This window comes from Bufo bufo, chromosome 2, assembly GCF_905171765.1.
Source record: "Bufo bufo chromosome 2, aBufBuf1.1, whole genome shotgun sequence".
NCBI lineage: Eukaryota > Metazoa > Chordata > Amphibia > Anura > Bufonidae > Bufo > Bufo bufo.
Window position 1 is genome coordinate 683249264 of NC_053390.1, and position 72089 is coordinate 683321352.

A 72089-nucleotide genomic window follows, 5' to 3' on the forward strand; every position below is an offset into this window, starting at 1 on the left:
GACACTGAGGTGGATGCGCATGGCAAAGATCAGGGAGCCCAGCAGGGACTGCAGTTCTTTGCGGTTGCCGGTGCCGAGTTGAAGGTAGTTGCCTATGTGGGCGAGAATGTCCTGGATCTTCCCGGATGGCAAACTGGCTGAATCCAACTGGGTACCCAGGAAAGGTGATGACCGTGTCTGGCCCTTCTGTCTTCTTGGTGGCGATGGGTACCCCCGGTTCCTCCTCCGGTATTATGTGCGTCGGGCTGACTTCTTGGTCCTCCAGGCTAACGGTCGACGTGATCACTGGCAATCCGGCCGGTGACGCTGCCGGTGGTGGCCCCGCCAAGGAGAGGGTCGCAGTGACCGATTCCAGCCTCTCCAACCTGGCGTTGACTTTAGACATGGATGACATTTAGGGAGGACAGCATGGTATGTATATCCCCTGTGCTGGACTGGCTAGGTCCTCCCCTGCCTCCCTGTTATCGATTGGCGTGCGCAGCAGCCGGAAAAGCTCTGCTTCCCTCGCCGTGGCGGGGAAGGGAACATGCCGTCACCTTGACTCAATCGTTATGCGCGGGATTGCCCAGGATCTGATGGGTGCTGGACTGGCTAGACCGTCTCCCTGGGTAGCAGTGACGGATCTAGCAGGGGTGCCAGAAGTTCTCCTTCCCTTCCAGAGACATAGTAAAACAAAACAGTTGATTAGCTTGGGGAAACACAGGATCGTGCTGGCTAGCTAGGCCGGACGGCGAAAAAATTATACTTGCATGGTGACAGATGAGGCCCTGCTAATTGCCAAGCGGCTTGAGAGGCTCTACCTATGATTTGGCGCGAGGGGTTAATGAGGCCACTTGTGGTAGTGGCAGGAGCGTTGGCCTCTCGGTGACTGTAAGACAGGACTAGGGGAAGGGAGTGACAGGTGAGGCCCTCTCTATGCAACACGCGAGGCGGCTTACTAACGAGGTGGCGCGTTGGGCGGGTGCCTCTGTACGTTTGAGGCGGGGTGTCGGCCTCGCGGGACCACTAACTGCTGGCGAAGCCAAGAAGGGGGTAACCTAGTGGGATGATGGTGCCCCTAAAGCCAGCACGCTGACCCTAACAGGATTATTCAAAATGTAAGGAAGACTTTTGTTAATGAGCAGGTGAACGTACCTGGTGGTAAGAAAAATTCTCCGGATACATGGTAGTGCAACGAAAGCTTGTGTAGTGTACGGGAACTGTAATACCCGTCACTACCAAAGTGTCACTTGGTGTGCTGTCGTCCCTCCTTAATTATGGAGAAGTTGGTATATGTCAGTTTTATAAAATGTCATGTAATGTAATGTTATGTATTTTCCTGTTACTGTGAAACTTGCATGTACAGGCTTGCAGGGGTGTCATTCCAGCTTCTAGTCGCTAGAGGGAGCTAGAGAGCCCTAGTTTATATAAGGCCCAGTCAGGGAAGTGCAAGGCAGACGGAGTCTAGTGTCTGTAATCTACAGTTGGAGATTAGACAATGTCTGAGACAAGTCCAGGCCTGAAGCCTGCTGTCCAGGAGAAGATTCCCTCCTGAATTCCCATATGCAGAAACAGGAATATGTTAGAACAAGAACCTGAGGAAGTTTCCAGAAGCTGAGAGAGACAGAGGCAAAGATCAGGAAAGCCAGAGGTACTAAGAAAGACAGAGGAGGTACTTATAAAAGCCATAGCCAAGGATATAAAGCCAGAATTAGGTTAATGGGCCTTGGTGAAGAATTGCTGTATTCCAGGATCAGACAGAATTAGAGTGCAAGCTCCTGTGCTGCAAGTCCTGTGTTCAACACTCTGTAATTACCCTGCTATAACTGAATTGCCTGCATCGACCGAATTGCAAAATCGACTGTATGCTTAGGAACTGCATTTCCTATATTGTCTCTGCTTGCAAAACTACTAAAGTTGGAGTTCTGTTTTAAGACTACGTTTCCTCAATTTATTCCTGCATCCGCAAACGGCGTGCCACCGTTTACTTGGCACTGGCGTCACAAACTATCTTTACCTATACCTGCCCTTGCAGAGAGTCAGCTGTACCAGGTTAGTGTATATTGCACTACATCACCCAGAAACACCTACTACACACAACTTGAGTACGCTGCACCTCTCTTTTGGCGTCACGAACAGGATACGCACGCTTTATAGTGCAAGAAGCGTGAACTTTGTGCCTTATACAGTTGCCCTGTGACCAAAGTGACAAATTGCCTGTTTATTTAAAGTGGACTTTGTGGACTGAAAATCATACCCAAAGTGTACCAAAAACCTCTAAAAAGCGCTGTGCAGTGTTGCGCTACACAGAGGAAGAAAACCGCCGCATTGGAATGTGGTTTTGTGGACTTTTTGCAATCCTGCTTGCTGTCAGTGAATAGACAGCGTTTGTACCCAAAGATGGCCGCTGAGCTGGCTGAATTTACTGCTGCGTCACCTTCATCCCGAAAAGGCGGGAAAAATTGGCGCCTTTCTGAGGAAAAAGCGGGAAGAAGGTCAAGGGCAGGCGCCACGGCTTATCTGGACATTTGCATGTCTGCCAGCATGGACACCGCCTTCCATATACTGGAATACCTGGGGGGCGGCTCCCCAGTGCAGTGGGAGGAGCTGGCTGCTGTAATTGACGCGACCCTATCGCTCTCCTCAGAAGGATCGAGCATGTTGGAAAGTGAGCAGAGTGTTACTGCAGCGTCCGCACCTGAAATTGCAAAGATGACTGACATCGGTGTAGAGCCAGAAGAGGCTCCACCGGCCTACTCTCCGGGACCGGAGCAACCCGCCTGCCGCCCAAGGGAGAAAGAACCCGAGCCCTGCTATGGCTCGTGGAGGGACTTTTTCCAACCATCTTTCAAATGGTCCTCCCTGATGGCGGAGATCCGAGAGGCCGCTATAAAGCGGAATACAAAGACTAAAATCCTCTATGAAGAACTAACTAAGACAATACATGAGAAGCATACGCACACCCAACCCCGCCTGGAAAGGAGAAAGGGAGTGGTGCTGTCATTCGACAAACCCCGTGGCTACGGGTTTATTCAGGACTATCTAACTGGCAGAGACCTCTATGTTAATCGAAGGTCTGTCAAAAGAGACTACCTCCCTTCGTACCAGCACAGCCTCCGCGAGGGAGAGGAAGTGGAGTACACCCCTGCCGAGAGCCTACGAGGCCCTTATGCAACTGCCGTGACCCGTCCCAAGCGAGCTCCTGAGGACTGGGAGGCAGAAGAAAGAGAAGACTACTCTGGCTGCGAGCTGGAACCGGAACGCTCTCCAGAGCCGGCCCATCACGCCTTTCAGGAGCGGAGCTCCTTCATTGGGCCAAACGTCTTCTGGCAGCCAACCGTGTTGGAAAAATGGGTGAGCCCCTATCCTTCCCCCGAGCTGCCTCGTCGGGAGAAGACAATATCGGAGCTGGAGCAGTTAAAAGGACTTAGTGCTACCTTTCAGAACATCCGGATGGGACGGAGACCAGACGCATCGCCAGAACCTGCAGAGGCCGAGTCCGCGTCATCGGTGACTGTACCTGCGCCGGCGGCGCCAGCAGAGGACAGCGACTCCGACACAGAGAGCATCGGTGAGCAGATCGTCCGGCTGGAGGAGAAGTTGCGGGAGTTGCGCAAGACATACACCGCCAGGATCCAGACACCGCCGAGGAAGGATGAGGTAAGGGTGCCTGTCACCACCCGTAAACTGCCTTCTGTTGCCACCGCTCCGTCAGTGCCCCAGACCGGACCCGCGATTGCCGTAAACTGCTGCACCCAGAGCACCGGACCGCTTGCTGCGGCGGTGCCAAGCCCGTTACACCCTGCAGTGATCATGCAAGGACCGGCACGGTCCACCAGAGGGTTCACCCCTAGGCCTAATGGGCCAATAAATATTAGGGGCCCCTTTACCCTACAGCTGCCCCCTGACACAGTTATGTGGGCACATCCTCCTGTAGAAGAATACTACAGACGATACTTGCCAGCAGAGCCAAGTGGTTATGATATGCCACTGTGAATCAGCCTGCTAGGCCTTTGATTTACTTCACTGCAGAAGTTTGATGTTAACCCTTCCAGGACAGGAGTCCTACGTTTCTGGTCCTTTGTTGCGGCTGCCAATTTGTCCACGGCTCAGTGGTAGGTGTTGGCCACTGATATCACAAAGCTAACAAGGCCAAGTTTGTTTCCAGGACCTCCTGCCTGCTTTTGCTACCCCACGCCAAGTTGTGCCTGTTTCTTTAGTTGCACCTTTTACCCTTCACCCCCTTTTCAGGTTGATCAGGGGTATTACAGCACTTGTCTTTGCTGTCCTTTTATTGTGCAACTTCATACTAAGGACCCGTGCCCGGAGACAGACTCAAAAGTACCTGAGCCTCTGAGATTCTTACTCTTTTAAAAGTAATGTGCCCAGAGATGGACTCCACCGCATGAGAGCCTCTGTGATTAATAAGAAATAACCTGGGTACGGACTCATGTTTGCTCTTTGAGCCTCCAAGAACTTTTATACTGTTTTATCCATTTTGCTGTTCTATCATGGACTTATTCATTGTAATGGACTATCCTGGTTATAATGTTACGCTGTGCCAGGTCAGCGCCCCCGTTCCATTCATTATCCTGAGAGAAGAGAACGACGCCCCTTGTCACTACCCTTCACCTTTGCCAATTGGACCTGATGTAAATGTAAATGCAGATGAATTACATGTATGTATGCCTGCATGTCTCTTTTTTCTGTTTCAGGTAGAGATTCCAGTTGGGCGACCCATGATGGAGTACGAGGTCGTACTCAGCTTAAAGCAGTGGGGTATGTAGTGTACGGGAACTGTAATACCCGTCACTACCAAAGTGTCACTTGGTGTGCTGTCGTCCCTCCTTAATTATGGAGAAGTTGGTATATGTCAGTTTTATAAAATGTCATGTAATGTAATGTTATGTATTTCCCTGTTACTGTGAAACTTGCATGTACAGGCTTGTAGGGGTGTCATTCCAGCTTCTAGTCGCTAGAGGGAGCTAGAGAGCCCTAGTTTATATAAGGCCCAGTCAGGGAAGTGCAAGGCAGACGGAGTCTAGTGTCTGTAATCTACAGTTGGAGATTAGACAATGTCTGAGACAAGTCCAGGCCTGAAGCCTGCTGTCCAGGAGAAGATTCCCTCCTGAATTCCCATATGCAGAAACAGGAATATGTTAGAACAAGAACCTGAGGAAGTTTCCAGAAGCTGAGAGAGACAGAGGCAAAGATCAGGAAAGCCAGAGGTACTAAGAAAGACAGAGGAGGTACTTATAAAAGCCATAGCCAAGGATATAAAGCCAGAATTAGGTTAATGGGCCTTGGTGAAGAATTGCTGTATTCCAGGATCAGACAGAATTAGAGTGCAAGCTCCTGTGCTGCAAGTCCTGTGTTCAACACTCTGTAATTACCTTGCTGTAACTGAATTGCCTGCTTCGACCGAATTGCAAAATCGACTGTATGCTTAGGAACTGCATTTCCTATATTGTCTCTGCTTGCAAAACTACTAAAGTTGGAGTTCTGTTTTAAGACTACGTTTCCTCAATTTATTCCTGCATCCGCAAACGGCGTGCCACCGTTTACTTGGCACTGGCGTCACGAACTATCTTTACCTATACCTGCCCTTGCAGAGAGTCAGCTGTACCAGGTTAGTGTATATTGCACTACATCACCCAGAAACACCTACTACACACAACTTGAGTACGCTGCACTTGCGCCTGGTGTGAAAAGAGACCAGTGCGTGCCGTGTGGCCATGCCCAGGCGGAAAGCGCGTGCCGGCAATTTAATGGAACATTTGGACCGTGTCCCTGCAATTCCCACCTATTTATTGATTATGATGAAACAATTATAATATATATATATATATATATATATATATATATTTATTTATTTTTTCCGGATGACCAGACGATGACTCCTCCCCCCAGTGCTTCCATTATTAATTTTTTTTTTTTTTTTTTTTTTTTTAGCTGATGACCTATCCAAAGGGTAGATCATTGTTAGCAAAAAAGGTGAAGAACCCTTTTGAGACAGTCTCTTTGCAGCTGAGTGTGTGTATGGGAAGTTATGCCCTTTCAGCCAGAAGAGCATTTATAAGATCATACATTGATTTTGGACAAGAGGGCCTGGCTTATAATCTTCATGTTTATTCCAAAAGGTGTTTGATGGCGTTTTTTTATTTATTTATTTTTCTTTTCTTTGTGTGGGCTGCTGGGGTGTTATATGACTGTAAGGGGCGTGCTGGAAGGCTCCCCTGCCGACCGACGGCGCCCCCCCCGCAACAGAAGCGGCGCGCACGGCCGCCGGGACACCGCGCACGCGCCGACGGAATCGCCGCGCATGCGCAGAACCCCGGCCGCGCATGCGCAGACCAGGCACCAGGACGCGGCCGGGCGCCATCGGCCGCGCGGCAGGAGGAGCGGTAACCAGGCAGGAGGTGGTGGGGAGGGGATGTCAGGGCAGCGGTAAGCCCAGTGGAGGTGAAATGAATGGGGGGGGGGTGCAGGTTGCACCGCCGCTGGCCCCCGTGACAGCGCACCTAAATGACCGGGGGGGGGGGGGGGGGCCATGAACGTTGTTGGTGAAGTGAAAATGAATCATGTGGAACATGCTTGGAGGATTATGTGACTGTTCGTAAGGAGTGACATTTTGGAGCATAGAAAAAATGAAAGCCATTTATTTTTGAACCCATTCGTCCGGAGTCCCCCCACGGCCGCCGGGACACCGCGCATGCGCCGATGAAATCGCCGCGCATGCGCAGAACCCCGGCCGCGCATGCGCAGACCAGGCCCCAGGACGCGGCCGGGCGCCATCGGCCGCGCGGCAGGAGGAGTGGCAAACAGGCAGGAGGCGGTGGGGAGGGGATGTCCGCGCCGCGGCAAGCCCAGTGAAGTTTGAAATGAATGGGGGGTGTGCCGGGTGTACCGCAGCTGGCCCCTGTGCTGTGTACCTGGAAAACGAGGAGGGTAGGGGAGGGGAGGGTAGGGGAAGGGAGGGGAAGGGAGGGGGGGGGAGGGGGGGGGGGAGGGCATGAATGTTGGATGTTTGAGGGGTGAAACCCAGAAATGGGGAATGGGGCTGGAACCATCAGGGGGCTGACCGGAGTGACGGTCCTGTGGGGAGACACCAGAATAGGCATGAGCAATGAGCTGCCGGTGATTGCTGCGAGCAGCCGTGACATGGATGCAGTGTGTGTGAAAAGAACCATGGAAAAAAAAGGGGGGGATTTAATCCACGAACCATTGGTCGCATGCTGCCAGAGCTGTTGACCGGAATGGTGGTGCGGTTTGTGAATGAATATGCATGAAACAGGTGTGACAGAAATGAATGCTGGTGACTTGCATGAAAACCGTGACATTGGTGCGCATTGATGAAGTGAGATGAACCGGTACAGGGGCAACCGTGAGGCCCTGCTGTACCGTATGAAATAACTCATACGCATTTGTGCTCCTGCAGCCGTGCACATGAACATGAGGAGGGGGGGGGGGCATGAATGTGGATGATTGTGGGGTGATATGGACTGAAAAAGAAATGGGGAACGAGCCTGGACCCCAGGGGGGCTGACCGCAGTGTTGTGCCTGTGGGAAGATTGCTGAACGAGACATGACAAAAAGAGATGCTGGTGACTGTGAGAAAGCCGTGACATTAGCGCAGCGACTATGAAATGAAACAGAAATGGGGGATTAGGCCAGAAACCATGCCGCATGCTGTAGAGGTGTTGACCGGAATGGTAGTACGGTGTGGACAAATTGCGCATGAACAAGGCGTGACAGAAATGAATACTGGTGACTTGTATAAGAAAACCGTGACATTGGTGCAGCGTATGATGAAAAAGAAATGAACCGGTACAGGGGCAACCGTGAGGCCCCGGCTGTACCGTGTGGATAACTCAGAAACCACTGCCTGCATGCCGCAGGGGTGTTGACCGGAGTGGTGATACGGTGTAGATAAATTTACGCATGAACAAGACATGACAGAAATGAAATGCTGGTGACCTGGGCGAGAAAGCTGTGACATTTGCAGCGTTCGGTGAAACGAAATGAACAGAAATGGGGGATTGCCCAGGAACCGACTGCATGCTTGCCGCAGGGGTGCTGACCGGAATGGTGGTACCATGTAGACAAATTGTGCCTGAACAAGGCGTGACAGAAATGAAATACTGGTGACTTGTATGAGAAAACAGTGACATTGGTGCAGCGTTTGGTGAAATGAATTGAACCGGTACAGGGGCAACCGTGAGGCCCCGGCTGTACCGTATAGATGACTCGCAGTTTAACGGGCAAACGTGACCCACAGTGAACCTGAGTAAAGCCAGAAAAATAGAACCGAAATGCTCCAAATCCAGAACTGATGGCAACGAAAAAACTCCCAGGAATTCAGCGACTCGCAGGTAACTCTCCAGGAACTCCACAAGCGACCTCCTCTCTCAAAAGCTCAGACCTCAATGATGCAGGAGCCAGGTAAGGGGAGTGCCCTAAATAGGCTGGAGGCGGACCTCAGCCCCTCCCACAAATCCAGGCAATCTGCCTTAATACATATCAGATGCACATTGCACATCTAATTTCCCGCCTCACACAATATACCCACACTATATGCCCACCACTATATACCACCAGACCCCCCTCAAACCCACACCCCCTCTGACCACCCCCCACCCGCAACACACACACACACACAGTCTATAGCAGGCATTCTCCCACTGCTGCCCTCCAGCTGTTGTCAAACTACAACTCCCATGATTCACTTCTCTAGGATTAGGATAATAGCTGTTGGCTGTCATGGAATGATGTGAGTTTTATTTTTGCCACAGCTGGAGGGCCACAGTTTGCTGGAGGGCCGCAGTTTGAGGATGCCTAGTCTATAGATTCTAATAAGTGTCCTGTTTGTCAAAAGTAATGTTTGACATTCAGTATTTGCTGGTTCATTTAGCGTTACCCAGGGTGCACCACGGGGAGGCGAACCAGCTTTACACCCCATACCATACCTTCACTTCACTAGACAGGTACATCTCTCCTCAGATGGCCAATATCCAATAGCTCATACTCCACACACATACAATAGCAATACATCCCAAATATTTTAAAAATTAAAATAGCCAACTTTAACATTAGCGGCAGGGGAGTAAGTCTGACTATTCCAGGAAGGTGAACAGCCTGTCGGATCCGTATTGCCGCTAGTTCACCTATGCCCCCAGAATGATGCTTCGTCCCTATTGACTATAATGGGGGGCAGGGGCAGAGTTCCGGCAGCAGCAAGGCTGCACATGGCGAGAGACAGTCTAACTAAAAGCTCTGCATGTCGTAGTTTAAGTCCGGGGAACCTTTCGCCATGCGTTTCCTTTATGCTGCCGTAACTTAGCCATAGCCACCAACATTTCTACATCATCTCAGCCACCAAACCAAAAATGATTACTGTTTGAAAGCGAAATATTAGATTTCAGGTTACCGTTATAACATCTGATCATATCGTTGTTTTTTAAAACTTTAGCGCATGTTGGAGCAGGGCTATGACCAGAACCGGTCCCATGCTGAAAAGAGGAGAATCGTCCGCAAGATCGGGTATGAACTCTGGCGGGAACATGCCGGCCAGCACAAGCGTCCGGCCATTCTAAAAAAAATGGTCTGACCTCAAGAGGAGGCATGAGGATCGAATACGCGAGATCCGGGACCAAAAATGTCAAGGTACAATGATTACTGAGTGTTGGAAGAAAGATACAAAAGTAATGTAAAGCATATGTACATTGATGATTTGAGTTTTTATTTTTTTTACTTATTCAAATTTGCTATTATAGGTGTTCCCGTTCCCACAGTCAGGAGCAGGCCTTCCAGAACAGAGGTGTGGCAGGTCTCTGCATCACAGGAGGAGGAGGAGCAGGCCGGACCCTCAGGTCAGCAACATGCCCCTAGCCCCCCCAAAGGAGGGCGAGTCGATGGAGGAACATGAGGGCGGACCTTCACCCCAACCCTCTTCTCCCCCCCAAGTGTCTCAGGAGGAGGACAAGGAGGAGGAGGTAGTGACCACCCCCCACAAGGAGGGTAAATATGTGCTATGGCTGTTTTCAATCATTTACTGTTCACACACACATAGAGATGGCCTTGCGGTTCGCCCGGCGGTCGTTTCGCGGCGAACTTTGCGTGTACGCGATTCGCCGAACATGCAAACATATGGAGATATTCGCGCCCGCCATATTCTTTTACATTGTAAACAACTTTGACCCATGACACATCCATCAGGTGGTACAGGACAGCCAATTGAGATGTTTCAGCACATGGACATACCCCCTACCTTATAAATAAACCTGATCTGGCCGCCATTTTACATTCAGTGTTTTGCCAGTGTAGGGAGAAGTTTCTGTGTGGAGCAGGGACAGACTGTAAGGGACACCAAACGCTAGCTAATAGGGCCACAAAAGTCTTTTTAAGGACTGGTATAGGTGTGCTATTGATAGGTGTGATATACAGAGGGGTGCGATATACTTAAACACCCTGAAAGACCAGGCCACTTTTTACACTTCTGACCTACACTACTTTCACCGTTTTTTGCTCGGTCATGCAACTTACCACCCAAATGAATTTTACCTCCTTTTCTTATCACTAATAGAGCTTTCATTTGGTGGTATTTCATTGCTGCTGACATTTTTACTTTTTTTGTTATTAATCAAAATTTAACGATTTTTTTTGCAAAAAAATGACATTTTTCAATTTCAGTTGTAAAATTTTGCAAAAAAAACGACATCCATATATAAATTTTGCTCTAAATTTATTGTTCTACATGTCTTTAAAAAAAAAAAAATGTTTGGGTAAAAAAAAAATGGTTTGGGTAAAAGTTATAGCGTTTACAAACTATGGTACAAAAATGTGAATTTCCGCTTTTTGCAGCAGCTCTGACTTTCTGAGCACCTGTCATGTTTCCTGAGGTTCTACAATGCCCAGACAGTACAAACACCCCACAAATGACCCCATTTCGGAAAGTAGACACCCTAAGGTATTCGCTGATGGGCATAGTGAGTTCATAGAACTTTTTATTTTTTGTCACAAGTTAGCGGAAAATGATGATTTTTTTTTTTTTCTTACAAAGTCTCATATTCCACTAACTTGTGACAAAAAATAAAAAATTCGAGGAACTCGCCATGCCCCTCACGGAATACCTTGGGGTGTCTTCTTTCCAAAATGGGGTCACTTGTGGGGTAGTTATACTGCCCTGGCATTCTAGGGGCCCAAATGTGTGGTAAGGAGTTTGAAATCAAATTCTGTAAAAAATGGCCAATGAAATCAGAAAGGTGCTCTTTGGAATATGGGCCCCTTTACCCACCTAGGCTGCAAAAAAGTGTCACACATCTGGTATCTCCGTATTCAGGAGAAGTTGGGGAATGTGTTTTGGGGTGTCATTTTACATATACCCATGCTGGGTGAGATAAATATCTTGGCAAAAGACAACTTTTACCATTTTTTTATACAAAGTTGGCATTTGACCAAGATATTTATCTCACCCAGCATGGGTATATGTAAAATGACACCCCAAAACACATTCTCCAACTTCTCCTGAATACGGAGATACCAGATGTGTGACACTTTTTTGCAGCCTAGGTGGGCAAAGGGGCCCATATTCCAAAGAGCACCTTTCAGATTTCACTGGTCATTTTTTACAGAATTTGATTTCAAACTCCTTACCACACATTTGGGCCCCTAGAATGCCAGGGCAGTATAACTACCCCACAAGTGACCCCATTTTGGAAAGAAGACACCCCAAGGTATTCCGTGAGGGGCATGGCGAGTTCCTAGAATTTTTTATTTTTTGTCACAAGTTAGTGGAAAATGATGATTTTTTTATTTTTTTCTTACAAAGTCTCATATTCCACTAACTTGTGACAAAAAATAAAAAATTTTAGGAACTCGCCATGCCCCTCACGGAATACCTTGGGGTGTCTTCTTTCCAAAATGGGGTCACTTGTGGGGTAGTTATACTGCCCTGGCATTTTCCAGGGGCCCTAATGTGTGGTAAGTAGGTAAATGACCTGTGAAATCCTAAAGGTGCTCTTTGGAATATGGGCCCCTTTGCCCACCTAGGCTGCAAAAAAGTGTCACACATGTGGTATCTCCGTATTCAGGAGAAGTTGGGGAATGTGTTTTAAGGTGTCATTTTACATATTCCCATGCTGGGTGAGATAAATATCTTGGTCAAATGCCAACTTTGTTTAAAAAAATGGTAAAAGTTGTCTTTTGCCAAGATATTTATCTCACCCAGCATGGGTATATGTAAAATGACACCCCAAAACACATTCCCCAACTTCTCCTGAATACGGAGATACCAGATGTGTGACACTTTTTTGCAGCCTAGGTGGGCAAAGGGGCCCATATTCCAAAGAGCACCTTTCGGATTTCACTGGTCATTTTTTACAGAATTTGATTTCAAACTCCTTACCACACATTTGGGCCCCTAGAATTCCAGGGCAGTATAACTACCCCACAAGTGACCCCATTTTGGAAAGAAGACACCCCACGGTATTCCGTGAGGGGCATGGCGAGTTCCTAGAATTTTTTATTTTTTGTCACAAGTTAGTGGAATATGAGACTTTGTAAGAAAAAAAAAAATAATAAATCATCATTTTCCACTAACTTGTGACAAAAAATAAAAAATTCTAGGAACTCGCCATGCCCCGCACGGAATACCTTGGGGTGTCTTCTTTCCAAAATGGGGTCACTTGTGGGGTAGTTATACTGCCCTGGCATTTTCCAGGGGCCCTAATGTGTGGTAAGTAGGTAAATGACCTGTGAAATCCTAAAGGTGCTCTTTGGAATATGGGCCCCTTTGCCCACCTAGGCTGCAAAAAAGTGTCACACATGTGGTATCGCCATATTCAGGAGAAGTTGGGGAATGTGTTTTGGGGTGTCATTTTACATATACCCATGCTGGGTGAGAGAAATATCTTGGCAAAAGACAACTTTTCCCATTTTTTTATACAAAGTTGGCATTTGACCAAGATATCTCTCTCACCCAGCATGGGTATATGTAAAATGACACCCCAAAACACATTCCCCAACTTCTCCTGAGTACGGCGATACCAGATGTGTGACACTTTTTTGAAGCCTAGATGCGCAAAGGGGCCCACATTCATTTTATGAGGGCATTTTTAGACATTTGGATACCAGACTTCTTCTCACGCTTTGGGGCCCCTAGAATGCCAGGGCAGTATAACTACCCCACAAGTGACCCCATTTTGGAAAGAAGACACCCCAAGGTATTCGCTGATGGGCATAGTGAGTTCATGGAAGTTTTTATTTTTTGTCACAAGTTAGTGGAATATGAGACTTTGTAAGAAAAAAAAAAAAAATCATCATTTTCCACTAACTTGTGACAAAAAATAAAAAATTCTAGGAACTTGCCATGCCCCTCACGAAGTACCTTGGGGTGTCTTCTTTCCAAAATGGGGTCACTTGTGGGGTAGTTATACTGCCCTGGCATTTTCCAGGGGCCCTAATGTGTGGTAAGTAGGTAAATGACCTGTGAAAGCCTAAAGGTGCTCTTTGGAATATGGGCCCCTTTGCCCACCTAGGCTGCAAAAAAGTGTCACACATGTGGTATCGCCGTATTCAGGAGAAGTTGGGGAATGTGTTTTGGGGTGTCATTTTACATATACCCATGCTGGGTGAGAGAAATATCTTGGCAAAAGACAACTTTTCCCATTTTTTTATACAAAGTTGGCATTTGACCAAGATATCTCTCTCACCCAGCATGGGTATATGTAAAATGACACCCCAAAACACATTCCCCAACTTCTCCTGAGTACGGCGATACCAGATGTGTGACACTTTTTTGCAGCCTAGATGCGCAAAGGGGCCCACATTCATTTTATGAGGGCATTTTTAGACATTTGGATACCAGACTTCTTCTCACGCTTTGGGGCCCCTAGAATGCCAGGGCAGTATAAATACCCCACATGTGACCCCATTTTGGAAAGAAGACACCCCAAGGTATTCAATGAGGGGCATGGCAAGTTCATAGAAATTTTTTTTTTTTGGCACAAGTTAGCGGAAATTGATATTTTTTATTTTTTTCTCACAAAGTCTCCCTTTCCGCTAACTTGGGACAAAAATTTAAATCTTTCATGGACTCAATATGCCCCTCACGGAATATCTGGGGGTGTCTTCTTTCCGAAATGGGGTCACATGTGGGGTAGAGATGGCCCGAACTATCCGACGGCGAACAGTTCCCGGCGAACATAGCTTGTTCGCGTTCGCCTCTGCCGGGCGAACACATGCGATGTTCGGTCCGCCCCCTATACATCATCATTGAGCAAACTTTGACCCTGTACCTCACAGTCAGCAGACACATTCCAGCCAATCAGCAGCATACCCTCCCTCCCAGACCCTCCCACCTCCTGCACAGCATCCATTTTAGATTCATTCTGAAGCTGCAGTCTTAGTGAGAGGAGGGAGACTGTAACTGCTGCTGATTTAATTGGGAAATCGATAGCTAGGCTAGTGAATTCAGTGTCCACTCCAGTCCTGAAAGACTCATCTGATCTCTGCTGTAAGGACAGCGTCCTGACAGCACCCCAAAAAGCCCTTTTTAGGGCTGCAACATTAGTCTGCTTTTTTTTTTTCCTTTATATACATATTGCAGTTGCCTGGCCTGCCTGTGTGTGAGGAGCTGCAGGCCCACAGACTGTAGTGTGCCCACTGCCAGTGCTCACCCCTGTCATTCCGTGTGGCACAGGACTTTGCTTAAAAAAAGGCACTTAATTTTTACACTTTAATCTAAGGTTAGTTGCCTGCCAGTGTGTGTCAGGCTGACTTCCACTGACTGTAGTGTGCCCACTGCCAGTGCCCACCACTCATACCGGCTGGCACAGGACTTTGCATAAAAAAGGCATTTAATTTTTACACTTTAGTGTAATTTCAGCTGCTTGCCTGCTGCTAGTGTGTGTCAGGCCGACTTCAACTGACTGTAGTGTGCCCACTGCCAGTGCCCACCCCTGTCATCCCGTGTGGCACAGGACTTTGCTTAAAAAAAAGGCACTTCATTTTTACACTTTAATCTAAGGTTAGTTGCCTGCCAGTGTGTGTCAGGCCGACTTCAACTGACTGTAGTGTGCCCACTGCCAGTGCCCACCCCTGTCATCCCGAGTGGCACAGGACTTTGCTTAAAAAAGGCATTTAATTTTTACACTTTAGTGTAATTTCAGCTGCTTGCCTGCTGCTAGTGTGTGTCAGGCCGACTTCAACTGACTGTAGTGTGCCCACTGCCAGTGCCAACCACTGATACCGGGTGGCACAGTAGCTTGCCGATAAATAAGGCATTTAATTTTTAGACAGTAGTCTAAATTCAGTTGCTTGCCTGCTGCCAGTGTGTGTCAGGCCCTCTTCCACTGACTGTAGTGTGCCCACTGCCAGTGCCAACCACTCATACCGGGTGGCACAGTAGCTTGCCGATAAATAAGGCATTTAATTTTTACACTTTAGTGTAATTTCAGTTGCTTGCCTGCTGCCAGTGTGTGTCAGGCCCGCTTCTACTGACTGTAGTGTGCCCACTGCCAGTGCCAACCACTGATACCATCTCCCCGTTCGAAAAATCTATTCAATAAATGGCACCCAGATTGGGGACGTTAGAGGGATTAAACTGATGAGAATAGTACTACAGAAAATACCACTCATATCGGGTGTGACAGTAAATTGCACGGCGCAGACGCAGTCACCGTGGATTAAAACAGAGTGGAGGGAGCCAGCGTTTTTTTAACCATCTCCCCGTCCGAAAAATCTGTTTAATAAATGGCCCCCAGATTGGGGAGTCGGGGACGTTAGAGGGATTAAACTGATGAGAATAGTACTACAGAAAATACCACTCATATCGGGTGTGACAGTAAATTGCACGGCGCAGACGCAGTCACCGTGGATAAAAACAAAGGGGAGGGAGCCAGCGTTTTTTTAACCATCTCCCCGTTCGAAAAATCAATTCAATTGACCTTTCGGGGACCCTTGGTGTTGTACGTGGCTGGGTGGAGGAAGAAACCTTCAATGACATCACCGGGACGTGGCTAGCTTGGTATCCAACCTTGTGCAAATGGGGAGTTTGCGGTTGTGCAAATGAACTGTTTGCGGTGCATTAAAAGGGGAGTTTGGTCTGTCAATGTCTGTGATGCGGGCGTAACCCTTACACTACCTGATCGATACAACATCATACCTGATCGTATACACACACTGGATGTTTTAAAGCACGTTATTCCAAACAATTTAGGAATGTTAGTTGATTTATGCCCTTTATGGATTAAAACCCGACTCTGCGTCCACTACGTAATTTTCCATGGGAGTTTTGCCATAGATCCCCCTCCGGCATGCCACAGTCCAGGTGTTAGACCCCTTGAAACAACTTTCTCATCACTATTGTGGCCAGAAAGAGTCCCTGTGGGTTTTAAAATTCGCCTGTCTATTGAAGTCTATGGCGGTTCGCCCGGTTCGCCAGTTCGCGAACATTTGCGGAAGTTCTCGTTCGCTGTTCGCGAACTGAAAATTTTATGTTCGCGACATCACTAATGTGGGGTATTTATACTGCCCTGGCATTCTAGGGGCCCTAAAGCGTGAGAAGAAGTCTGGATATAAATGTCTAAAAAATTTTACGCATTTGGATTCCGTGAGGGGTAGGGTGAGTTCATGTGAGATTTTATTTTTGACACAAGTTAGTGGAATATGAGACTTTGTAAGAAAAAAAAATAATAATTCCGCTAACTTGGGCCAAAAAAATGTCTGAATGGAGCCTTACCCTCTGTAAGGCTCCATTCAGACATTTTTTTGGCCCAAGTTAGCGGAATTATTATTTTTTTTTCTTACAAAGTCTCATATTCCACTAACTTGTGTCAAAAAATAAAATCTCACATGAACTCACCCTACCCCTCACAGAATCCAAATGCGTAAAATTTGGATTTGGATCAATGACAGGGGGGGTGATCAATGACAGGGGGGTGATCAATGACAGGGGGGTGATCAATGACAAGGGGGGTGATCAATGACAGGGGGGTGATCAGGGAGTCTATATGGGGTGATCACCCCCCTGTCATTGATTACCCCCCTGTAAGGCTCCATTCAGATGTCCGTATGTGTTTTGCGGATCCGATCCATGTATCCGTGGATCCGTAAAAATCATACGGACATCTGAATGCAGCCTGACAGGGGGGTGATCAATGACAGGGGGGTAATCAATGACAGGGGGGTGATCAGGGAGTCTATATGGGGTGATCACCCCCCCTGGAAGGCTCCAGGGAGACGCCTGTATGTGTTTTGCGGATCCGATCCATCTATCAGTGGATCCGTAAAAATCATGCGGACATCTGAATGGAGCTTTACAGGGGGTTGATCAATGACAGGGGGGTAATCAATGACAGGGGGGTGATCAGGGAGTCTATATGGGGTGATCACCACAGTCATTGATCACGCCCCTGTAAGGCTCCATTCAGACGTCCGTATGCGTTTTGCGGATCCGATCCATCTATCAGTGGATCCGTAAAAATCATGCGGACATCTGAATGGAGCTTTACAGGGGGTTGATCAATGACAGGGGTGTAATCAATGACAGGGGGGTGATCAGGGAGTCTATATGGGGTGATCACCACAGTCATTGATCACGCCCCTGTAAGGCTCCATTCAGACGTCCGTATGCGTTTTGCGGATCCGATCCATCTATCAGTGGATCCGTAAAAATCATGCGGACATCTGAATGGAGCTTTACAGGGGTTATCAATGACAGGGGGGTGATCAGGGAGTCTATATGGGGTGATCACCTCCGTCATTGATCACTCCCCTGTAAGGCTGCATTCAGACGTCCATATGTGTTTTGCGGATCCGATCCATCTATCAGTGGATCCGTAAAATTCATACGGACCTCTGAATGGAGCCTTACAGGGGGTTATCAATGACAGGGGGGTGATCAGGGAGTCTATATGGGGTGATCACCTCCGTCATTGATCACTCCCCTGTAAGGCTGCATTCAGACGTCCGTATGTGTTTTGCGGATCCGATCCATCTATCAGTGGATCCGTAAAATTCATACGGACCTCTGAATGCAGCCTTACAGGGGATGATCAATGACAGGGGGGTGATCAATGACAGGGGGGTGATCAGGGAGTCTATATGGGGTGATCAGGGGTGATCAAGGGTGAATAAGGGGTTAATAAGTGACAGGGGGGGGTGTAGTGTAGTGGTGCTTGGTGCAACATATTACTGAGCTACCTGTGTCCTCTGGTGGTCGATCCAAACAAAGGGGACCACCAGAGGACCAGGTAGCAGGTATATTAGACGCTGTTATCAAAACAGCGTCTAATATACCTGTTAGGGGTTAAAAAATCGCCGCTGGCAGGCTGGAGATCAACTCTCTTACCTTCCGTTCCTGTGAGCGCGCGCGCCTGTGTGCGCGCGTTCACAGGAAATCTCGCGTCTCGCGAGATGACGCGTATATGCGTGATTGTGCGCAGCGCTGCCACCTCCGGAACGCGAATCTGCGTTAGGCGGTCCGGAGGTGGTTAAGGACTGGTATAGGTGTGCTATTGATAGGTGTGATACACAGAGGGGTGCGATATACTTATAATATACTTTTATAATGAGTCAAAAACACATAGATCTATATAGTGATCACCTGGAAGTCAGAGGCCTAGTTGCTAGGGGCTTACTAGGGACATTTTTATATAGGGTAAGGTTCCGGATGGGGTCGCTCTTATCAGGGCGGGTGGTCTGTGATTAGGCTATCAGGGCCTGAATAGCACCCCCCTGTAGGGCAATATCAGGGACAGTACTTTGCCCACCCTGTTACCTTCAATACCACATCATCATCTAGCACAGGGATAGATGTTTTTTGCTTTCCCTCCGAGATTCATGGATGTGCACTGGAACCCCCCGGATTGTGGTAGGACATACAGTTGCAAGAAAAAGTATGTGAACCCTTTGGAATGATATGGATTTCTGCACAAATTGGTCATAAAATGTGATCTGATCTTCATCTAAGTCACAACAATAGACAATCACAGTCTGCTTAAACTAATAACACACAAAGAATTAAATGTTACCATGTTTTTATTGAACACACCATGAAAACATTCACAGTGCAGGTGGAAAAAGTATGTGAACCCTTGGATTTAATAACTGGTTGAACCTCCTTTGGCAGCAATAACTTCAACCAAACGTTTCCTGTAGTTGCAGATCAGACTTGCACAACGGTCAGGAGTAATTCTTGACCATTCCTCTTTACAGAACTGTTTCAGTTCAGCAGTATAATTGGGATGTCTGGTGTGAATCGCTTTCTTGAGGTCATGCCACAGCATCTCAATCAGGTTGAGGTCAGGACTCTGACTGGGCCACTCCAGAAGGCGTATTTTCTTCTGTTTAAGCCATTCTGTTGTTGATTTACTTCTATGCTTTGGATCATTGTCCTGTTGCAACATCCATCTTCTGTTGAGCTTCAGCTAGTGGACAGATGGCCTTAAGTTCTCCTGCAAAATGTCTTGATAAACTTGGGAATTCATTTTTCCTTCGATGATAGCAATTCGTCCAGGCCCTGACGCAGCAAAGCAGCCCCAAACCATGATGACATCACCACTAGAGTTGAGCGAACACCTGGATGTTCGGGTTCGAGAAGTTCGGCCGAACTTCCCGGAAATGTTCGGGATCCGAACCCGACCCGAACTTCGTCCCGAACCCCATTGAAGTCAATGGGGACCCGAACTTTTGAGCACTAAAAAGGCTGTAAAACAGCCCAGGAAAGAGCTAGAGGGCTGCAAAAGGCAGAAACATGTAGGTAAATCCCCTGCAAACAAATGTGGATAGGGAAATGAATTAAAATAAAAATTAAAAAAATTAAAATTAACCAATATCAATTGGACAGAGGTCCCATAGCAGAGAATCTGGCTTCACGTCAGCAGAGAATCAGTCTCTTCATGCCATAGCAATGAATCTGGCTTCATGTCAGCACAGAATCAGTCTTCATGTCATAGCAGAGAATCGGGCTTCACGTCACCCACCACTGGAACAGGCCACTGTCACACATTTAGGCCCCGGCACCCAGACAGAGGAGAGAGGTCCCGTAACAGAGAATCTGGCCTTATGTCAGCACAGAATCAGTCTTCATGTCATAGCAGAGAATCAGGCTTCACGTCACCCACCACTGGAACAGGCCACTGTCACATATTTAGGCCCAGGCACCCAGTCAGAGGAGAGAGGTCCCGTAACAGAGAATCTGGCCTTATGTCAGCACAGAATCAGTCTTCATGTCATAGCAGAGAATCAGGCTTTACGTCACCCACCACTGGAACAGGCCACTGTCACACATTTAGGCCCCGGCACCCAGACAGAGGAGAGAGGTCCCGTAACAGAGAATCTGGCCTTATGTCAGCACAGAATCAGTCTTCATGTCATAGCAGAGAATCAGGCTTCACGTCACCCACCACTGGAACAGGCCACTGTCACATATTTAGGCCCCGGCACCCAGGCAGAGGAGAGAGGTCCCGTAACAGAGAATCTGGCCTTATGTCAGCACAGAATCAGTCTTCATGTCATAGCAGAGAATCAGGCTTCACGTCACCCACCACTGGAACAGGCCACTGTCACACATTTAGGCCCAGGCACCCAGGCAGAGGAGAGAGGTCCCGTAACAGAGAATCTGGCCTTATCTCAGCACAGAATCAGTCTTCATGTCATAGCAGAGAATCAGGCTTCATGTCACCCACCACTGGAACAGGCCACTGTCACACATTTAGGCCCAGGCACCCAGGCAGAGGAGAGAGGTCCCGTAACAGAGAATCTGGCCTTATGTCAGCACAGAATCAGTTTTCATGTCATAGCAGAGAATCAGGCTTCACGTCACCCACCACTGGAACAGGCCACTGTCACACATTTAGGCCCAGGCACCCAGGCAGAGGAGAGAGGTCCCGTAACAGAGAATCTGGCCTTATGTCAGCACAGAATCAGTCTTCATGTCATAGCAGAGAATCAGGCTTCACGTCACCCACCACTGGAACAGGCCACTGTCACACATTTAGGCCCAGGCACCCAGGCAGAGGAGAGAGGTCCCGTAACAGAGAATCTGGCCTTATCTCAGCACAGAATCAGTCTTCATGTCATAGCAGAGAATCAGGCTTCACGTCACCCACCACTGGAACAGGCCACTGTCACACATTTAGGCCCAGGCACCCAGGCAGAGGAGAGAGGTCCCGTAACAGAGAATCTGGCCTTATGTCAGCACAGAATCAGTTTTCATGTCATAGCAGAGAATCAGGCTTCACGTCACCCACCACTGGAACAGGCCACTTTCACATATTTAGGCCCAGGCACCCAGGCAGTGGAGAGAGGTCCCGTAACAGAGAATCTGGCCTTATGTCAGCACAGAATCAGTCTTCATATCATAGCAGAGAATCAGGCTTCACGTCACCCCCCACTGGAACAGGCCACTGTCACACATTTAGGCCCCGGCACCCAGACAGAGGAGAGGTTCATTCAACTTTGGGTTGCCCCGCAATATAATGGTAAAATGAAAATAAGAATAGGATTGAATGAGGAAGTGCCCTGGAGTAGAATAATATATTGTTAATGGGAGGTAGTTAATATCTAATCTGCACAAGGGATGGACAGGTCCTGTGGGATCCATGCCTGGTTCATTTTTATGAACGTCAGCTTGTCCACATTGGCTGTAGACAGGCGTCTGCGTTTGTCTGTAATGACGCCCCCTGCCGTGCTGAATACACGTTCAAACAAAACGCTGGCCGCCGGGCAGGCCAGCCCCTCCAAGGCATAAAAGGCTAGCTCTGGCCACGTAGACAATTTGGAGACCCAGAAGTTGAATGGGGCCGAACCATCAGTCAGTACGTGGAGGGGTGTGCACAGGTACTGTTCCACCATGTTAGTGAAATGTTGCCTCCTGCTAACACGTTCCGTATCAGGTGGTGGTGCAGTTAGCTGTGGCGTGATGACAAAACTTTTCCACATCTCTGCCATGCTAACCCTGCCCTCAGAGGAGCTGGCCATGACACAGCTGCGTTGGCGACCTCTTGCTCCTCCTCTGCCTTCCCCTTGGGCTTCCACTGGTTCCCCTGTGACATTTGGGAATGCTCTCAGTAGCGCGTCTACCAACGTGCGCTTGTACTCGCGCATCTTCCTATCACGCTCCAGTGTAGGAAGTAAGGTGGGCACATTGTCTTTGTACCGGGGATCCAGCAGGTTGGCAACCCAGTAGTCCGCACAAGTTAAAATGTGGGCAACTCTGCTGTCGTTGCGCAGGCACTGCAGCATGTAGTCGCTCATGTGTGCCAGGCTGCCCAGAGGTAAGGACAAGCTGTCCTCTGTGGAAGGCGTATCGTCATCGTCCTGTGTTTCCCCCCAGCCACGCACCAGTGATGGGCCCGAGCTGCTTTGGGTGCCACCCCGCTGTGAACATGCTTCATCCTCATCCTCCTCTTCCTCCTCCTCATCCTCGTCCTCCTCGTCCTCCAGTAGTGGGCCCTGTCTGGCCACATTTGTACCTGGCCTCTGGTGTTGCAAAAAACCTCCCTCTGAGTCACTTCGAAGAGACTGGCCTGAAAGTGCTAAAAATTACCCCTCTTCCTCCTCTTCCTCCTGGGCCACATCCTCTTCCATCATCGCCCTAAGTGTTTTCTCAAGGAGACATAGAAGTGGTATTGTAACGCTGATAACGGCGTCATCGCCACTGGCCATGTTGGTGGAGTACTCGAAACAGCGCAACAGGGCACACAGGTCTCGCATGGAGGCCCAGTCATTGGTGGTGAAGTGGTGCTGTTCCGCAGTGCGACTGACCCGTGCGTGCAGCAGCTGAAACTCCACTATGGCCTGCTGCTGCTCGCACAGTCTGTCCAGCATGTGCAAGGTGGAGTTCCACCTGGTGGGCACATCTGTCACGACTGTGACTGATCCAGACAGGTCTGGGAGGAGAAGGTCGCAGCGACTTGCTACTCGCGATAGCTTGTGAGTTTGCTCCGTGGTTCAGGGTATGTCATCTGGGTTTTGCCTTGTGAACCTTTTTGTCCTGACTGGGAGTTTGTAGGCATCCTTCTCAGGTGAGACCTGTCTGCCACTCCCAGCTACTATATTAGTTTCACTTTCACTTGCAGTCATTGCCAGATATAGTCCTTACTTCCAGTTTTATTCTGACCTTTGAAGGAGATCGTTTGATGGTGTTGCTGTGGAGCTCTTGTCCGGCGTGGACTGTCGTGATTGGGATCGCCTTCTCTGCTCGTGACTGGATAAGTCTATCTCTGATATAGTTTGTTTGTTGCTGTCTTCCCCTGCTGTTCTCCTAGACATTAGTGATGGTGACTAGTGCTCCCATCGGCCTTTCCCCACTCTAGGCTTTAGGGTGACTGAGGGTTTAGGCATACTGCTCGCCGCACGGGTTCACACCCCGTCTAGGGTATCAGGGCAGACAGCTGCCAGCTTAGGGTTAGTCAGGGGTGGCCATACTATTCCCATCCGTAGATAAGGGTCCCCCTTCCCCTCCGTCTGGTGCAACACGACTGCTGCTGGGGTAGCGGTCGTGACAAAATCGCATATGAGGCGGTGAGCGGGAAGGCCGAAGTTACGCTGTAGCGCAGACAGGCGTTCAGCAGCAGGGTGTGAACGCCGGAAGCGCGAACAGACGGCCCTCACTTTATGCAGCAGCTCTGACATGTTGGGGTAGTTGCGAATGAACTTCTGCACCACCAAATTCAGCACATGCGCCAGGCAAGGGATGTGCGTCAAACCGGCTAGTCCCAGAGCTGCAACGAGATTTCGCCCATTATCGCACACCACCAGACCGGGCTTGAGGCTCACCGGCAGCAACCACTCGTCGGTCTGTTGTTCTATACCCCGCCACAACTCCTGTGCGGTGTGGGGCCTGTCCCCCAAACATATGAGTTTCAGAACGGCCTGCTGACGTTTACCCCGGGCTGTGCTGAAGTTGGTGGTGAAGGTGTGTGGCTGACTGGATGAGCAGGTGGAAGAAGAGGAGGAGGAAGCTGAGTAGGAGGAGGAGGAGACAGGAGGCAAAGAATGTTGCCCTGCGATCCTTGGCGGCGGAAGGACGTGCGCCAAACAGCTCTCCGCCTGGGGCCCAGCCACCACTACATTTACCCAGTGTGCAGTTAGGGAGATATAGCGTCCCTGGCCATGCTTACTGGTCCACGTATCTGTGGTTAGGTGGACCTTGCCACAGATGGCGTTGCGCAGTGCACACTTGATTTTATCGGACACTTGGTTGTGCAGGGAAGGCACGGCTCTCTTGGAGAAGTAGTGGCGGCTGGGAACAACATACTGTGGGACGGCAAGCGACATGAGCTGTTTGAAGCTGTCTGTGTCCACCAGCCTAAATGACAGCATTTCATAGGCCAGTAGTTTAGAAATGCTGGCATTCAGGGCCAGGGATCGAGGGTGGCTAGGTGGGAATTTACGCTTTCTCTCAAATGTTTGTGAGATGGAGAGCTGAACGCTGCCGTGTGACATGGTTGAGATGCTTGGTGACGCAGGTGGTGGTGTTGGTGGTACATCCCATGTTTGCTGGGCGGCAGGTGCCAACGTTCCTCCAGAGGCGGAGGAAGAGGCCGAAGCGGCGGCAGCAGCAGAAGAGGCCAAGGCGGCAGCAGCAGAAGAGGTAGCAGGGGGAGCTTGAGTGACTTCTTTGTTTTTAAGGTGTTTACTCCACTACAGTTCATGCTTTGCATGCATGTGCCTGGTCATGCAGGTTGTGCTAAGGTTCAGAACATTAATGCCTCGCTTCAGGCTCTGATGGCACAGCGTGCAAACCACTCGGGTCTTGTCGTCAGCACATTGTTTAAAGAAGTGTCATGCCAGGGAACTCCTTGAAGCTGCCTTTGGGGTGCTCGGTCCCAGATGGCAGTGGTCAGTAGCAGGCGGAGTCTCTTGGCGGCGGGTGTTCTGATTTTGCCCACTGCTCCCTCTTTTGCTACGCTGTTGGCTCGGTCTCACCACTGCCTCTTCCTCCGAAGTGTGAAAGTCAGTTGCACGACCTTCATTCCATGTGGGGTCTAGGACCTCATCGTCCCCTGCATCGACTTCCACTTAGTCTTGATCCCTGACCTCCTGTTCAGTCTGCACACTGCAGAAAGACACAGCAGTTGGCACCTGTGTTTCGTCATCATCAGAGACGTGCTGAGGTGGTATTCCCATGTCCTCATCATCAAGAAACATAAGTGGTTGTGCGTTAGTGCATTCTATCTCTTCCACCCCTGGGGAAGGGCTAGGTGGATGCCCTTGGGAAACCCTGGCAGCAGAGTCTTCAAACAGCATAAGAGACTGCTGCATAACTTGAGGCTCAGACAGTTTCCCTGATATGCATGGGGGTGATGTGACAGACTGATGAGCTTGGTTTTCATGCGCCATCTGTGCGCTTTCTGCAGAAGACTGGGTGGAAGATAATGTGAACGTGCTGGATGCACTGTCGGCCACCCAATTGACTAATGCCTGTACCTGCTCAGGCCTTACCATCCTTAGAACGGCATTGGGCCCCACCAAATATCGCTGTAAATTCTGCTGGCTACTGGGACCTGAGGTAGTTGGTTCACTAGGACGTGTGGCTGTGGCAGAACGGCCACGTCCTCTCCCAGCACCAGAGGGTCCACTAACACCACCACGACCATGTCCACGTCCGCGTCCCTTATAAGATGTTTTCCTCATTGTTCCCGTTCATCATAATTTTGAAAATGGCAAATTTGGGAATAGTTTTTCAACCCAGAACAAAAACTGTGCTTTTACGGTCACTACAAATAACTTGACCAGCTAAAACAGTACAGATTTGGTTGAATAGAAATGTGAGGCCTATTTTTTTTTTTGCGCTGTGTGACAGGTATACGTTTAATCACAGAATTAGACTTGTATCTGCACGGTAGCGTGTGTGTTAAGTTTTTCTGAATGACACTATCAGCACCTTGAATCTAAGATATCGTTTTTGGGATAGATTTCAAGTAGGCCTGATATAGCATAAACTACTTATTTTGAGAATGGCAAATTTGGGAATAGTTTTTCAACCCAGAACAAAAACTGTGCTTTTACGGTCACTACAAATAACTTGACCAGCTCAAACAGTACAGATTTGGTTGAATAGAAATGTGAGGCCTATTTTTTTTTGCGCTGTGTGACAGGTATACGTTTAATCACAGAATTAGACTTGTATCTGCACGGTAGCGTGTGTGCTAAGTTTTTATGGATGACACTATCAGCACCTTGAATCTAAGATATCCTTTTTGGGATAGATTTCAAGTAGGCCTGATATAGCATAAACTACTTATTTTGAGAATGGCAAATTTGGGAATAGTTTTTCAACCCAGAACAAAAACTTTGCTTTTACCGTCACTACAAATAACTTGACCAGCTCAAACAGTACAGATTTGTTTGAATAGAAATGTGAGGCCTATTTTTTTTTTGCGCTGTGTGACAGGTATACGTTTAATCACAGAATTAGACTTGTATCTGCACGGTAGCGTGTGTGTTAAGTTTTTCTGAATGACACTATCAGCACCTTGAATCTAAGATATCCTTTTTGGGATAGATTTCAAGTAGGCCTCATATAGCATAAACTACTTATTTTGAGAATGTCAAATTTGGGAATAGTTTTTCACCCCAGAACAAAAACTGTGCTTTTACGGTCACTACAAATAACTTGACCAGCTCAAACAGTACAGATTTGGTTGAATAGAAATGTGAGGCCTATTTTATTTTGCGCTGTGTGACAGGTATACGTTTAATCACAGAATCAGACTTGTATCTGCACGGTAGCGTGTGTGTTAATTTTTTCTGAATGACACTATCAGCACCTTGAATCTAAGATATCCTTTTTGGGATAGATTTCAAGTAGGCCTCATATAGCATAAACTACTTATTTTGAGAATGTCAAATTTGGGAATAGTCTTTCACCCCAGAACAAAAACTGTGCTTTTACAGTCACTACAAATAACTTGACCAGCTCAAACAGTACAGATTTGGTTGAATAGAAATGTCAGGTCTATTTTTTAGGCGCTCGGTGACAGGCTCAACTTGCCCCTGATGTAGTATATGGCCAAAAAATAACCACACTATTGATGGTTAAATGCACTTGGGTGACACAGGCTCAGCCTGCACATGATGTAGTATATGGCCAAAAATTAACCACACTGTTGATGATTAAATGCACTTGGGTGACACAGGCTCAGCCTGCACCTGATGTAGTATATGGCCAAAAAATAACCACACTGTTGATGGTTAAATGCACTTGGGTGACACAGGCTCAGCCTGCACCTGAAGTAGTATATGGCCAAAAAATAACCAGACTGTTGATGGTTAAATGCACTTCGGTGACACAGGCTCAGCCTGCAGCTGATGTAGGATACAGCAAAAAATAACCACACTATTGATGGTTAAAAGCACTTGGTGGTAGCTTGTGCTGGCGCACCACAAGCCACAAAATGGCCGCCGAGCACCCCTGAAAAAAGTGATCTAAAAACGCTCTGGGCAGCCTAAAAAAAGTGAGCAAGTCGATATTAGCACTTCAATGATCCACAGCTGGAGATCGATCACAGAATGAAGTCTTTTGGAGGAGTTAATCTGCCTAATCTCGCCCTAACGTCGCAGCAGCAACCTCTCCCTATGCTTGAATCAGCAGAGTGACGTGCAGCGCTACGTGACCCAAGCTTATATAGAGGCTGGGTCACATGCTGCACTGGCCAATCACAGCCATGCCAATAGTAGGCAAGGCTGTGATGGCCTCTTGGGGCAAGTAGTATGACGCTTGTTGATTGGCTGCTTTGCAGCCTTTCAAAAAGCGCCAAGAAAGCGCCGAACACCGAACCCGGACTTTTAGGAAAATGTTCGGGTTCGGGTCCGTGTCACGGACACCCCAAAATTCGGTACGAACCCGAACTATACAGTTCGGGTTCGCTCATCCCTAATCACCACCATACTTCACAGTTGGGATGAGGTTTTGATGTTGGTGTGCTGTGCCTCTTTTTCTCCACATATAGTGTTGTGTGTTTCTTCCAAACAACTTAACTTTGGTTTCATCTGTCCACACAATATTTTGCCAGTACTGCTGTGGAACATCCAGGTGCTCTTATGCAAACTGTAAACTTGCAGCAATGTTTTTTTTGGACAGCAGTGGCTTCCTCTGTGGTATCCTCTCATGAAATCCTTTCTTGTTTAGTGTTTTATGTATCGTAAATTCACTAACAGGGATGTTAGCATATGCCAGAGACTTTTGCAAGTCTTTAGCTGACACTCTAGGATTGTTCTTCATCTCATTGAGTAGTCTGCGCTTTGCTCTTGCAGCCATCTTTACAGGACGGCCACTCCTAGAGAGAGTAGCAGCAGTGCTGAACTTTCTCCATTTATAGAAAATTTGTCTTACCGTGGACTGATGAACAGCACGGCTTTTGGAGATACTTTTATAACCCTTTCCAGCTTTATGCAAGTCAACAATTCTTAATCGTAGGTCTTCTGAGAGCTCTTTTGTGCAAGGCATCATTCACATCAGGCAATGCTTCTTGTGAAAAGAAAACCTAGAACTGGTGTGTGTTTTTTATAGGGCAGGGCAGCTGTAACCAACACCTCCAATCTCAGCTCATTGATTGGACTCCAGTTGGCTGACACCCCACTCCAATTAGCTCTTGGAGATGTCATTAGTCTAGGGGTTCACATACTTTTTCCACCTGCACTTTGAATGATTACATGGTGTGTTCAATAAAAACATGGTAACATTTAATTCTTTGTGTGTTATTAGTTTAAACAGACTGTGATTGTCTATTGTTGTGACTTAGATGAAGATCAGATCACATTTAATGAAAATTTGTGCATAAATCCATATCCTTCCAAAGGGTTCACATACTTTTTCTTGCAATTGTATGGTTTCTGATTTGGTGCCACCGAGCACCTGATTTAGTGCCGCCGAGCACTTTGAGGGATATCTTTTCCATTCACATGTCCGCAAAATGGGTCCGCATCCGTTCTGCCAATTTACAGAACGGGTGTGGACCCATTTATTTTCAATGGGGCCGGAATGTGCTGTCTGCATCCGCATTTGCGGATCCGCATCCTCATTTGTGGATCCGCACTTCCGCATCCGTGCTTCAGTTTCCGCAAAAAAATAGAACATGTCCTATTCCGCAATTGCAGACAAGATTAGGCATTTTCTATTATAGTGCCGGCGATGTGCGGTCCGCAAACTGCGGAATGCACATTGCCAGTGTCCGTGTTTTGCGGACGTGTGAATGGACCCTCATAGTAACATTATTAAAGGTAGCGTTATATTTTTATGTATATTCTAATGGATTGCCTTCCTTGTACAATGTTATAATATACTTTCTATGTTAGAAAGTATATTATAGTGCATTTGTATTGTGCGGCAGTTGTGTGCGGTTCTGCTGCGATACTGCAGGTATATAGAGGGACAAGCGTTATTGGGACAAATAATTTCTACTGGTGTGATATACCAGTCCCCCCCCAAAAAAAACTGATTGAAGCGGGGTGTTATATACCAATATACTTTCTTATTAGTGCATTTGGGTACTGTATAGTGCATTTGCGCATGCGCATACACGAAAATTATATTGCCGCTATTTTGCATTGAAAAAAATAATGAATGGAGATCGCAAATTCAAATAATACATTTAGTATGTCACTGTCCATGTTGTGGGACTATTTGTGCACTTCCAGTAATTATTTCTTAGCTGCAAATATAAGCTGAAGGATTTTCAGGTTCGCCTGCCATTAAAATGAATGGGACCCGTCGTGAACTTGCACTTCACGAACATTTGATCGCGTTCGCGAACCGTCCCGGCAGATGTTCGTCCATCACTACACACACACACACACATGCTCACGTGTCAGTTTAGTCTTCACCACAGGCATACTTTATTAGAGCAAGTGGAAGGCTGAAAAGTCAGCCTGAATTTGTGGGAGGGGCATGTTACCTTCTTAAGCTCCAGCCCCCAGCTCCTCAGGGCGCTTCTGTTCACAGCTGGTTAGGGAGTCGCTTGCTCTGGTACTGCATCCGTGCACGTTGTGAGTTGCTTTCATCTACTTCGTTTCATTTTCATACATTGCCGTTCACGTCTTCAGGTGCCATACTTCCGGCTCCCTGAGTCGGCGTGCCTTCCAGCGTGGAACGTATGCCTATACACATTCCTGCCCCAAGTTGTTTCTTGTCTTGTCTGTCTCCTTTCTTTTCCCCATCCAACTCCCTCCCGAGGCAGCAGGGGGGGGCAGGATCCGGCCCGCGGGTCCCCCCCCTCCACACGGCCTCCCCCGTCCCGTCCTTACTTAGGGCTCCACTGCAGCCCGGCGTGCATTCCAGCGTGGAGCGCACGTCGGAAATCCGCCACCAGGCATGAGCTCCAGGTCGCGTGGTCGGCGTGCGTTCCAGCTTGGAGCTCACGCCGGAATCCCTCCGCCGGGCCTGGGCACATGTTCGGCGTGCGTTCCAGCTTGGAGCGCGCGTCGGAGTCCCTCCGCCGGGCTTGGGCCTGGTCACGTGTTCGCCGTGCGTTCCAGAGTGGAGTGCACGCTGGAATCTTCATTTAGGCCCGGCAGATCCATGCGACGTGGCGGCTCCAGTGCGGTGGCCCCAGCCTGGGTTAATCCTGTCCCCACGGGCCCTCCTCCTCTCGAAACACACCTTGATTCTGGCCCCACAACCAGGTCTCCCGCCCTACGTACTACTTAGGACGAGTGGTCCCCGTCCCCCAGTCTGCTGGTCCGCATGGTCACCCCCCTGCCATTCCATTTCGAACCAGGCAAGCCTGGCACCCCTGTCAAAACAGGATATACGTAGTAGGGGTATCTAGCCCCTGGGCAACAACGGCCCACGTCCACAAACAGCCAAAAAAAAAAAAAAAAAAAAAAACCTCGGTAGGTCCCAACCACAAGCCATCTCATACGCACTCCCGCCGTGCCACGCAGCGTTAGGCGAGAGGAAGACAAAGTTATCCTCATTTCCTCTTCCGCAAAACACGGACACCTGCAATTTGCGGATCCACACATCACAAACACTATAATAGAAAATGCCTTTTCTGGTCTGCAATCGCGGACAAGAATAGGATGTGTTCTATTTTTCCAGGAACGAAATTGCGGATCCCGAAAAAATGGATCCCGAAAAAATGGATCCCAAAAAAACGGATGCGGATCCCGAAAAAATGGATGCGGATCCAGGAAATGTGGATTTGCATCCGTTCCAGCCCCATTGAAAGTGAATGGGTCCGCAAATTGCGGAACGAATGCGGACCCAAATTACGGACATGTGAATGATAGCCTTAGGGAGAGGGCCCCGGGGGCCCTGCTGGACTGGAAGGGTCGCTAGTTTCAGCACGGTGTTCAAAGAAACCGGGGTCTCACCACGAGTAGGCCAGGTCATCATTGCACGCCATACCCATTCAGCGGTCACTAAACGCTCACTGCAGTCATCTATTCTATGGTGGCGACAGTGCCATGTGTTATATGTATGTACTTCACGTTATATGCTGCTGTCTCATCTACTGGTTCGCCAGGCTCATACCTACTTCTGCCTCCTGGATCGCCCAGGCACGCACCTACCTCTGCCTCCTGGATCGCCCAGGCACGCACCTACCTCTGCCTCCTGGATCGCCCAGGCACGCACCTACCTCTGCCTCCTGGATCGCCCAGGCACGCACCTACCTCTGCCTCCTGGATCGCCCAGGCACGCACCTACCTCTGCCTCCTGGATCGCCCAGGCACGCACCTACCTCTGCCTCCTGGATCGCCCAGGCACGCACCTACCTCTGCCTCCTGGATCGCCCAGGCACGCACCTACCTCTGTCTCCTGGTTCGCCAGGCTCACACCTACCTCTGCCTCCTGGATCGCCCAGGTACGCAACTACCTCTGCCTCCTGGATCGCCCAGGCACGCAACTACTTCTGTCTCCTGGTTCGCTCAGGCTCACACCTACTTCTGTCTCCTGGTTCGCCCAGGCCTGTCATCCTCCCCAGTTATGTTCTCTTTTCTTTCCGAACTTTATGGATTTACCCTCTCAGGAACGTGTCCTGACCGTTCACTGGTACGAGATTTTGGACCAAGGTCAGGTGACCCAAGACATCGGTACAGGTAATAGCCTCTAAGCCCAGGTACGTACCCAGACCGACACAAGCCTTCTCGTAGGCACCGGTCGTACTACGTTCTGGTCACATATAGTTATTGCATATTTTTCCTGGAACAATCTGGTTATGTATTCCCCTGAATCACTCGGGTCTAAGTATTGGCCTGAATCACTCAGGCTTCTGTATTTTTCCCTGGTCTCTCAGTGGGTAGGTAGTGGCCAGGTCCACCCAGGTCCAAGGTAATGCCCGACGCACCCAGGGTCCATCATCTTCACCAAAGGCGTATGTAATCGCCTGATTCGCTCAGGACTCCATGTTGCCTGAACCGCTCAGGATCCAATGTATTTGCCTGAATCGCTCAGGTTCCATGCATCTGCCTGGAACGCTCAGGGGTTTTCAGCAGGGTCCGGCTGGTTCCCGGTTACCCGGTTCGTGTCCTGCATGTCTGGATTCCGTTTCCCGTAGGTCTCGTTGCATGCAGCACGACTTCGGGCCCTGATTCTGGCAGTTCAGGTCACCCAGCAGTTGGCCATGGCGCCCAGGCTGCATCCTGGTTCTCCGTCGCTTCATCCCAGTGCCACCAGATCGCACCTCTCTCCGGGTCTCGTACCAACGCAAGCTTATTCTCATGTAAGCAGGGCCTCAGGCCACCGGAATTTCGATCCGTCCTCAATTGTGTCGCAGGGCTCCTCCGTGTCCGGTCACTCCACGGTTCAGGTAAGGTCCAACCGAGTGGCGGCTTTACGCTCCTCCGCAGCTCGGAGCCTTCCTTTGTTCATCACGAGCCTCCATCCCTAAGTCCTCAGTATCGCCGGAGAGTTGGCAGCGCTGTCCGTCGATTCGGGTAGGTTGCGATCCCTTCTATACCATGGTCATTCCTGTTTCCTTTCCACTCTCGCCGGTCACTCGGCCACTGCTCAAAAAAAAAAAAAGAGAGAGAGAGGGAAGTATATGTATGTGTACTCTCCTAAATATCTCAGGGTGTATTTTCCTGAATCGGGTTTCATATATTTCCCTGATTAGCTCAAATTTTCACGTATTTCCACGATTCACCCAGGTCTCAGTTCCCTGAGTCGCTCGGGTTTATGTATTTCCCTGAATCGCTCGGGCCATGTATGTTCCTGGATCGCTCAGGGTTATGTATTTCCCCGAATCGCGCAGGTTTGTATTTTTCTGTCTCTTCAGGTTGACTGTATTTCCAGGTTGTATGTATTTTCCTGATTCTCTCAGGTCACGTATTTCCCTGAATCGCTCAGGTCTTATTTCCCACAGGTTGTACGTATTTGCCTGAATCGCTCAGGTCTTATTTCCCACAGGGTGTACGCAGTGGCTTGAATCGCTCAGGATCCAATATATTTGCCTGAAAACGCTCAGGGGTTTTCCCATACCATCAGGAAACTACCAAGCCGGTGTCAAGGTTTACGAAGTTTTTCCAGGTCCCACTCGCAGGGTGGCTTGGACGATGTCTCCTAGACCCTGGCGTTCATAGCCCACTGTCACCGCAATCTCAGGCTGTCATTTAACACCATCAGGCTGTACCTAGCGGGGATACAGCACTGCGCCATGCTTCATAATCCAAATAGAGGTTCCTTTTCTTCACTGCAGACAGTCAAGGTGGCCCTTGGGGGGATCCAGAAGTGCGGGGATGCCCCTACCGGCCGTAGACAGCCTGTCTCCGGCGAGATGTTTAGGCGACTCTCGTCCGCGCTGGATGGACTTCCTTTTAAGCACTCTCCTAGTTTGATTATTAAGGCAGCCATGTATCTCGGGTTTTACGGGTTCCTCAGACCAGGTGAGTTCACCAGCACCTCCCCTAAACGTCAGGGGTTGCAGGTGCGACAGTTGTCCTGGGCCTATGACCATTTTGTCCTCTGGCTCCCTTCCACGATGGCCAACCAGCATGGACCACCCTCGGAGGTCAGGTTTTTTAAAACCTCCAACGATTGGTGCCCAGTCATGGTCCTCCGTCAATTGCTAGCCCTGTTGCAAGATGCCTCCCCAGAGGCCCCGCTGCTTCCTTGGCGTGGGGGGCCCCTGACGTCAATCCAGTTTGTGTCCCACATCAGAACGCTGGCCGCAGGTCTCGGTTATAACCCGCTGGCCATCACAGGACACTCGCTCCGAATCGGAGCCGTGTCCTCAGCATTAAAAACGGGGTCCCGGCGCACGTGATTAAATGCATGGGTAGGTGGCGCTCTTCTTGCTTCACGAGATGCATCCCGAACCCGCATGTTGAGATTTCCCAGGCATTTTGTAATATTGCTCTCTGAGTGGTATTAAAGGCTTTTGGTCACTACTCTGCTCTCCTCGTTTATTTTGCCCACTACTAGGCTTACCCTCGCTCCTGGCTTCCGGCACAACACAGCCAGCTAGGTCAGGGGAAGCGCTTCACCCACTCATCACAGTTAAGCCTCTCCCATAAGTGGAAGGCTGAAAAGTCAGCCTGAATTTGTGGGAGGGGCATGTTACCTTCTTAAGCTCCAGCTCCTCAGGGCGCTTCTGTTCACACCCACCCACCCACCCCCCCTGTTCTCAAACACTCCCCTTAGGGTACGCCCACTACTAGGCTTACCCTCGCTCCTGGCTTCCGGCACAACACAGCCAGCTAGGTCAGGGGAAGCGCTTCACCCACTCATCACAGTTAAGCCTCTCCCATAAGTAATAATAAGCAATGTGTAAGGTATCTGTGGATCACTGCAACTAGACAATATGGAACAGGTGCTCTAGATCTATGTGGCCCACCCAGCCACAGAAGGGTAATCAAAAAGTTTGTCCAAGCTACGTTCCCACGGCTGGTTTGTGCGCTTAATGAAGATATATATTGTCAGAGCTTTTTGTCTTTCTTCCGGAGGCTTTAATTCATGTCCAGGGGAGATTCTTTACCAGCATGCCAGTGCAAGGTATGACCCATACGCGTTTCGGGGATATAGCAGTGACCCCTTCCCGGAAGAAAGACAAAAAGCTCTGACGATATATATCTTCATTAAGCGCACAAACCAGCCGTGGGAACGTAGCTTGGACAAACACAGCTGATATCCATTATACTACGAACCATCAAGCCCACATGCACACATCGACCAGACTAAGGTAACAAGGATACATAGTAACTGTACCTGGGTGGGACGCCACCTTGAGAAGTTACCGCACTGTACCTTCTGGTCCCTTTTGTGTCATTTGAAAGACTGGCGATTTATGCGCACGCTGTTATAGCAAGTCAGTAGCAACTGTAGATTGTGATTAGTGAAAGTTATCCATTCCGGATAACGTGGAATATTGACTTTACATGTGAAGACTTGAACATAGTCTGAAGTCTGCTGGATATCAATTACCACTGCCATTTGAATGCACTTTGCACTTTCCATTGCGATATAAGAGGAACATTTCATGTTTTAATCTATCTACAGATTGCGAATCCTCTATGGTTGAATTTTATCATTGATACTATTTTATTATATTATTGCTGATTTTTCACTGCAGCCATTCATTGTTATTATATTGTATAGTTTAGTGCTGCCTTTTTTATTTTATATGCTGTTGTGTTTATTTTAAATATATTTTAAATAAAACAATTCAATATTTTAATACTTCATCTCGATCTTGGCTGCATATTTAGAGTGCCAGGTCTTTCTTTTTAAGTAATAATAAGCATTTTAAAGCTTTACAAGTAATCTTTCCTCAGCCCACACATATTGGATAACCTAAAGTCCCTTACATACAGTTGCGTACTAGTGTTGATCACGAATATTCGAATTGCAAATTTTTATCGCAAATATAAGTACTTCGAAAATTTGCGAATATTTAGAATATAGTGATATACAGTACAGACCAAAAGTTTGGACACACCTTCTCATTCAAAGAGTTTTCTTTATTTTCATGACTATGAAAATTGTAGATTCACACTGAAGGCATCAAAAACTATGAATTAACACATGTGGAATTATATACATAACAAACAAGTGTGAAACAACTGAAAATATGTCATATTCTAGGTTTTTCAAAGTAGCCACCTTTTGCTTTGATTACTGCTTTGCACACTCTTGGCATTCTCTTGATGAGCTTCAAGAGGTAGTCCCCTGAAATGGTTTTCACTTCATAGGTGTGCCCTGTCAGGTTTAATAAGTGGGATTTCTTGCCTTATAAATGGGGTTGGGACCATCAGTGGCGTTGAGGAGAAGTCAGGTGGATACACACTGTTAGAATTTGTATTATGGCAAGAAAAAAGCAGCTAAGTAAAGAAAAACGAGTGGCCATCATTACTTTAAGGCTACTTTCACACTAGCGTTTCATCAGACGGATCCGCTCCGATAATGCAGATGTTCGCATCCGTTCAGAACGGATGCGTCTGCATTAAAACTTAGAAAATTTTCTAAGTGTGAAAGTTGTCTGAGCGGATCCGTTCAGACTTTACATTGAAAGTCAATTGGGAACGGATCCGCTTGAAGATTGAGCCATATTGTGTCATCTTCAAGCGGATCCGTCCCCATTGACTTACATTGTAAGTCTGGACGGATCCGCTCGCCTCCGCACGGCCAGGCGGACACCCGAACGCTGCAAGCAGCGTTCAGGTGTCCGCTCACTGAGCGGAGCGGAGGCTGAACGCTGGCAGGCGGATGCATTCTCAGTGGATCCGCCTCCACTGAGAATGCATTGGGGCCAGACGGATGCGTTCGGGGCCGCTCGTGAGCCCCTTCAAACGGTGCGCACGAGCGGACACCCGAACGCTAGTGTGAAAGTAGCCTAAGAAATGAAGGTCAGTCAGTCAGCCGAAAAATTGGGAAAACTTTGAAAGTAAGGGCTATTTGACCATGAAGGAGAGTGATGTGGTGCTGCGCCAGATGACCTGGCCTCCACAGTCACCGGACCTGAACCCAATCGAGATGGTTTGGGGTGAGCTGGACCGCAGGGTGAAGGCAAAAGGGCCAACAAGTGCTAAGCATCTCTGGGAACTCCTTCAAGACTGTTGGAAGACCATTTCAGGGGACTACCTCTTGAAGCTCATCAAGTGAATGCCAAGAGTGTGCAAAGCAGTAATCAAAGCAAAAGGTGGCTACTTTGAAGAACCTAGAATATGACATATTTTTAGTTGTTTCACACTTGTTTTTTATGTATATAATTCCACATGTGTTAATTCATAGTTTTGATGCCTTCATAGTCATGAAAATAATAAAAACTCTTTGAATGAGAAGGTGTGTCCAAACTTTTGGTCTGTACTGTATATTCGTAATTTATAATTTTTTTTATTGCAAATTTTCGGAATGCGAATTTTTATCGCAAATTTTTCAATTGCCGAGTAAAAACATGATTCCTCTCTGCTTCTTGCTTGTGGGCCAATGACTCATTGGCCCACAAGCAAGAAGCAGGGAGGAATAATGACTTTAAATGGGATAATAAATAGCACTATATCGAATATATTAGTTTTTTCGAATATTCATAATATTCTAAAACATGAATATATAGCAATATAGCAAATATTCGGAAAAAAAACGAATATAGAGCAAATTAGCTAATATAGTGCTATAATCTTCTTTGTCTAATAGTTGTAATTTTTTGGTCATCTGAAGTTCAGATTGGAAAAAAAATGCAACTATTGAAAAAAAATATTATAGCACTATATTAGCTAAATTGCTCTATAATAGTTTTTTTTTTTGAATATTCGCTATATTACTATAAATTCTTGTTTTAGAATATTACGAATATTTGAAAAAAATGAATATATTAGTTTTTTTTTGAATATTCGTAATATTTTAAAACAAGAATATATAGCAATATAGCGAATATTCGAAAAAAATACGAATATAGAGCAATTTAGCTAATATAGTGCTATAATCTTCTTTGTCTAATAGTTGTAATTTTTTCTCATCTGAAGTTCAGATTGGAAAAAAAATTACAACTATTAAAAAAAAGATTATAGCACTATACTGGCTAAATTGCTGTACATTCGTTTTTTTTCGAATTTCTTTTTCGTAATTGCTATATATTCTTTTTTTAGAATATTACTAATATTTGAAAAAACTAATACCGTATATACTCGAGTATAAGACCAGTTTTTTGGCACATATTTTTGTGCTCAAAAAGCCTCCTCGTCTTATACTCGAGTCTAGTCTAGCTCCGGTAATACAGGCAGTGCGGGGGGCGGCGCTCAATCACTGACGTCACGCGCCTGCGCCGCCTAGTGGGAGAAGGCGCGTGACGTCAGTGAGTGAGCGCCGCTCCCCGCACTGCCTGTATTACCGGAGCAAAGACAAAGTAAGAATACTGCTGTGAGCGTCGGGGAGGGGGATCTGTGGATGGCACTGTAGGGGGATCTGTGGATGGCACTGTAGGGGGATCTGTGGATGGCACTGTAGGGGGATCTGTGGATGGCACTGTAGGGGGATCTGTGGATGGCACTGTAGGGGGATCTGTGGATGGCACTGTAGGGGGATCTGTGGATGGCACTGTAGGGAGATCTGTGGATGGCACTGTAGGGGGATCTGTGGATGGCACTGTAGGGGGATCTGTGGATGGCACTGTAGGGGGATCTGTGGATGGCACTGTAGGGGGATCTGTGGATGGCAGTGCCATCCACAGATCCCCCTACAGTGCCATCCACAGATACCCCCTCCCCTAAACAGTGCCATCATGGCACTGTTTAGGGGAGGGGGGATCTGTGGATGGCACTGTTTAGGGGGGATCTGTGGATGGCACTGTTTAGGGGGGAGATCTGTGGATGGCTCCCTGTATTTAATGCAGAGTGTGTGTGTATATAATGCACACACTCTGCATTAAATACAGGGAGTCACCCTCTTGCAGATGTGTGTATATAATGTAGAGTGTGTGCATTATATACACATACACTCTGCATTATAGCTGCATTTCCCACCCTAGTCTTATACTCGAGTCAATAATTTTTCCCATTTTTTGGGGGTAAAATTAGGGGCTCGGCTTATACTCGGGTCGGCTTATACTCGAGTATATACGGTATATTCGATATAGTGCTATAACTCTTTGGCCCACAAGCAAGAAGCAGGGAGGAATCATGTTTTTGCTCGGCAATTGAAAAATTTGCTATAAAAATTTGCATTACGAAAATTAGCATATTATGCGATCATTACCTTGTTGATTTTTCGAGCAAAAAAATCGCAGAATATAACGAATATTCGAATTTGCAAATATTCTACAGAAATATTAGCGAAATATTGCAAATTCGAATATGACCCCTGCCGCTCATCACTATTGCGTACAAGCGGGGTAACAAAAAAGTACTATCTCAGCACTTTTTACAGTCTTTCAGAGGTCTGGTTCCCCTCTATGATTGTTCTGCGTTCCGATCGCATTTCCACACTGTATCTTTATAGCCTTTTTAATCACACCATTATGAAACCCCAAGATGTTGTACGGGTGTGACCTGTCCCACCCAATGTCTCTATTCACTCTTAAAACCCAGACCCAAAAATCATTTTTAAAGAAAACCTTCCTGAAACCTATTGTTATAGGCGTACAGATTCACAGAAATTATCTCGCTGAGGCATACATTCCCATTGAGACATACCGAGCATCCATGATTCTTCCCTTTGTGCTACTACAATGCACACATCAATATCAATCCTTATTTTAAAAATGTTATAGATAAAAAAAAACATTTTAATAATTAACTATAAAGATATAACAACAAGCACACCAGTAATTGAAAACAGCAACACTACTGTGACAACCACCCGCCAATCCCGTCGTACTATGCCAGCGTTGCGATACATGGCTCGTTCACTAGAGAGTATAGACTTCTGGAATTGAATCCACTGTGAGCACAGTTGACCTTTAAGATTGGTTGGTGTTCCTGCATATGATAGAATACTATTTACACTCACCTAAAGAATTATTAGGAACACCATACTAATACGGTGTTGGACCCCCTTTTGCCTTCAGAACTGCCTTAATTCTACGTGGCATTGATGCAACAAGGTGCTGATAGAATTCTTTAGAAATGTTGGCCCATATTGATAGGATAGCATCTTGCAGTTGATGGAGATTTGAGGGATGCACATCCAGGGCACGAAGCTCCCTTTCCACCACATCCCAAAGATGCTCTATTGGGTTGAGATCTGGTGACTGTGGGGGCCATTTTAGTACAGTGAACTCATTGTCGTGTTCAAGAAACCAATTTGAAATGATTCAAGCTTTGTGACATGGTGCATTATCCTGCTGGAAGTAGCCATCAGAGGATGGATACATGTTCTCGTTATGTTTACGCCAAATTCGGACTCTACCATTTGAAAGTCTTAACAGAAATCGAGACTCATCAGACCAGGCAACATTTTTCCAGTCTTCAACAGTCCAATTTTGGTGAGCTTGTGCAAATTGTAGCCTCTTTTTCCTATTTGTAGTGGAGATGAGTGGTACCCGGTGGGGTCTTCTGCTGTTGTAGCCCATCCGCCTCAAGGTTGTGCGTGTTGTGGCTTCACAAATGCTTTGCTGCATACCTCGGTTGTAACGAGTGGTTATTTCAGTCAACGTTGCTCTTCTATCAGCTTGAATCAGTTGGCCCATTCTCCTCTGACCTCTAGCATCCACAAGGCATTTTTGCCCACAGGACTGCTGCATAATGGTTGTGCGTTAAAATCCCAGTAACTGAGCAGATTGTGAAATACTCAGACCGGCCCGTCTGGCACCAACAACCATGCCACGCTCAAAATTGCTTAAATCACCTTTCTTTCCCATTCTGACATTCAGTTTGGAGTTCAGGAGATTGTCTTGACCAGGACCACCCCCCTAAATGCATTGAAGCAACTGCCATGTGATTGGTTGACTAGATAATTGCATTAATGAGAAATAGAACAGGTGTTCCTAATAATTCTTTAGGTGAGTGTATATCTCAATGAATTATATATAGGTAGTTGTTTATTTCGAAATAATTAATTAGAGTCTAGTGTTATTTAGGTGTAAAGTTAATGGTTATGTTGTAGATTAATTAATGAGTTTCTACTGGTGACGTCTGATTTTAAAATTACAAAAATCACAAGAGCCCTCTCATTCATACCAATAGTTCAAACTTTCTGTTACAGCTGACATAGCAGAGGTAAATTATAACCTGTATGCCAAAGACTATTCCGGCCACAATGGCAGATTATACATCCAACAAACTGATTTTATGTAGACAGAACCTCAGAAGAAGTGCTTCTTAACAGTCTGTGTGGCTCCTACAATCGCCATTAGTCAAAAGCTTGATATAATAATCACAAAATAACTTTTAATATGATGACAAATTAATATTTTTTTTTACTGAAAGAAATGAAAAAAAAAATGTTGGACCTTCAGCGGGAGCACCGCAAAGATGTGTTGGAGCTCCGGGAGCAACATGCCCGAAAATTGAGGGAGTTAAAGCTCCAGTTCGCACACAGATTGTGCATAATAGAGGAAAAACACACTAAGGCCTCCTGCACACGACCGTTGTGTGCACCCGTGGCCGTTGAACGTGTTTTTCTGCGGTCCCATTGACTTTCAATGGGTCCGTCGAAAACTCGGCTACTGCACCGTTTTGTCACCCACGCCCGTGACCCGTCTTTCCTAGCCGTCAAAAAATATAACCTGTCCTATTTTTTTCACGGCTAACGGTTCGCGGCCCCATTCAAGTCAATGGGGTCGTGAAAAACGCGGTTGCACACCCGTTTGACATCCGCGGCCGTGGCCGCGTCCGTGCCCGTTTTATTTCATCTTCTGGCATGGCCAAATTGTCTGGCAAAACTTGTGGCAATAAATTGAAAAAAAAAATATAAGGAAGTTGAAGGTCACAGGATATGCTAATTTCTAGCCATCTGTGGTTAACAGCTTGTGTGTGGTGAGGGTGGCATTTCATCCACCATGCCGCGATGGAATGTAGAAAAACTAATAACCCTGGTACAGGAGAGGCCCGAGCTATGGGATACCAGGCAAGATGCGTACAGTGACCGCCTAAAAAAGGATGCTTCGTGGGAGCAAGTGGCACGGACCATGCCCCGAAGCGAATGGTCCAAAGCGGATAGCCGAGTCCGGGCCCAATTAGGTAAGTGATAGTAATGTAGTTGGGCTGTCCTTTCCCCCTGTGTGGCCAAAAGATGTAGTTTTAATTTCCCTGAGGTGACAATAGTATTTATTTGGTGGTCCAGACTCGTTGGGCATAATGGCCTGTACATGGTTTTTCAAACCCACATCTTTTTTTCCACTTTCTAATTTTTGGAGCTCACAAATGTGTATTATGTCATTTCCAAACAGTCAAACAAACCAAAACCCGCTGGGTGAGTTGCCGGGACCAATTCCGGCGTGAGATGTCCAACAAAAGCCGGAGTGGTGAGGGAACCTCCCGGAAACGGGACTACATTTATACGGCCCAGTTGCAGTTTTTGCGGCAAGTAATGGAATTGAGGCCGTAAGTATTTTTAATGTATTCTTTAAAATGTTTACAATTTTCTCACTTACCTTTGAATTTGGACTTGCAAAAGTGGCCAATAAACTACTGGATACAGTGGTGTTCTTGTATTGAAGACCTATACTTTCGGTAGGGCAGTTATGTCCTAACTGACTACATTCAGCTCTTTTCCAACTGAAACTCCCAGCATGGCCGAATAGCTGTAAGCTACCCAGTCCTGCATGGAGTTGTAGTTGGGCATCAGCTGGTGGGCAACAGTTTGTACATGCCTGGTGTTGGATGTCTACCTCATTTTTGTGGTGGAGTCAAACCAGGGGCCACCGCTTTTGAGCTGTGTATGATGAGACGACACGTGTAGTGTGCAGATTTCGCCTCCCCTCTCTGTTTTGGACGTGTAGAAGCAATTTATTGTCCCTCGTGGAACATAGATGTTTGCAATTGAAACCAGAAAAGAGAATGGAGATGACACTTGCGCACTGCACGCATTTTTTCCTCATACTGTAGATCATTGGGTTTTGCGGCTCCTAGTCACACAGCAATAGTTTTAAAAGCTTTCCGAAACCCACACGTTTTAATAAGAGCCCTGACTAGTGTTTTTTGGATGTAATTGTTGGGGCAACATGAGATTTGGACCATTGAGACCTATTATCTAACTTTGGGATGTTTAAGAAATGGTTACCCTATAGGGATTTCCAATGTTAGTTATATACCTTAAATGTTAGTGCACCAAACCCCTTCATGGATTACTTACATTGGTCATATAAAATGTCCAAAACCAGCTCCTATGAAAAAGGTTAATAATGTAGTTCAAACTACGCTTGACCAGCAGGAATCAAACTACTACTCTCACCCTGGTCAAGTGTGTCCTGGTACATGTTGTTTCTCAGTAGATGTTGTTATACTACGTACAAATTACATCTTGTAACTTTGGATGGTGGTAGCGGGCCACATACAGACGACCTGGACTGAATTTCAGCACTGGTTTTGGTCCTTGAATGAGGAATCCTCTTCTGAGGCTGGACAGCTCCAAACAGCAAACACTGTTTTGCCATTACAGTAACATTCTGCCTTTCCAAGACTTATCCCATCGATAGTTTTTAAATGCAATCCAAATGTGATTTCCCATTTTCACATAGAAGCTGGTATTCTTTGTGTAAAAGCAAATCTATGATGTATGCTGCCACTCTTTATATATATTTAATTCACACAGCTGTTTTATTACAATAATATACTTGATGTATTTTTTAAAATGTTACAATCAAATTAGCTAATGGTTTATTGTTTTTATTTCAAATACAGTACTGTGGACAGTCTGGATCCGTCCCCAGATTCGGACACGTCGGGGAGTGAAACCCCTGCGGTTTTCTCCCCCCAAGGAAGTCCTGCTCCAACGCCGGCTGAGGACCCAGAGGACTCCACACTGGCCGAGGCCCCCCTACCACTGGCCAGTCCACCCCGGATTGGACAGCACCAGCCAAGACGTCGCCGACAAGTCCCTCCCTCTACCTCTGGGCAAGAGAGTCGGGAACTTATTAACGCCCGGCTCATTGAGTTTCTTGCCCAGAGGAGGAGTGATGGTGTGGAGGAAAAAATAATACGGGGCTTAGGGCCGCTAATGAAGCACGTCACTCCTTTGGAGCATCATGAGTGCCTTGCTTCATTAGCGGTCGTAATCAAAATATTTGCACTCCCCAACCATGGGGACATTCTGGCAAAGATTAATGCCATGAAAGTGGAAATTGAAAATGCTGGCCAGCAGCAAAGGGCAGGAGCCTTTGAGGTAGCGCCCCAAACATTTCAAGGGCCTTCTTATCACCCTCAACCCCAGTATGGACCACACCAGGGCCCAATGCAACAAGTGGGTCAGCCCCTTTACCCGGGCAGTTTCTCTTCTGTGGCACCTCCACAGGCCAATGTGAGGCCATGGTCCTCCTTTACACCGGGTTCCTTCACTCAGGACCTTCTTAATTTGTAATCTTTTTTTTTCGTTTTTGCACTTTATATGGTTTTACCTTAATGTTTGTCCCATTGTTTACCTTTGGATTACGGTACTAACAATATTCCACATAAATGTTGTTTATGCCAAAAAGTAGGCGACTGTTTTTTATTTCGCACACTCCACCGAACATTTCCATGACAAATTTCTAATTGTATAAAAAACCACACACACTGTAACTGACAAAGCCACACTTTATTTAGATGATCAACATGTTTATTTTGGGATACTGTCATGATGAGGTATTAGAAATTTTTTTAGAACGTTCCAAACAAAAAGAAGATGATTAAGTCAAATTACATTTGGCCCAAATCATCTTTTATATTACTTTATATGCCAATTTCAATTTTGGTTGTCCAAAAAATCTCAGCCCGCAAGCCCACGTCAAGGGTCCTCATTATCTTGCGAGTCCCTACACTTAACTACCACAATAAATTTATAGTATTCTATCTAGAAAATAATAAAAAAACTAAAGAGCCCAGAAGATTTCAAAAACTGCCACGAATAGCGTCCCTCTGCCATGGCACGGACCCCTCTGAGCTGGAAAAGTAGTCTGCATAGAGTTCCCGAACTGCAATGCCTGCAGTCCCAGGTCGTCTATGCAGGGTCCTTTCCAAACCCAAATCTGAAGACGTAGGAAGCTCTTCCATGTCAACAGAAGAGGAAGCCTCGTGAATCCTGGTGAAGTTGTGTAGAACAACACATGCTTTAATCACCAGGGTAGCATTCTCTGGAGCCATCTGTATGGATGACAAAAACACCCTCCACTTGCTAGAGAGTATCCCGAAAGCGCACTCAACATACCGACGGGCACGAGTCAACCGGTAGTTGTAAATACGCCTCCTGACATCCAAACCACGCTTTGGAAAGGGCCCATAACATGTGGAGTCAATGCAAACCCTTCATCCGCCACGATGACAAATGGAGCCGGCGGACCTGCATATCCGGGCAGTCTTCTGGACTCCGGCAGGGCAAGCTGGTTGGCACGAAGCCGCTCACCCATTCTAGAAGCACTAAAGATGCGAGCATCCGCAGTGCTTCCATAGGCCCCGATATCAACCATTATAAACCGGTAGTTACTGTCAGCAACTGCCATCAGCACTACCGAAAAATACTGTTTATAATTGAAGAAACGGCTCCCTGAGTGTGGCGGTTTCTTTACACGGATGTGCTTGCCATCCATTGCCCCGATGCAGTTTGGAAACTGCGCAGAATTTTGGAAGCCCTCAGCGATCCGAACCCAATCGTCCACCTTGGGCTGCGGCATCACCGTCTCTCGGAGTTGCTGCCAGATGACATGGCAAGTGTGTCGTACAATACTCGAGATCGTCGAGGTTCCTAAAAGAAACTAAAAATGCAGGGATGCAAAAGAGTTCCCAGTTGCAAGGAATCTGTAGAGAAAAAAAAAAGACAGTCAACCGAAAATCTAAGGGAAGAACAGATTCAACATTCAAGTATAATGTGGTATACACTCCATGCTTGAAATCACCCTATGTCTAAGGGTGTGGCACCTATGGGACAGGTGCCAGAGGCGGCACTCAAGGCCCACTCTGTGGGCACCCACAGCCATTGAAGCGACTATGGTTTATAAATATACACCCATGAGTTTGCCAAGCATTCATCAGCACAGGGCACACTATGAAATCTACTGGCAGCACTGGATTGAAGCCACAAATTCGTGCAAAATGCTAAAATGCAATTACAACAAACTATATTCTAGTACAGTATTCTTGCCAAATTGCTGGGTTGACATTTTGTAAAAAAAGCTACGGAACTGGCTACAACATTGCCAACTCTGTCTGATAACGTCTCCACAACACTGCCCTATGTCCTTGGTTGATTAAACTGTCACAAAAAAAAGGTGTATCTGCCCGAAACACTACCAGCTATTGGGGTGTGGGCAGTACTAACACAACTAAGTTACATCATCTGAGGTTAGCCCCTTTAAAATGCTGAGAGTGTTGTGCACGTTCGAAATATTGACAACATTAGGCATGATGAGGACGTTTGATGGAAATCGCAGGGGTTGGGACCAGCACAATCCTACGAAATAGGGTACAGACCGGTATACAGCCTTCTAACAGGGTGGTGCACGCAGATAGAGATCCTGACAGAGGCCCCAACTTTTTCCCAAACCAACAATAATCCCCTGCACTCGCCAGTAATCCCTGAAAAATAAAAAAAAAAGACACTCAGACAGGCAGGTTACAGACTGCAGTAACATGGCTGACTGACTGAATCCAACAACTTTAGAAACAAACTACTGGCGAGTGCAGGGGATTCATGGATTGTCTGGAGGCCGGTAACTGAACTAAAGTTTGAAACTTGCACAAAAGCAAGTTAAAAATAAATAATACTGGGATGTTAGGTGCCAGGGATTAAGGGGATAAAAAAACAACACCAACCGAATGAATTAAAAACCCAAAAAGGGTAAAGAAACGTTACTTCGGGAAACATTAGCACATGTCTAACAGCAGCCATTTTAGAGCACATGTTCCTCCTGACAAAAGCACTGCACATTACTGTTTAAACTTTAAAAGTACTATCCTGCTTACCTCAACGTGACGATGAGCCTTTCCTCAGGAGAAATGCTGCGCCTCATATTGGTGTCCATGAAGGTAAGGACAGTACGTAGAGACGACAGCAAGCGATCAAATGTAGGCACTGTCATCCGACAGAAGGAATAGAACTTCGCAGGATGCAGGCGCAGATCTTTGTAGAGGGAATGAAAATGTCCTTTCCGGTACCGTTGGGAAACTAACGGATGGACCCAAAATCGTCACCTTCTACTCAGTTCCTCAGGCAACAAAGGACTGCGCGGACCACATTGCCCGGAAACAAGCCAATGCAGTAAGAACTCTTCCTCTGAATCAGACATGGTGAAACAGCAAAGAGAAGCAGCCAAATGAATCTCTGTACTCTGTGAAGACTACAGAAAATGGCCACAAATGCATACTCAGGTGACCCTCATTTATACCAGTATCCTGGGTGGAGTTATTAAAATTACATTTTTTTCACCATGCAAAGGAATTCTGGCGGGCCAGCAAAAAAAACGGGAACACGGACAAACGGAAGCACAACGGAAGCAAAAACGGTCACGGATCACGGAACAATGGAACCACGTTTTGCGGGACGTTAAAAAATACTGTCGTGTGCAGGAGGCCTAAGGCAGAGGAGGTGCTTTTAAACCTCCACAACAAAATGAAAGCCTTGCCCTAGTGGGAATTGTTCTGTTAAAAAGTTTATTATATTTTTCTATTACCAAAGATTTTATTGTTAAATTATATTGTTTCATTTTTTTTATAAAAAAATAATGAAAGGCCTATTAATATTTGTTAAACATTTGGTTACAGTAAAGGCCCCTAGAATACATTTATTTTTTCATAAAACAACTATTACAACTAAAACGTTAAACAGATTAATAACTACAAAAAAAAAATGTAGTTGTTAAATGGGATAAATTCTTAACTTTTACAAACTATAACAAATTTATTTACAATTAATTATTATAATAAAAAAATGAAAAATTCATAAACAGTGACAATGTTAAAACAATAAAATGGTAGGGGTAAAAACTAACCAGCATGGATCTTCAATAGCGTTCATTTTTTTATACTTTGCATATTGTTGCGTTGATTCTGCCGTACAGACATAAACATGTGATTACATGACTCTGAGTATATGAATATTCTAACTGGTGACATGGCTTCAAGAACATCATATAGTACACAGTTTATACAGAAAATTATAAATCAGTGGTTATATATAATTAGCACGTGCAAACTCATTACATAATTGCCAATAAGTAACATAAACTAGAAAAGTATCTAACCATACATACATGTTGCAATACGGCTCCATTCACAAAACCGGATTTCCACACGGATGAGTATAACGCCAGTCACACCCAACCATGTAGAGAGGTCAACACGAAAGTCAGCCATCCCTCCCAGGACGACAGACAACACCGTGTTCGAACCTAAATCTGTATGTAAACAAAAAAAAAATTGAATAAAAAAAAAAAAAAATCAGTAGGTTCATCAATCAGTCCTGTACAATGTTAACTGCACAAGACCTTTTGACAAGGGAAGGCCACATGCGATCCACAACTTGCTACAGCGTGAATCACAACCTGGCCGCCACAAGCCACACTTATTTTAAAATAAAAAATTATAAAATAAAATAATGTAAAATAAGTTCATTTTGTGATAATATATATTTTTTTTAAAGATTATTTATACATATATTTAACTGTCTAAATTTTGACAAGACATAATTAGCAGAGCACATGCAAGAATACGAAACATGCAAACCAGGTTAAGAGAATTCATAATTCTATAGTTGGTAAAGTGCAAAGAAAAGTGCAATGGAGAAAAGCAGATCCATGACGGTTGTCTATGCACGATCAGGACATACAGCATCTACAGTTAACACAGTACTAGAATGCTGACTCCCAAGTTAACAGTTAAAACTAGGCCGAATAATGGAAGACACTAGCAGGTAAGTACACTGCCTGTTTAAAAAAAAAAAAAAAAATTATCCAATCAAAAAAATATTTTAAAAAAGGTGTGAAGGTATTCGTTGGCCCCTGTAAGAATATGATGTCTCATGATCCGTGAACCACTATTGCACAATGTGAACACGATGAATGCTGGTATTATAATCTTGAAAATTGCCCCTGCCATCTGTTTAGAAAAAATGGTTTTATATATTAATTCCATGGTCACTCGATCAGTTCAACTACTCAGTGGAACTAAATCTTGTAGAACATACTGTTGCTGAACCCCAACCTGACCAACTGCAGCAATCCCAGATTATTATATTGTCCCTACAGGCTTGTACAGTAAGCTCTAGGCATGATGGGTGCATCTCTTAATCTACCTTTCTTCTTCCCCTGATGCGCCCTTCACTCTTGATCGGGGTAAATCTGGACTCATCTGACCACATAACATTCTTCCATTGCTCCAGGGTCCGATCTTATGCTCCCTAGAAATTTGTGGATTTTTTTTCGGGTTTCCATCACTAGTATGTGTTTTTATGACGGCTATGCAACTCTTTAGTCACAATGACTTGAGTTCCATTTGCATTGCATTTTTATAAAAAGCACTAACTTAAACTAATAAACATAGCCCTGAGTCTGAATGTTGCTTTTCTAAGATTTTATTTTTCCAAAACCTTTCATTTATCGCCACTCCGTACATTCAATTGTACATTCAATAACTCTTTATTATTCAGCTTTTTTTGTGTCCCCTTTATTCGAACAATTTTTAATATTGTTTTGTAGATTTTTTACATGAAAATTCGGACTCTCAACCATGTATTTATGTGTTTTGTCTATGCTCGGTGCTTGACAATGATTTGACCCTTCTCAAACTGACTAATCAATTTTGTAAACGAGCATAAGATATTTCTTTCAAAATGGTGGTGTAAGAAATGACTTGAGTTCCATTTGCATTGCATTTTTATAAAAAGCACTAACTTAAACTAATAAACATAGCCCTGAGTCTGAATGTTGTTTTTCTAAGATTTTATTTTTCCAAAACCTTTCATTTATCGCCACTCCGTACATTCAATTGTATATTCAATAACTCTCTAATATTCTGCTTTTTTTTGTGTCCCCTTTATTCGTACAATTTTTTATATTGTTTTGTAGAGTTTTTACATGAAAATTCGGACTCTCGACCATCTATTTATGTGTTTTGTCTATGCTCGGTGCTTGACAATGATTTGACCCTTCTCAAACTGACTAATCAATTTTGTAAATGAGCATAAGATATTTCTTTCAAAATGGTGGTGTAAGAAATTTAAATAAAATGAATACGGACCACAAACATAATCGCCTATGCAGTAACTATCCAATAGGAGCCTCATACCTATTATCTTATTAAAATCAAGAATGGAATTTTTGAAAGTGGGGCAAAAGCTAATGCAGTAACGCAACTGTTATAGGCGTAAAACACTACCGCCCTAACAACCTAGTATCATGTAAGACAGCAGCATTGTTATGTCAACTGTCATTAATCTGCAGCTGCTGTGGAAAGTACAACCCTAACTTGGGGGCACTTCCAAACAGGATCTCAAATGGGGACAACCCTGTCTTCTTGTTTGGGGTAGTCCTTACTGAATATAGAACCAGAGCCAAGCACTCTGTCCAGGGCCTCTGGATCTCCCCCATGGTCTTTTATCCATTAAAACGCTCAACTCAGAAAGCTTGGATCACCCCTAATGCTTGCATAACTTCCCTCATCACTTCAACTGCAAAATGAGAACCTCTATCTGACTCAATAACTTCAAGAACACCATACCTGCATATCAGTTCACTGACAAGTTTCTTTGCCGTATTCTTGGTATTTGCTTTGGCTATTGGGAAGGCTTCCGGCCAACCTGAAAAGAGATCAACACACACGAGAACAAATTCATACACTCCTACCTTTGGTAGTTGTATATAGTCTATCTGCAGTCTCTGAAACGGGTAAAGTGGCCTGGGGTGTGCTTGCTTGGAGCCTTCACCACTTGACTGGGGTTATTCAGTGCACAGAGAAAACCCTGGAGCAATCCACCCTGTATTAACCACACTTACCATGGCACCTTTTGATAGGTGAGTGGGCCCGTTGGCCTCCTGAGCCTTCATAGGATAGAGGGCTCTGGGTAGGCATATTTTTCCTGACACTTCGCAGAGTCCCTGCCCATTCGGCACTGCTCCTCTCTGAGTCCAGGAGGTCTTTTCTCCTTCATCTGCCTGTGCAGACAGTCAACATATCTTCAGACATGTGGTGAGGCTCTAGGATGCCAACAGGGATTACCTCGGGTTTCCAAGGTTTCACTGCTGCCTCTTTTGCAGCCCCATCTGCCCTGTTGTTGCCTCTAGCCTCACTGGTTTTTTGACTGGTATGTGCCTTAACCTTGACAATGGCTACTTCCTCTGGAAGCAGTAGTGAGTTCATTAGTTCAATCACTGAGTCTTTGTTTTTAATGGGCTGACCTGCAGAGGTTAGAAAGTCTCTAGCGCGTCATATGGGTCCATAGTCATGTGCAATACCAAAACCATACCTTGAATCTGTATAGATGTTCACCTTCTTCTCCTCAGCCAATTTACATGCCTCAGTGAGTGCCTTTAGCTCTGCCTCCTGTGCAGACATGTGCGGAGGGAGTGGTTCAGCAATGGCTACCTCATGCTGTGTGACCACTGCATATCCAGTTTGGAACTGGCCATCCTCTCCCACATTCCTGCTTCCATCTACAAAACACTCAAAATCAGGGTTATCAAGAGGCTTTTCATTAGAAAATCCAGAAGTTTCTTGTTGCATCCACTGTATACAATCATGAGGAGCATTTTCAGCTAAATCAGACAAAAGGCTACCTGTGCTACCCTCCCCCATTTCTGAATCTGTAATTGGTAACAAAGTAGCAGGATTCAGAGTAGTACATCTTTTGAATGAAATGAGGAGTGCACATTGGAGTCTGAGTTGTCTAGCCATAGAAATATGGTTTGGTTGCACTTGTGTGAGTATGTCCTGTGTGTTTGCACAACTGTATGTTTCCATCCCCCCCTCCTGCACTTCCTGAAACTCAAACTGATTGCTAAAGAGGAAATTGTGGGGAAGGGGGGTGAGCATGGGTTCTATCTATACACAGAAACTGCCATGTCTTCACAGCTGCTCATTAATTTAATTGCCTGCACTGCCGCGACTGCCCTGACACAGGAGGGGGCGCCGCGGGCAACAGGGTCTAACCTGGCTGACTGTGACCCTGAATTTCAGAACAGAACAAGTTAAATTCCTCATCATATTTTGGAATATTCAGGGCTGGGGCTGTGGTTATGCACAGCTTCATTGTAAAAAAATTATTCACTGCCTCTTCTGTCAGGTGAAATGGGTCAGATAACAGACAATTACACAGAGGCTGCATTAACATGGAGGCATGTCTAATCCAGGGGCAACAGTATGACACCAGCCCCAAAAATACCCTTAGGCTTTGTGCTCCTTTGGGTACTTAAATCCTTTCAACAGCCTCCCTTTTATCTGGGATTTTCAAAATTGTCACCTTGTTAACTTCTCTAGGAACATGAACCATCCTGTAACTGACAGGCAGCCCCTTAACTGGGTTTCTTCTTTAGTAACAATTGGGTAACAACCGTACTGTCTTATCTTTAGTTTAACTGGCTCAGATTCACGGACAAAAACTGTTTCTCCCATAAATCCCACAGCCGGTACATAACAAGGAGTTAACTGATAAGGCTGCAAGGAACTCTTTCCTACTCTCTCTCTCATTATTTGTCTGGAAGTTTTCCTCTTCTGCTCCCCAGACTTGTTTGGTATGGTCCCCATGGTCTGTCTCAGTCCAATCCCAGGATTTGGGTCTGGCTCCCAAGGCACTTTAACACCCCAAATCCTGAAGTACATAATTTGCTGGCCAGGCTTCCCCTATGTCATCCTCCCTCTAATCATAATCCTTCTGGTACACCTAGTCAGGACTTAAGCACAGACCACCTTGGGGACCCACCAGGTCTATAATAACCTCAACACGGGGTGTCCCTTACAAGTACCCAGCTCTCTGTCTCCATATGTTCTCTATCTCAGCAAACAGAGTTCCTACCAGTTCTGCAGCAGTAATTCTTGCATGTACATTTAACCCAAACACCCCTCACTCCCTGAGAGGGATGGCAGTAACAACCGGACTTGATGAGTCGCAACTTCAAAGAATCAGTACGGGAATTTCCTCTGCTACATTGCACTGTTTGTTTTGTTTTTGTTTGTTTTTATAAGTATATAAGTATACACAATAAAGATAAACTTTTCAACTTCTTGTTTACCCACTTGAACATTAACAAAACTAAAACAAGCAGCACCTCCCCTTTAACAACAAGTAGGGCTCACCTCACTGGCAGACAGGATTGTTCCCTGGCTTCCATGGTTGGCCTGCCGGTCAGACCACCCCCTCTGCCCCCTCGTCTGGCAATTCCTCCAGACTCTCACAGGCAGAAATCTCTTGTGCTCTCCGTCAGTCCCGTCCCTGCGCTCAAAACGCAACCTCCTGCCAGGGAAATAGTCTTGCCCTGGTTAATTGCTATCTGGGAGGCGCCTGACACACAACACAAACCACAGAAAACAAAGAGAAGAATATCCAAAATAGTAACATTTTCTTTCTCAGCCTGAAGTTCTAAAGACCCAAAATGTCAACACCAGTTACTACTCACAGTATGATTATCGTCCAGCAGACAATCGTGATGTAACGAAACAAAGCAACTAGAGGCAGGCAAGATTGCTTACCTTCTCATGGGGCCGCGGTCCCTTCCTCAAGAGCCTTTCGTAACGTCCCGGAGGTCATTTATGCCAGCTACCAATGCTTCATTCTCTCTCAAACACCCAGTTTCAACCTCACAAACTACTTTTATACATATGTCAACAACTCCTTTGCATCCATGATCCCTAATCCAACCACCATAAGTTTGTCTGAACTTTTCCCACACTTCCACTAGAGTTTTTGCTGTCTTGTAACCCTCTGAGACACTAAGATTATTAGCCATATCTGTCAGTTGTCCACAAGTTTTGTCATTCAACACCAAAGAATACAATTTCCTGACGTCAGTTTCTCCTAGTCCTACCTAGAGCTTCCTCACGTATACCAGTGTACTCTAGAAGACTAAAATTATTTTTCCAGGGAACCCAACTTGAGCTGGTGTGTGGTAATGTTGTCCTTCCTAGTCGTCCAAGGAGACCATATTTCCAGATACTTATGATGTGAATGTGATTCCCAGTGGGATAGTTCTTCCAGTCTGGCTATAGCTTAAACCTTCCCTATCCATTGGGAGATTGACGGGGGCGATGTAGACTTCCAATTTGAAGCAATTAGTAGTCTAGCTGCTTCCAGTAGAATATTCAATAGGGATCTTTTAAGGTTAGCTAAAGGATCCGATAATAAGGATAGGAGGGCTATCTTGGGGCATGTAGGGAGTAGATCTTCTTTTACTACTAGGATATCTCTTATTAGTTTGAAAACCCTCTCCCAGAACATTCTAATTTGGGGGCATGACCACCAAATGTGTAGGAAGGAACCTTTCCCTATGAGACATCTCCAACATCTGTCAGAAGTGTTGCCGTACATCAAGCTCAATCTCACTGGGGTTAAATACCACCTGGTGAGGACTTTGTATGCGTTCTCTTGTATTGATACACATCTAGAGGTAAATCTAGGCGCTCAAAATAGTTTGCGTTTCTTTTGCAGTGAATTTTATGTTTAAATCTCTTTCCCACTCCCTCATAAAATATAAGGAGGATGGGAGTTCCAATTGCATTAGGTTCTTAGAGACTATGGAGATAATCTTCGTGGGGTATAGGGATTGTGAGACTAGTTTTTCAAACCAGGATAGTGATGTGTTTTCTCTAAGTTTCTTAATGATAGGGCTTAAGGTGGTTTTCAGACAGGAATATTGTAACTGGTTTAGATTGTTTAATTGGAATTTCTTTATTACATTCGTAGAATTTAGAAGGGTGCCATCACTTTCCAATAGTTCGTCTATTGGAAGGGTGGAATTCCTTAATTGTGAGGGTAGGATGTTAAAGCTCTCTATGTTAAGGCTGAGGCAATCTTTGATATTCATGAGGGGGGAAGGGTAAGAAGTACAAATACTCCTTACTTCCGGGTTATTCCATATTGACAGAGTAGTTGACATGAGTGGGTCTTCTTTATTCGGAAATGAAGCTTTCTCTGCCTCTGACAGTAGTAAAGGTCTGATCGGACAACCAATCAGTCTTTCTTCTAAAGGGATCCAGAGTTTGTGTTTAGGCCGCTTCAGCAAGTCAATGATTCTATTGATGTGCACCGCTCTATGATATCTTATGATTGAGGGAAGACTAATTCCTCCTTTTAAAAAGGGGAGAAGAAGGATCTTATTAGAAATTCTAGATTTTTTATTCCCCCAAACATAAGAGGAGCAAATCTTCCTGAAGGAGTTAAAAAAGCTACTTGGCAGATTTATAGGTAGAACTTGTAGTAGATAGGTTATCTTAGGAACTATAAGGGAATTAAATATATTGCGTCTACCTAACCATGAGATGAAGGAGGGGGACCAAGAGTTTAAAACTGTTGGTATGGATTTTAGTAAAGGGGAGAAATTGGTCTCATAATGTTTGGCTAGGTTAGATGTGACATTTATACCTAAGAATTTTATAGAAGAATGCGTCTGTCACGGATGGTGTACAGGAAACAAGATGATACAAATACAAACGATGACTCACTGGATCCACAACTAAGGAACAAAAAGGGAGACCCCTGCAATCGACCTGCCGCTCTCCCTTATTGCTCAGCCTATGCGACCACTCCAAAGGTGAATGGGCGCATATCCACGTACCTCGGCTATCTTAACCTGAAGGCCCTACAATAGTGAGGGGACACGACCACCGGCTCCCTACACAGACACGGAGGGAGTCAGGGTCACCTGGATACAGACAACAGAAAATCATAAATACTTAAACAGAACTTATCTGCAGACGACTGTGGACTGGGAACTGGTAGCTGGAGCTGGGAGCTGAGGACAGCATGCACACACATTCCAGGAAGTTGTATCAGCCGCACCCTACTACCTTATGGGGAAGAATTTAAAGGGAGGTAATGAGTCTGACTGCATGACAGCTGAGATAGCCTAACGAGGTGAGGAACAGAAACCAAAACAAAGAAACTCAAGGGGGAGGATCTGAACGGCTCCTGTCAGAGCTTCTCAGCTGTCTGGTTGTGACAGTACCCCTCCCTCTAGGAGTGGACTCCGGACACTCAGGGCCCACCTTCTCAGGATGGGACCTATGGAAAGCCCTGATGAGGCGAGAGGCCTTAATGTCCGTCACTGGGAGCCACATCCTCTCCTCAGGACCATAACCCTCCCAATGAACGAGGTACTGGAGGGAACCGCGGACAAGACGAGAATCCACAATCCTAGAGACCTGAAATTCAAGATTCCCATCAACCATAATCGGAGGAGGAGGCAAAGGTGAGGGTACAATAGGTTGAACATAAGGTTTCAATAAGGACTTATGGAAAACATTATGGATCTTCCAAGTCTGAGGAAGATCAAGACGGTAGGCAACAGGATTGATGACAGACAGGATCTTGTAAGGCCCAATAAACCTAGGACCCAACTTCCAGGAGGGAACCTTCAATTTGATATTCTTGGTAGACAGCCACACCAAATCACCAACATTCAGGTCCGGACCAGGCACACGTCTCTTATCCGCCACACGCTTATATCTCTCACTCATGTTCTTTAGATTACCTTGAATCTTTTGCCAAATAGATGACAAAGACGAGGAGAATCTGTCCTCATCAGGCAAACCAGAAGAGCCCTCTCCAGAGAAAGTCCCAAACTGCGGATGAAACCCATATGCACCAAAAAATGGTGACTTATCAGAGGACTCCTGACGACGGTTATTTAAAGCAAACTCAGCAAGGGACAAAAAAGAACACCAATCCTCCTGATTCTCCGCCACAAAACAGCGCAGATATGTCTCCAGATTCTGATTGACACGCTCTGTCTGGCCATTCGACTGCGGATGGAAAGCAGAAGAGAATGACAAGCGAACCCCCAAGCGAGAACAGAAAGCCTTCCAGAATCTGGAAACAAACTGCGTGCCCCTATCAGAGACTATGTCTGAAGGAATCCCATGCAATTTGACAATGTGGTCAACAAATGCCTGCACCAGCGTCTTAGCATTGGGCAAACCGGGAAAAGGGATAAAGTGCACCATTTTGCTAAAACGGTCCACCACCACCAGAATCACAGACTTCCCCGAGGAACGAGGCAAGTCCGTTATGAAGTCCATGGACAGATGTGTCCAAGGACGGGAAGGAATGGGCAAAGGAAGGAGAGGACCTGATGGCCGTGAGTGAGGGACCTTGGCACGAGCACAAGTCTCGCAAGCTGCCACAAAACCCTCAACCGACTTACGAAGCGCAGGCCACCAGAATCTCCGAGCAATGAGATCCAGTGTGGCTCTTGTCCCCGGGTGCCCAGCAAGGACCGTATCATGGTGTTCTTTAAAAATCTTGTGTCTCAAAGCGAGAGGCACAAACAACCTCCCAGGAGGACAAAGATCAGGAGCTTCTGACTGGGCTGCCTGCACCTCTGCCTCCAATTCAGGAAAAAGAGCAGAGACCACCACACCTTCAGCTAAAATGGGACCCGGGTCTTCAAAATTCCCACCTCCCGGAAAACAACGTGACAGGGCATCTGCCTTCACATTCTTAACCCCAGGGCGGAACGTAACAACAAAATTAAACCTTGAAAAGAACAAAGACCATCTGGCCTGTCTCGGGTTCAGGCGCTTGGCTGACTCCAAGTAGGCCAGATTTTTATGGTCAGTAAACACGGTAATAGGGTGTCTGGCTCCCTCTAGCCAATGGCGCCATTCCTCAAAAGCCAACTTGATGGCCAACAATTCCCTATCTCCCACATCATAATTTCTCTCTGCGGAGGAGAGCTTCTTTGAGAAAAAGGCACACGGTTGCCATTTGGCAGGAGAGGAACCCTGAGACAAGACCGCACCCACCCCTACCTCAGAAGCATCAACCTCAACTATGAAGGGTAAGGAAACATCAGGTTGTACTAGGATGGGAGCGGAAGCAAAACTCTCCTTGATATTAGAAAAGGCCTTACGCGCCTCTACCGACCAGGAAGAAAAATCTACCCCCTTTCTGGTCATATCCGTGAGTGGTTTAACAACAGAGGAATAATTCTAAATAAATTTCCTGTAATAATTAGCAAAGCCCAAAAAACGCATCAGCGCCTTCTGATTCTCAGGAAGCTCCCACTCAAGCACAGCGCGAACCTTCTCGGGGTCCATGCGAAAACCAGAAGCGGAGACAAGAAACCCCAGAAATTGGATCTCTGGAACCGCAAACACACATTTTTCCAGTTTCGCGTATAATTTATTCTCCCGCAGGATGAGTAAGACCTGACATAAGTGTTCCTTATGAGTCTTGAAATCAGGAGAAAAAATCAAAATGTCATCCAAATACACTAATACAAATTTTCCCATTAAATGATAAAAAATGCTGTTGACGAAATGCTGAAAAACGGCTGGGGCATTCATCAAACCAAAAGGCATAACTAAATTCTCAAAATGGCCCTCAGGGGTATTGAAAGCCGTCTTCCATTCGTCTCCTTCTCTGACCCTAACCAGGTTGTATGCCCCTCTTAGGTCTAATTTGGAAAAGACTTTCGCCCCAACAACCTGGTTAAACAAATCCGGGATTAGAGGAAGCGGATACGGATCACGAATAGTGATACTGTTCAGCTCCCTGAAATCCAGACAAGGTCTTAAAGAACCATCTTTTTTCTTAACAAAGAAAAAACCAGCGGCAACAGGTGACTTTGAGGGTCGTATGTGTCCTTTTCTCAGACTCTCAGAGATATAAGCACGCATCGCGACCCTCTCAGGTTGGGAAAGATTGTATAAACGAGATTTAGGCAGCTTGGCACCTGGGATGAGATCAATAGGGCAATCATACTCCCTGTGCGGAGGTAAACCCTGAACTCCACTCTCAGAGAAAACATCCAAAAATTCAGAGAGGAAAGGTGGTACAGTTTTAGTAGAAACCTCAGAAATAGATGTTATGAGGCAATTCTCTCTGCAAAAGTTACTCCAACCATTTATTTGCCTCGCTTGCCAATCAATGGTGGGGTTATGTTTAGTGAGCCAGGGTAGCCCCAACACTAGAGGAGTAGGCAAACCGCTAAGGACGAAACATGACACATCCTCAACATGAGCATCATTCACAATTAAACGGATATTGTGAACTATGCCCTTTAATGATTTCTGAGAAAGTGGAGCTGAATCAATAGAAAAAACAGGAATATCTCTTCCCAAAGTGCATACCTGGAAACCATGAGTTATTGCAAATTGGTTATCAATGAGGTTGACAGCTGCTCCACTATCCACAAAAATCTCACAAAAAATGCTCTTGCTCTCTAGCGCCACCCTAGCAGGCAGGACAAAACGGGAACTACAAGCAAAAGAAAAATTTTCAATTTCCGCCTCAACCCTGCCAATAGTAACAGACGGAATATTCTTAAAAGATTTCTTCCTTTTTGTCTCTTTATTACTCCCAGAAAACTGCCTGAATCTCCTAGAGGGACAAACATTTGCCAGATGATTTATACCTCCACAACAAAAGCAAACCCTCCCCTGCGGGCTGAATCTTCTATTGTCAGAGGCAATCAACCCCAGCTGCATGGGCTCCTGCTCAGAAGGGGCTGACAGCGACTGAGACCCCTGTGCACAGAATGACACCGCTGCACTGTCCCGGGACTGAGCATGACAAGAAGGAGAGATCTCACCTCTTTCTCTAAGACGCCTGTCAATACGAACAGCCTGAGACATAGCAGAATTCAAGGAGGTAGGTCTTTCATGAAAGGCAAATGCATCTCTCAATCCCTCAGAAAGACCATAGCAAAATTGACTTCGGAGTGCAGCATCATTCCAACCCGTATCTGCTGCCCATCTCCGAAATTCTGAGCAGTATATCTCTGCGGATTGTTTACCCTGGCATAACAGACGTAGTCTAGACTCAGCCAGAGCAATACGATCCGGATCATCATATATCTGACCCAGAGCTAAAAAGAATTCATCCACTGAACGGAGGGGCCGTGCCCCCTCCGGCAGCGAAAAGGCCCAGGACTGAGCATTACCCCTGAGCAGCGATATAATGGCGCATATCCACGTACCTCGGCTATCTTAACCTGAAGGCCCTACAATAGTGAGGGGACACGACCACCGGCTCCCTACACAGACACGGAGGGAGTCAGGGTCACCTGGATACAGACAACAGAAAATCATAAATACTTAAACAGAACTTATCTGCAGACGACTGTGGACTGGGAACTGGTAGCTGGAGCTGGGAGCTGAGGACAGCATGCACACACATTCCAGGAAGTTGTATCAGCCGCACCCTACTACCTTATGGGGAAGAATTTAAAGGGAGGTAATGAGTCTGACTGCATGACAGCTGAGATAGCCTAACGAGGTGAGGAACAGAAACCAAAACAAAGAAACTCAAGGGGGAGGATCTGAACGGCTCCTGTCAGAGCTTCTCAGCTGTCTGGTTGTGACAGCGTCCATTCAAATGGGGAGTTTTCTTTGAGATTTTGTAGAAGACTGGATGGGAGATTTATGTTCATTGCCACAGACTTTGGCAGATTAATTTTGAAATTTGCGATGAAGTTTTTTTTTTTTTTTATATAGGTACAATACTATACTGGCACATGATAAGGGGGGACTACTGGGCTGGCACATGATAAGGGGGGACTACTGGGCTGGCACATGATAAGGGGGACTACTGGGCTGGCACATGATAAGGGGGGACTACTGGGCTGGCACATGATAAGGGGGGACTACTGGGCTGGCACATGATAAGGGCGGACTACTGGGCTGGCACATGATAAGGGGGGACTACTGGCACATAAGGGGGACTACTGGCACATGATGGGGGCTACTGGCACATGATAAGGGGGGCTACTGGCACATAAGGGGGCTATTGGCACATAAGGGGGGCTACTGGCACATAAGGGGGATTACTGGCACATGATAAGGGGGACTACTGGCACATGATAAGGGGGGCTACTGGAACATTATATGGGGGCTACTGGCACATGATATGGGGCTACTGGCACATAAAGGGGCTATTGGCACATAAGGGGGGCTACTGGCACATAAGGGGGATTACTGGCACATGATAAGGGGGACTACTGGCACATGATAAGGGGGGCTACTGGCACATGATATGGGGGCTACTGGCACATGATAAAGGGGGCTACTGGCACACGATAAGGGGACTACTGGCACATGATAAGGGGGGGCTTTTGGCACATAAAGACGACTACTGGCACATAAGGACGACTACTGGCACATAAGGGGGGCTACTGGCACATGATAAGGGGGGCTACTGGCACATGATAAGGGGGGGCTACTGGCACATGATAAGAGGGGGCTACTGGCACATGATAAGGGGGGCTACTGGCACATGATAAGGGGGGGCTACTGGCACATAAGGGGGACTACTGGCACATAATAAGGGGGCTACTGGCACATAATAGGGGGGGCACTCTGGCTACTGGCACATGATATGGGGGGCTCTGGCTACTGGCACATGATGGTGGGGGGCTCTTATTACTGGCACATGATTGGGGGCACATCTTACTGGAGCACTTTTTACTGGCAGATTATTGGGTGGCACTATAGGGGCATCTACTGAGGCTAAAAAGAAGGGGAATTTTATATGGGGGGCTCTGTATAGGTGCATTTTATACTGGGACACATTATGGTGGGTACTATGGGGAAGCGGGGAGAGGAGTACTATGGGGTCATCTATGGGGGCACTGAGAAGGGGTATTTTATATGGGGGCTCTGTATAGGGGCATTTTATACTGGGATACATTATGGTGGGTTCTATGGGGAAGGGGGGAGAGGAGCACTATGGGGTCATCTACAGGGGCACTGAGAACGGGTATTTTATTTTGGCACATTATAGGAACATTAGCTCAACTGGGGGCATTACAAGGGGGTATGTTTTGCACATTATAAGGAGAATTATTACTACTGAGGGGGGCATTATGGTGGGCTTTATTACTCCCCCATGGTATGACCCCCTAGTAGCAGCACCAGCCTCTCCCTGCTCTGCTATCCCTCTGCCCCTTCTCCAAATCCTTATTATGAAATCTTTCTCATTAGGATAAAGCACAACATCAGCTCCGCCGAGCCCCCGGCCAAGTGTTGAAGTGGTGTCCGAGTTCCCCAAGGGCTAAGCCAAGTAACTGTAAGTTTTCATGTGAAATATGTTTATGTTTGTAGTTGATCTTTATTATCGATTTTACATTGCAGATTTTTTTTTTTTTTTTTTGCAGCATATGGGTAAGATTTTGTAAATATTTTTCTTATTTGGTCAAAAGGCTCATTGGGGGGGATTGTAACAGGACTGCCGTAGAATATCTAAAATAGCTAGTCAAGTAAAATGTTGCATGCAACATTCATTAAATAGGTGGCCAACAAAAAAGGGGCGGGTGAAAGGGCGTGGTAAAACACTGTCTGAGCATGCTGAGAGTTGTAGTTTTGCAACAGTTGGAGGCATCCTGGTTGGGAAAACACTGATAATATGAACAATGGGGGTTCTACAAAAGAGCTATCGTGGGGCAAAGTTCATATTCGTGTTTACACACGTGTTTTAAAATGAATGCTTTCTCCTATTATAAACAAGTAAATAATGACGCAATGCTGTGGGGCTGGTATGCAACTTTTTCCAGGGCAGGTTTTTATCCCCAGTCCGGCCCTGGCTCCTTCCCTTCTGAGTCCTGCCATGTGCCCCTACAGCATTTTACCACCACATATGCATCATTGCCATATTCAGGAGAAAATAGGTGACAAATTACGGGGTGCTTTTATCCTGTTACCCCTTGTGAAAATGAAGCATTTGGGGATAAAGCAAAATTTTATTGGAAATGAAAGAAATGAAACTTTTAGTTTTCACAGCCAATATGTATAGCACGCAAGGAAGAGAATTGACCCCGTGTAAGGGGATCTAACCTTGCAAAGCGAGGTACCTGGGATAGATCAAAAAAATATATATGTGGTAACCCTTTAAAACATAACGTTTATTAAATCAATCAATAAAATAAGCCCCACCACTGTGAATGGTGAATATGAATACCAGTAGCATACAAGGTGCGTATACACTGTTAATTAGAGACCAAGGGAGGCATAAGAGGTGAAAATGGAAAAGATACAGGATCGGGTCTCTCAGACCTATAGTTGCCCTGCATCTACCTCATAAACAACCCCCTCAATCTCATCCTCCGACTTTCCCTGCGTGCGGCGCCAAGGTAGGCTGCCCGATCATTCGCCCAAAGCAAAAAGAGGGACAGAAAGATGGTAACAACACTGAGCCGTCAAGGCCTTGACGCTCAGGTACACTAAACAATGAACAAGTTACGTCCCAACGCGTTTCTTAAGCTGTAAGCCTATTCATCGGGGGACTATAGAGACAATACAGTAAACACTTAAATAGAGCGCGCCTGTAAAGGAAAGATAAGTAGAGAACAGTCAGAGGTTAAGTCTCTCTTAAATACTTATCAGTAAATCCCAGGCCGAGCTCTCATGTGGTGCGCAACAGGGAAGCAATGTCCAGATGAAATGCGCTCACGACACCTCAACAGTAGTACACCGGAGGCGCCTATTGTGCTGCATACGGCAACCAATAGTCAATGCGCTTACCTGAGTTTAAATAGGAGCACACAGTGAAGGGAGATCCGCCCATGTAATCACCTGATCAATCATGTGATCCCTCATGTGATACTCAGGAGTCATGTGATTACACCCATGATGTGAGGGATCGTGTGATCCTCAGGAATCATGTGATCACACCCATGATGTGAGGGATCACATGATCGCAGGTCCTGCACAAAGTGAAACAAAGTAAAGGATCCGCATTAATGATCAGTGGGCGGTATTCAGACATAAGTGGAGGGAAAGAGGTCCGGACCTAAAGACCTCAAGACCCACCCACCCTATGTATCAAAATTATTTTATTTTTTTAAATATCGGGGCAAAAAATGTATAATCGCTACCCGAACATAATTAGATGGGTAAATGGCAGGAGTAAATATAAGTATAACGCAAATAGGAAGAGGAAGCAGAATAAAGGAAAAAGTCTAGATGTAACACCCAAATAGCATTTGTTCATTCAGGCCATTAGGGACAAAAGTTCTCAATTCATAGATCCACCACACTTCACGCTGCAAAACTTTTCTCTTCCAGTCACCCCCTCTAACTAGGGGGGGGGGGGGTACTTGTTCAATGCCCATAAACCGTACCTTGGAGGAGTCCCCATTGTGCATCACTCTCATATGGGTATCTAGGGGACTTTCTCCCTGGTGCTTAATGTCACCCAGATGTTCCCCCACCCTCCTCCGTAGCTCACGAGTGGTCTTCCCTACATATTCTAGGCCACATTCACAGGTGGCTTTGTAAATGACCCCTTTGCTGTGACAGTTTATGAAGTGTTTTATGGCATACGTTTTACTTGTAAGAGCATTTGGGAAACTGCGACCTTGAGTAATGTTTTTACATGCAACGCATCCGCTACAGCGGAAACACCCCACCACTCGTGGAAGCCAGTTCTTATTATCAATTAGTGGCTCCCGAAATTGGCTATGTATCAGGCGGTCCTGCAAATTTCGACCACGTCTGTATGTGATTTGGGATGTCCCTGCAACAACTTTGCTGATGTCAGGGTCCATTTTAAGGATATCCCAATGTCTCACAGCCAATTGTTTCCATATTCCGTAAAATGCTTATGGGGTCAAAGTCCTCAATACACTTCTTAATATATTCTTTGAGAGGTGTAGTTTTCCAAAATGGTGTCACTTTTTTGAGGGTTTCCACTGTAGGGGTATATCAGGGTCTTTTCAAATACAAAATGGTGCCCAAAAACCATTCTCGCAAAATCTGCCTCCAAAAACCATATGGTGCTCCTTTCCTTCTGACCACATTCCCCTACAGCAGTTTACTGCCACATATGGGGTATTTCTGTAAACTGCAGAATCAGAGTAATAACTACTGAGGTTTATTTTGGTGTAAACCCTTGCTGTACTGCAATAAAAAATTGATCAACATAAAAAAAAAATCTTCACTTCCATTTTTCTTGTAACATCAGTTTTTAATAATTTGAAGGGTGTAGTTTCTACAATAGGGTAATTTATGGGTGTTTTCCATTACGTAAGCCCTCAAAATCACCTTATAACTAAATTGGTGCTTAAAAAAATGGTTTTGGAAATTTTCTTAAAAAATTGCTTCTAATATTCTAAGCCTTCTATTACATTTAAAAAATGATGCCAACATATAGTAGACATATTGGGAATGTTGATCTGATTGTGCAGACTGCTTACAGTTCACCCCTACTCCCTTGTCCCAACTCGACCTCTGAACCATTCTGTAAAAATTGAGGAAAACCATTCTTTGGGAATGGGGGCCCTGGGCAATTGTTAAGTTTGCTTTTCCCTGAAAGCCAGCCTTCATGGCAGGATGTTTATTAATGGGTTCCATTGTCTGTTTTCTTGTCTGCATATGAAAGGAGGAGTTAATCCTCAAAGCAGAGTTTACTGCTTCTGAACACATCTTTAGATGGGCAGATTATCAGGAATGAGTGTTCATATGAATAATTAATCTGCTTGACAACTGGGCAGTGTAAACCAGCATTAGTGTTGTAATGTTCCTCTGTCTCTAATGATCCTGCAGCATTCTTTCAAGATTCTTTTCTGAATTGGAGAATGTCCTTTTTAGAGTACTGGGTATAAAAAAAATTACAGTTATTTCAACTTTCTAGGAAATAGAATAAATAACCTAAAAATATTGAAGGAGGCAATGAGATAAGTTCCTTTCTTGTACAGTTCATGAACAGTTAAAGACATTGTCTGGCTAATATGATTAGAGAATTCTAACTATTTGCCAAAGCACAGTCTTGCTTGAAAGAGCATTTACATTGTTAATTTCAATGGAAAAGTGCAACTCTTCATTTTGTCTGCTGCAAAATTGAACATTCTGGTTCCCACACAGAGTGCAACTAAATTCTGGGGTTCTCTGCACTAGGTTAATGTGATTGGGTTATGATTGAGGGATTCCTCTAACAAGAAGAGGTTTTCTAAAGATGGAAATCCCTCTAAAGTTATTTGCAACAAATTATACATACTGTACACTGTACACAATGGCTTTGTCAGGCAATGTATTTCTAGCAACTAAATTAGATCTTTGACTCCATGAGAACTGGAAATAAGTATACTGTAAATTAGATAAAGAAAGGCTGGCTGCAGAAAACCACGCATATCTCCTGTTGCCATTTTTATAACAATACATTGAGGTGGAGTACTTTCCTAGAGAAGCAGAAAGTCTTTAGATGACTATGTCTTGGATTCAAACATTATGATAAACTTCAGGTCAGAAACTTGGAATACAAAATTGAACATATTTGCAATTAATTCATAAAAAGTCTTCAATCGTAATTGTACAACAGAAGTGAAAGCAGACAAATTAGATATCATTTGTACTTGGTTGGCAGGCATGCCACTCGTGACAGCACTGCTTGCTTGATTATTTAGTGTTGCTCTTTTGTTTGTTTAGAAACATCTATTATAAAACGGAGTAAGACGCTTGAAATGCCGGTTCTTTCTGCAAAGCACTGTTTAGTTTTATGGGTCTCTAATGTGTTTAAATACAACAGTGTGGGAAGGAGTGTGACTTTATTTTCTACATTATATTTTTCACTAAGGCAGACTTGATGATAAATACTTTTGATAGGGAGGCTCCCAGTGTCTTCAATGTCGGCGGCTTTGGTGGAATTTAGCAGCAGATGTTCTTTTATAAACAACAATATTTTGCATAAATATGGCAGAACATATTCCTTGGCAGAAAAGCTATTGAGTGCAGGATGATTTTGTGAAAAGAAGACTGCCAACATTAGTGTTTTAGATTATAAATATGGTCTTGCAATCTGTCGATGTTTTGGGAATAAGGAACAGCAAATTCTTTGAAAAATATGACATAGTTTATTATACTTAAGTTTTCACAAGCATTTTTAATCATATCATTAGATTTCATGGTTAGATAGTTTCAAAACGCCATGGATGTAGGTGTCATTCATGTACAATGCAATTCCTGCTTATTTATGTGGTGTGATGAACACTAATATTAGCTTATGGCAATTGGTAACAGGTCAATACAATGCATATGAACTAGAAAAACATTATTTACATACCTCTCCCTGCTGCAGCGCTGTTCCTCTGCTCCTTGCCAATATGTTAGTTGAGTTGCCATGGATACTAGGTAATTGTCAATTATGTTTTATGTCTAAGTATATGGTTGCTATAATAACTGCACACAATTCAGTGGTCTATTTAAGCAGGTAGGCTTATCTTGACCCTGTGCATCTGTTCCCAGTGGCAGCTACCTCTTTGACATTGATTTTGCTATTCTGGGCTTTAACTCTTGTCTTGCCCAGATTGGATTTGTGACCTTCTATTTTGTGCCTTCAGTTTTTCCACTGGCCTGGACTCCTATCACCACCGGCCCTGGGAGAGATCTTAGAAGTTCAAATAGATGGAAGACTCAGGAGTCTATCTGACAGATCTCTCTTGTTTTCATTGTTGCTGACAGGTTTCCACCCCTTCGCAGATGCTCTTTATATGTTCCGCCTCTCACTTGCTTTCCTGCGGCTGATAGTTCTTCTGTGGAGAGCTCTGCTTGTGAGGTGGTTCTCCTGTTCCAGTTGCTTCTCAAACTAAGTCCTTTTCCATTTGTGTGTCTGTTCTGACTAGGCCTCAGGGAGACACTACCTCCTTCAGTTTTGAAGGAGCCGGTTGCCTCTTTCCCTGTTCCCTAAGCTGAGGGTTTGGTGCAGTGTTTCAGCAGTCTCAGGTTCCTGTGTATGTGCATTTCTACCTTTGAGATTTGCACATGTTGTTAGCAGCTTAGGGAGAGAATCAGGGATTGCTAGGAGGTGACCTCTTTTGTTCCCTAGGTTTAGGGCCTTGTCTGTTGTTGTTTTGTTGTGGTTCCCTTTGGTTGTCTTTCCTTCCCCGTACTACCCGTGACATTATCAGCCGCCGAATACCGTTACTGTTTCCCCTGCTCTATGTTGTCATGGATCCTGTCTCCGAACTGGTGGATCGCATGCAGATGTTGTCGCTGGAGGTAGCAGACCTCCGTGAATCTGTTGCAAGGTGTCAGGCGTCTGTCGCTGCCAGTGTGGTCCAGACCTGCTCTGAACCTAAGATCACCCTTCCGGACCGAGTCTTGTAAACTTTTTTTTTTGCTTATGCCCTTACTCCTCTGGTGACGAGAGTCAAAATGTGAGGATCGTTATTTCTTTATTGAAAGGTGACACTCATCCTGGGCCTTTTCTTTACCATCCGGATCCCAATCCCTCCGGTCGGTGCATGATTTTTTCAGAGCTCTGGGACTTAATTATGACGAACCAGACCGAGTTTCTCTAGCTGAATCTATGTTGTGAGGCTTGCAACAGGGAAATCGGTCTGCTGAGTCCTATTGCTCTGAATTCAGGTGGTGGGTAAATGATTCTGAGTGGAATGACCCTGCTCTCCGGAGTCAGTTCTGTCAGGGGCTATCTGAGAGACTAAAAGATGCCCTAGCACTCCATGAAAATCCTGTTTCATTAGAAGATGCCATGTCTCTTGTGGTACGAATTGATAGAGGGAAAGGTGCAAGACTCCGTTCTCTCAGGACTAGAGTTGAGCGAACACCTGGATGTTCGGGTTCGACGAGTTCGGCCGAACTTTCGAAAAATGTTCGGGTTCGGGATCCGAACTCGACCCGAACTTCATCCCGAACCCGAACCCCATAGAAGTCAATGGGGACCCGAACTTTTGGGCACTAAAAAGGCTGTAAAACACACCCGGAAAGGGCTAGAGGGCTGCAAAAGGCAGCAAAATGTAGTTAAATCCCCTGCAAACAAATGTAGATAGGGAAATGATGAGTTAACATAAAATAAATAAAAATTAAACAATATTAATTGGAGTGAGGTCCCATAGCACAGAATCAGGCTTCAAGTCACCCACCAATGGAGAAGGTCACTTACTATTATTTTGACCACAGCACCCAGACAAAGGAGAGAGGTCCCACAGCAGAGAACCAGGCATCATATCACCCACCACAGGAGTAGGCCACCATTTAGTTACTTTGACCCCTACACCCAGACGGAGGAGAGAGGTTACACAGCAGAGAATCAGGCATTTAGATCACCCACCACAGGAGTAGGCCACCATTGAATCAGACCCCGGCAACCATGTCAGATGGCACAAGCATAAGCTTTATATCAATCAGCACAGGAGAAGGCGACTTTGACAGACTTTGACCCCTACACCCGGACGGAGGAGAGAGGTTTCAAAGCAGAGAATCAGGCATTTAGATCACCCACCACAGGAGTAGGCCCCAATTTAATGGGACCCCGGCAACCATGTCAGATGGCACAACCATCAGCTTCATATCAATCAGCACAGGAGAAGGCGACTTTGAAAGACTTTGACCCCTACACCCAGACGGAGGAGAGAGGTTTCACAGCAGAGAATCAGGCATTTAGATCACCCACCACAGGAGTAGGCCCCCATTGAATCAGACCCTGGCAACCATGTCAGATGGCACAACCATCAGCTTTATATCAATCAGCACAGGAGAAGGCGACTTTGAAAGACTTTGACCCCTACACCCAGATGGAGGAGAGAGGTTTCACAGCAGAGAATCAGGCATCATATCAACCACCACAGGAGAAGCCACCATTTAGTTACTTTGACCCCTGCACCCAGGAAGAGGAGAGAGGCACCACAGCACATATTCTGGCATCATATCAGCCACCACAGGAGAAGCCACCATTGAGTTACTTTGACCCCCGCACCCAGGAAGAGGAGAGAGGCACCACAGCACATATTCTGGCATCATATCAGCCACCACAGGAGAAGCCACCATTGAGTTACTTTGACCCCCGCACCCAGGAAGAGGAGAGAGGCACCACAGCACATATTCTGGCATCATATCAGCCACCACAGGAGAAGCCACCATTGAGTTACTTTGACCCCTGCACCCAGGAAGAGGAGAGAGGCCCCACAGCACATATTCTGGCATCATATCAGCCACCACAGGAGAAGCCACCATTTAGTTACTTTGACCCCTTCACCCAAACAGAGGAGAGAGGTTCCACATCAGAGAATCAGGCATCATATCAACCACCACAGGAGTAGGCCACAATTTAATGGGACCCCGGCAACCATGTCAGATGGCACAACCATCAGCTTCATATAAATCAGCACAGGAGAAGGCGACTTTGAAAGACTTTGACCCCTACACCCAGACGGAGGAGAGAGGTTTCACAGCAGAGAATCAGGCATTTAGATCACCCACCACAGGAGTAGGCCCCCATTGAATCAGACCCTGGCAACCATGTCAGATGGCACAACCATCAGCTTTATATCAATCAGCACAGGAGAAGCCACCATTGAGTTACTTTGACCCCTGCACCCAGGAAGAGGAGAGAGGCCCCACAGCACATATTCTGGCATCATATCAGCCACCACAGGAGAAGCCACCATTGAGTTACTTTGACCCCCGCACCCAGGAAGAGGAGAGAGGCACCACAGCACATATTCTGGCATCATATCAGCCACCACAGGAGAAGCCACCATTGAGTTACTTTGACCCCTGCACCCAGGAAGAGGAGAGAGGCCCCACAGCACATATTCTGGCATCATACTAACCACCACAGGAGAAGCCACCATTGAGTTACTTTGACCCCTGCACCCAGGAAGAGGAGAGAGGCCCCACAGCACATATTCTGGCATCATATCAGCCACCACAGGAGAAGCCACCATTGAGTTACTTTTACCCCCGCACCCAGGAAGAGGAGAGAGGCACCACAGCACATATTCTGGCATCATATCAGCCACCACAGGAGAAGCCACCATTGAGTTACTTTGACCCCTGCACCCAGGAAGAGGAGAGAGGCCCCACAGCACATATTCTGGCATCATACTAACCACCACAGGAGAAGCCACCATTGAGTTACTTTGACCCCTGCACCCAGGAAGAGGAGAGAGGCCCCACAGCACATATTCTGGCATCATATCAGCCACCACAGGAGAAGCCACCATTGAGTTACTTTGACCCCCGCACCCAGGAAGAGGAGAGAGGCACCACAGCACATATTCTGGCATCATATCAGCCACCACAGGAGAAGCCACCATTGAGTTACTTTGACCCCCGCACCCAGGAAGAGGAGAGAGGCACCACAGCACATATTCAGGCATCATATCACACACCACAGGAGAAGGCCTCTTTCAGTGATTTAGGCCTTTGGACCCAGACAGAGGAGAGAGGCACCACAGCACATATTCTGGCATCATATCAGCCACCACAGGAGAAGCCACCATTGAGTTACTTTGACCCCTGCACCCAGGAAGAGGAGAGAGGCCCCACAGCACATATTCTGGCATCATATCAGCCACCACAGGAGAAGCCACCATTTAGTTACTTTGACCCCCGCACCCAGGAAGAGGAGAGAGGCACCACAGCACATATTCTGGCATCATATCAGCCACCACAGGAGAAGCCACCATTTAGTTACTTTGACCCCTGCACCCAGGAAGAGGAGAGAGGCACCACAGCACATATTCTGGCATCATATCAGCCACCACAGGAGAAGCCACCATTGAGTTACTTTGACCCCTGCACCCAGGAAGAGGAGAGAGGCCCCACAGCACATATTCTGGCATCATATCAGCCACCACAGGAGAAGCCACCATTTAGTTACTTTGACCCCTGCACCCAGGAAGAGGAGAGAGGCACCACAGCACATATTCTGGCATCATATCAGCCACCACAGGAGAAGCCACCATTTAGTTACTTTGACCCCTTCACCCAAACAGAGGAGAGAGGTTCCACATCAGAGAATCAGGCATCATATCAACCACCACAGGAGTAGGCCACAATTTAGTTTATTTGACCCCTGCACCCAGGAAGAGGAGAGAGGCCCCACAGCACATATTCTGGCATCATATCACACACCACAGGAGAAGGCCTCTTTCAGTGATTTAGGCCTTTGGACCCAGACAGAGGAGAGAGGTCAGAGATTAGCTTCATATCCCCCAGCACAG